The sequence below is a fragment of the Phytophthora cinnamomi genome (assembly GCF_018691715.1).
Source record: "Phytophthora cinnamomi strain GKB4 chromosome Unknown Contig44, whole genome shotgun sequence".
Classification (NCBI taxonomy): domain Eukaryota; phylum Oomycota; class Peronosporomycetes; order Peronosporales; family Peronosporaceae; genus Phytophthora; species Phytophthora cinnamomi.
In genome coordinates, this window is record NW_027150977.1 from 242,565 (window position 1) to 313,495 (window position 70,931).

Sequence of the window (70,931 nt, forward strand, 5' to 3'; positions counted from 1 at the left end):
ACGGCACCACCGCACTGCCGATCATGGTCATCCCCATCGCGTGGCTCGCGATGCCACCGCCTCCATGCACGTGATGGGGGTTGTGCTGCCCATGAGGCTGGTCGCGATGCCCACCGTGAGCGTCGACACCGATCCGTTCTGATTGTCGCTGGAGAGAACGTGAACGTAACCACCCCACCACCGCACTGCCGATCATGGTCATCCCCATCACGCGGCTCTCGATGCCACCGCCTCCATGCACGTGATTGGGGTTGTGCTGCCCATGATGCTGCTCGCGATGCCCACCGTGAGCATCGACACCGATCCGTTCTGATTGTCGCTGGAGCGAACGTGAACGTAACCACCGCACCACCGCACTGCCGATCATGGTCATCCCCATCGCGCGGCTCGCGATGCCACCACCTCCATGCACGTGATGGGGGTTGTGCTGCCCATGACGCGGGTCGTGATGCCCACCGTGAGCGTCGACACCGATCCGTGCTGATTGTCGCTGGAGCGAACGTGAACGCAACCACCGCACCACCGCACTGCCGATCGTGGTCATCCCCACCACGCGGCTCGCGATGCCACCACCTCCATGCACGTGATGGGGGTTGTGCTGCCCATGACGCGGGTCGTGATGCCCACCGTGAGCGTCGACACCGATCCGTGCTGATTGTCGCTGGAGCGAACGTGAACGCAACCACCCCACCACCGCACTGCCGATCATGGTCATCCCCATCGCGCGGCTCGCGATGCCACCACCTCCATGCACGTGATGGGGGTTGTGCTGCCCATGACGCGGGTCGTGATGCCCACCGTGAGCGTCGACACCGATCCGTTCGGATTGTCGCTGGAGCGACCGTAACCACCGCACCACCGCACTGCCGATCGTGGTCATCCCCACCACGCGGCTCGCGATGCCATCACGTCCATGCACGTGATGGGGGTTGTGCTGCCCATGACGCGGGTCGTCATGCCGACCGTGAGCATCGACACCGATCCGTGTTGATTGTCGCTGGAGCGAACGTGAACGTAACCACCGCACCACCGAACTACCGATCGTGGTCATCCCCATCACGCGGCTCTCGATGCCACCGCCTCCATGCACGTGATTGGGTTGTGCTGCCCATGATGCTGGTTGTGATGCCTACCGTGAGCATCGACACCGATCCGTGTTGATTGTCGCTGGAGCGAACGTGAACGTAACCACCGCACCACCGCACTGCCGATCATGGTCATCCCCATCGCGCGGCTCGCGATGCCACCACCTCCATGCACGTGATGGGGGTTGTGCTGCCCATGACGCGGGTCGTGATGCCCACCGTGAGCGTCGACACCGATCCGTGCTGATTGTCGCTGGAGCGAAGGTGAACGCAACCACCCCACCACCGCACTGCCGATCATGGTCATCCCCATCGCGCGGCTCGCGATGCCACCACCTCCATGCACGTGATGGGGGTTGTGCTGCCCATGACGCGGGTCGTCATGCCCACCGTGAGCGTCGACACCGATCCGTGCTGATTGTCGCTGGAGCGAACGTGAACGTAACCACCCCACCACCGCACTGCCGATCATGGTCATCCCCATCGCGCGGCTCGCGATGCCACCACCTCCATGCACGTGATGGGGGTTGTGCTGCCCATGACGCGGGTCGTGATGCCGACCGTGAGCGTCGACACCGATCCGTTCTGATTGTCGCTGGAGAGAACGTGAACGTAACCACGGCACCACCGCACTGCCGATCATGGTCATCCCCATCGCGCGGCTCGCGATGCCACCACCTCCATGACACGTGATGGGGGTTGTGCTGCCCATGACGCGGGTCGTGATGCCCACCGTGAGCGTCGACACCGATACGTTCGGATTGTCGCTGGAGCGACCGTAACCACCGCACCACCGCACTGCCGATCGTGGTCATCCCCACCACGCGGCTCGCGATGCCATCACGTCCATGCACGTGATGGGGGTTGTGCTGCCCATGACGCGGGTCGTCATGCCGACCGTGAGCATCGACACCGATCCGTGTTGATTGTCGCTGGAGCGAACGTGAACGTAACCACCGCACCACCGCACTGCCGATCATGGTCATCCCCATCGCGTGGCTCGCGATGCCACCGCCTCCATGCACGTAATGGGGGTTGTGCTGCCCATGACGCGGGTCGTCACGCCCACCGTGAGCATCGACACCGATCCGTGTTGATTGTCGCTGGAGCGAACGTGAACGTAACCACCGCACCACCGCACTGCCGATCATGGACTTCCCCATCGCGTGGCTCGCGATGCCACCGCCTCCATGCACGTGATGGGGGTTGTGCTGCCCATGAGGCTGGTCGCGATGCCCACCGTGAGCGTCGACACCGATCCGTTCTGATTGTCGCTGGAGCGAACGTGAACGTAACCACCGCACCACCGCACTGCCGATCATGGTCATCCCCATCGCGCGGCTCGCGATGCCACCACCTCCATGCACGTGATGGGGGTTGTGCTGCCCATGACGCGGGTCGTGATGCCCACCGTGAGCGTCGACACCGATCCGTGCTGATTGTCGCTGGAGCGAACGTGAACGCAACCACCCCACCACCGCACTGCCGATCATGGTCATCCCCATCGCGCGGCTCGCGATGCCACCACCTCCATGCACGTGATGGGGGTTGTGCTGCCCATGACGCGGGTCGTGATGCCCACCGTGAGCGTCGACACCGATCCGTGCTGATTGTCGCTGGAGCGAACGTGAACGTGAACGTAACCACCCCACCACCGCACTGCCGATCATGGTCATCCCCATCGCGCGGCTCGCGATGCCACCACCTCCATGCACGTGATGGGGGTTGTGCTGCCCATGACGCGGGTCGTGATGCCCACCGTGAGCGTCGACACCGATCCGTTCTGATTGTCGCTGGAGAGAACGTGAACGTAACCACCGCACCACCGCACTGCCGATCATGGTCATCCCCATCGCGCGGCTCGCGATGCCACCACCTCCATGCACGTGATGGGGGTTGTGCTGCCCATGGCGCGGGTCGTGATGCCCACCGTGAGCGTCGACACCGATCCGTTCGGATTGTCGCTGGAGCGACCGTAACCACCGCACCACCGCACTGCCGATCGTGGTCATCCCCATCGCGCGGCTCGCGATGCCACCACCTCCATGCACGTGATGGGGGTTGTGCTGCCCATGACGCGGGTCGTGATGCCCACCGTGAGCGTCGACACCGATCCGTTCTGATTGTCGCTGGAGCGAACGTGAACGCAACCACCCCACCACCGCACTGCCGATCATGGTCATCCCCATCACGCGGCTCTCGATGCCACCGCTTCCATGCACGTGATGGGGGTTGTGCTGCCCATGAGGCTGGTCGCGATGCCCACCGTGAGCGTCGACACCGATCCGTTCTGATTGTCGCTGGAGCGAACGTGAACGTAACCACCGCACCACTGCACTGCCGATCATGGTCATCCCCACCACGCGGCTCGCGATGCCACCACCTCCATGCACGTGATGGGGGTTGTGCTGCCCATGACGCGGGTCGTCATGCCCACCTTGAGCGTCGACACTGACCCGTTCTGATTGTCGCTGGAGCGAACGTGAACGTAACCACCGCAACACCGCACTGCCGATCGTGCTCATCCCCATCGCGCGGCTCGCGATGCCATTACGTCCATGCACGTGATGGGGTTGTGCTGCCCATGAGGCTGGTCGCGATGCCCACCGTGAGCGTCGACACTGACCCGTTCTGATTGTCACTGGAGCGAACGTGAACGTAACCACCGCACCACTGCACTGCCGATCGTGGTCATCTCCACCACGCAGCCGCGATGCCGTCACGTCCATGCACGTGATGGGGTTGTGCTGCCGATGATGCTGGTCGCGATGCCCACCGTGAGCGTCGACACCGATCCGTTCTGATTGTCGCTGGAGCGAACGTGAACGTAACCACCGCACCACCGCACTGCCGATCGGGGTCATCCCCATCGCGCGGCTCGCGATGCCGTCACGTCCATGCACGTGATGGGGTTGTGCTGCCCATGAGGCTGGTCGCGATGCCCACCGTGAGCGTCGACACTGACCCGTTCTGATTGTCGCTGGAGCGAACGTGAACGTAACCACCGCACCACCGCACTACCGTTCATGGACATCACCACCGCGCAGCCCGCGATGCCACCGCCTCCATGCACGTGATGGGGGTTGTGCTGCCCATGAGGCTGGTCGCGATGCCCACCGTGAGCATCGACACCGATCCGTTCTGATTGTCACTGGAGCGAACGTGAACGTAACCACCGCACCACTGCACTGCCGATCGTGGTCATCCCCACCACGCAGCCGCGATGCTGTCACGTCCATGCACGTGATGGGGTTGTGCTGCCCATGAGGCTGGTCGCGATGCCCACCGTGAGCGTCGACACCGATCCGTGCTGATTGTCGCTGGAGCGAACGTGAACGTAACCACCGCACCACCGCACTGGCGATCATGGTCATCCCAATCGCGTGGCTCGCGATGCCACCGCCTCCATGCACGTAATGGGGGTTGTGCTGCCCATGATGCTGGTCGCGATGCCGACCGTGAGCATCGACTCCGATCCGTGCTGATTGTCGCTGGAGCGAACGTGAACGTAACCACCGCACCACCGCACTGCCGATCATGGTCATCCCCATCGCGTGGCTCGCGATGCCACCGCTTCCATGCACGTGATGGCGTTGTGCTGCCCATGATGCTGGTCGCGATGCCCACCGTAAGCATCGACACCGATCCGTTCTGATTGTCGCTGGAGCGAACGTGAACGTAACCACCGCACCACCGCACTGCCGATCGTGGTCATCCCCACCATGCAGCCGCGATGCCGTCACGTCCATGCACGTGATGGGGTTGTGCTGCCCATGACGCGGGTCGCGATGCGCACCGTGAGCGTCGACACCGATCCGTTCTGATTGTCACTGGAGCGAACGTGAACGTAACCACCGCACCACTGCACTGCCGATCGTGGTCATCCCCACCATGCAGCCGCGATGCCGTCACGTCCATGCACGTGATGGGGTTGTGCTGCCCATGAGGCTGGTCGCGATGCCCACCGTGAGCGTCGACACCGATCCGTGTTGATTGTCGCTGGAGCGAACGTGAACGTAACCACCGCACCACCGCACTGGCGATCATGGTCATCCCAATCGCGTGGCTCGCGATGCCACCGCCTCCATGCACGTAATGGGGGTTGTGCTGCCCATGATGCTGGTCGCGATGCCGACCGTGAGCATCGACTCCGATCCGTGCTGATTGTCGCTGGAGCGAACGTGAACGTAACCACCGCACCACCGCACTGCCGATCATGGTCATCCCCATCGCGTGGCTCGCGATGCCACCGCTTCCATGCACGTGATGGCGTTGTGCTGCCCATGATGCTGGTCGCGATGCCCACCGTAAGCATCGACACCGATCCGTTCTGATTGTCGCTGGAGCGAACGTGAACGTAACCACCGCACCACCGCACTGCCGATCGTGGTCATCCCCACCATGCAGCCGCGATGCCGTCACGTCCATGCACGTGATGGGGTTGTGCTGCCCATGACGCGGGTCGCGATGCGCACCGTGAGCGTCGACACCGATCCGTTCTGATTGTCACTGGAGCGAACGTGAACGTAACCACCGCACCACTGCACTGCCGATCGTGGTCATCCCCACCATGCAGCCGCGATGCCGTCACGTCCATGCACGTGATGGGGTTGTGCTGCCCATGAGGCTGGTCGCGATGCCCACCGTGAGCGTCGACACCGATCCGTGTTGATTGTCGCTGGAGCGAACGTGAACGTAACCACCGCACCACCGCACTGGCGATCATGGTCATCCCAATCGCGTGGCTCGCGATGCCACCGCCTCCATGCACGTAATGGGGGTTGTGCTGCCCATGATGCTGGTCGCGATGCCGACCGTGAGCATCGACTCCGATCCGTGCTGATTGTCGCTGGAGCGAACGTGAACGTAACCACCGCACCACCGCACTGCCGATCATGGTCATCCCCATCGCGTGGCTCGCGATGCCACCGCTTCCATGCACGTGATGGCGTTGTGCTGCCCATGATGCTGGTCGCGATGCCCACCGTAAGCATCGACACCGATCCGTTCTGATTGTCGCTGGAGCGAACGTGAACGTAACCACCGCACCACCGCACTGCCGATCGTGGTCATCCCCACCATGCAGCCGCGATGCCGTCACGTCCATGCACGTGATGGGGTTGTGCTGCCCATGACGCGGGTCGCGATGCGCACCGTGAGCGTCGACACCGATCCGTTCTGATTGTCACTGGAGCGAACGTGAACGTAACCACCGCACCACTGCACTGCCGATCGTGGTCATCCCCACCATGCAGCCGCGATGCCGTCACGTCCATGCACGTGATGGGGTTGTGCTGCCCATGAGGCTGGTCGCGATGCCCACCGTGAGCGTCGACACCGATCCGTGTTGATTGTCGCTGGAGCGAACGTGAACGTAACCACCGCACCACCGCACTGCCGATCATGGTCATCCCCATCGCGTGGCTCGCGATGCCACCGCCTCCATGCACGTGATGGGGTTGTGCTGCCCATGACTCTTGGCGTCATGCCCACCGTGAGCATCGACACCGATCCGTTCTGATTGTCGCTGGAGCGAACGTGAACGTAACCACCGCACCACCGCACTGCCGATCATGGTCATCCCCATCGCGTGGCTCGCGATGCCACCGCCTCCATGCACGTGATGGAGTTGTGTTGCCCATGATGCTGGTCGTGATGCCCACCGTGAGCGTCGACACCGATCCGTGCTGATTGTCGCTGGAGCGAACGTGAACGTAACCACCGCACCACCGCACTACCGTTCATGGACTTCGCCATCCCGTGGCTCGCGATGCCACCGCCTCCATGCACGTGATGGGGTTGTGCTGCCCATGACGCGGGTCGTGATGCCCACCGTGAGCATCGACACCGATCCGTTCTGATTGTCGCTGGAGCGACCGTAACCACCGCACCACCGCACTGCCGATCATGGTCATCCCCATCGCGCGGCTCGCGATGCCACCGCCTCCATGCACGTGATGGGGGTTGTGCTGCCCATGAGGCTGGTCGTCATGCCGACCGTGAGCGTAGACACCGATCCGTGCTGATTGTCGCTGGAGCGAACGTGAACGTAACCACAGCACCACCGCACTACCGTTCATGGACTTCCCCATCGCGTGGCTCGCGATGCCACCGCCTCCATGCACGTGATGGGGTTGTGCTGCCCATGACGCGGGTCGTCATGCCCACCGTAAGCATCGACACCGATCCGTTCTGATTGTCGCTGGAGTGAACGTGAACGTAACCACAGCACCACCGCACTACCGTTCATGGACTTCCCCATCGCGTGGCTCGCGATGCCACCGCCTCCATGCACGTGATGGGGGTTGTGCTGCCCATGAGGCTGGTCGTCATGCCGACCGTGAGCGTCGACACCGATCCGTGCTGATTGTCGCTGGAGCGAACGTGAACGTAACCACAGCACCACCGCACTACCGTTCATGGACTTCCCCATCGCGTGGCTCGCGATGCCACCGCCTCCATGCACGTGATGGGGTTGTGCTGCCCATGACGCGGGTCGTCATGCCCACCGTAAGCATCGACACCGATCCGTTCTGATTGTCGCTGGAGTGAACGTGAACGTAACCACCGCACCACCGCACTGCCGATCATGGTCATTACCATCACGCAGCTCGCGATGCCACCGCTTCCATGCACGTGATGGCGTTGTGCTGCCCATGACGCTTGTCGTGATGCCCACCGTGAGCGTCGACACCGATCCGTTCTGATTGTCGCTGGAGCGAACGTGAACGTAACCACCGCACCACCGCACTGCCGATCATGGTCATCCCCATCGCGCGGCTCGCGATGCCACCGCCTCCATGCACGTGATGGGGGTTGTGCTGCCCATGAGGCTGGTCGTCATGCCGACCGTGAGCGTCGACACCGATCCGTGCTGATTGTCGCTGGAGCGAACGTGAACGTAACCACAGCACCACCGCACTACCGTTCATGGACTTCCCCATCGCGTGGCTCGCGATGCCACCGCCTCCATGCACGTGATGGGGTTGTGCTGCCCATGACGCGGGTCGTCATGCCCACCGTAAGCATCGACACCGATCCGTTCTGATTGTCGCTGGAGTGAACGTGAACGTAACCACCGCACCACCGCACTGCCGATCATGGTCATTACCATCACGCAGCTCGCGATGCCACCGCTTCCATGCACGTGATGGCGTTGTGCTGCCCATGACGCTTGTCGTGATGCCCACCGTGAGCGTCGACACCGATCCGTTCTGATTGTCGCTGGAGCGAACGTGAACGTAACCACCGCACCACTGCACTGCCGATCATGGTCATCCCCATCGCGTGGCTCGCGATGCCACCGCTTCCATGCACGTGATGGGGTTGTGCTGCCCATGAGGCTGGTCGTCATGCCCACCGTGAGCATCGACACCGATCCGTTCTGATTGTCGCTGGAGCGAACGTGAACGTAACCACCGCACCACCGCACTGCCGATCATGGTCATCCCCATCGCGCGGCTCGCGATGCCACCGCCTCCATGCACGTGATGGGGGTTGGGCTGCCCATGAGGCTGGTCGTGATGCCGACCGTGAGCGTCGACACCGATCCGTTCTGATTGTCGCTGGAGCGAACGTGAACGTAACCACCGCACCACCGCACTACCGTTCATGGACTTCCCCATCGCGTGGCTCGCGATGCCACCGCCTCCATGCACGTGATGGGGTTGTGCTGCCCATGACGCGGGTCGTCATGCCCACCATAAGCATCGACACCGATCCGTTCTGATTGTCGCTGGAGTGAACGTGAACGTAACCACCGCACCACCGCACTGCCGATCATGGTCATTACCATCACGCAGCTCGCGATGCCACCGCTTCCATGCACGTGATGGCGTTGTGCTGCCCATGACGCTTGTCGTGATGCCGACCGTGAGCATCGACTCCGATCCGTGCTGATTGTCGCTGGAGCGAACGTGAACGTAACCACCGCACCACTGCACTGCCGATCATGGTCATCCCCATCGCGTGGCTCGCGATGCCACCGCTTCCATGCACGTGATGGGGTTGTGCTGCCCATGATGCTGGTCGTCATGCCGACCGTGAGCATCGACACCGATCCGTTCTGATTGTCGCTGGAGCGACCGTAACCACCGCACCACCGCACTGCCGATCATGGTCATCCCCATCGCGCGGCTCGCGATGCCACCGCCTCCATGCACGTGATGGGGTTGTGCTGCCCATGACGCTTGGCGTCATGCCGACCGTGAGCATCGACACCGATCCGTGCTGATTGTCGCTGGAGCGAACGTGAACGTAACCACCGCACTGCCGATCGGTGTCATCCCCATCGCGCGGCTCGCGATGCCACCGCTTCCATGCACGTGATGGGGTTGTGCTGCCCATGAGGCTGGTCGTCATGCCCACCGTGAGCGTCGACACCGATCCGTTCTGATTGTCGCTGGAGCGAACGTGAACGTAACCACCCCACCACCGCACTGCCGATCATGGTCATACCCATCGCGTGGCTCGCGATGCCACCGCTTCCATGCACGTGATGGGGGTTGTGCTGCCCATGACGCGGGTCGCGATGCCGACCGTGAGCGTCGACACCGATCCGTTCTGATTGTCGCTGGAGCGAACGTGAACGTAACCACCGCACCACCGCACTGCCGATCATGGTCATCCCCATCGCGTGGCTCGCGATGCCACCGCCTCCATGCACGTGATGGGGGTTGTGCTGCCCATGACGCGGGTCGCGATGCCGACCGTGAGCGTCGACACCGATCCGTTCTGATTGTCGCTGGAGCGAACGTGAACGTAACCACCGCACCACCGCACTGCCGATCATGGTCATCCCCATCGCGCGGCTCGCGATGCCACCGCCTCCATGCACGTGATGGGGGTTGTGCTGCCCATGATGCTGGTCGTGATGCCCACCGTGAGCGTCGACACCGATCCGTTCTGATTGTCGCTGGAGCGAACGTGAACGTAACCACCGCACCACCGCACTGCCGATCGGGGTCATCCCCATCGCGCGGCTCGCGATGCCACCGCCTCCATGCACGTGATGGGGTTGTGCTGCCCATGATGCTGGTCGTGATGCCGACCGTGAGCGTCGACACCGATCCGTGCCGATTGTCGCTGGAGCGAACGTGAACGTAACCACCGCACCACCGCACTGCCGATCATGGTCATCCCCATCGCGTGGCTCGCGATGCCACCGCCTCCATGCACGTGATGGGGGTTGTGCTGCCCATGATGCTGGTCGCGATGCCGACCGTGAGCGTCGACACCGATCCGTTCTGATTGTCGCTGGAGCGAACGTGAACGTAACCACCGCACCACCGCACTGCCGATCATGGTCATCCCCATCGCGCGGCTCGCGATGCCACCGCCTCCATGCACGTGATGGAGTTGTGCTGCCCATGATGCTGGTCGTGATGCCGACCGTGAGCGTCGACACCGATCCGTTCTGATTGTCGCTGGAGCGAACGTGAACGTAACCACCGCACCACCGCACTGCCGATCATGGTCATCCCCATCGCGCGGCTCGAGATGCCACCGCCTCCATGCGCGTGATGGGGTTGTGCTGCCCATGATGCTGGTCGTGATGCCCACCGTGAGCGTCGACACCGATCCGTTCTGATTGTCGCTGGAGCGAACGTGAACGTAACCACCGCACCACCGCACTGCCGATCGGGGTCATCCCCATCGCGCGGCTCGCGATGCCACCGCCTCCATGCACGTGATGGGGTTGTGCTGCCCATGATGCTGGTCGTGATGCCCACCGTGAGCGTCGACACCGATCCGTTCTGATTGTCGCTGGAGCGAACGTGAACGTAACCACAGCACCACCGCACTGCCGATCGGGGTCATCCCCATCGCGCGGCTCGCGATGCCACCGCCTCCATGCACGTGATGGAGTTGTGCTGCCCATGATGCTGGTCGTGATGCCGACCGTGAGCGTCGACACCGATCCGTTCTGATTGTCGCTGGAGCGAACGTGAACGTAACCACCGCACCACCGCACTGCCGATCATGGTCATCCCCATCGCGCGGCTCGAGATGCCACCGCCTCCATGCGCGTGATGGGGGTTGTGCTGCCCATGATGCTGGTCGTGATGCCCACCGTGAGCGTCGACACCGATCCGTTCTGATTGTCGCTGGAGCGAACGTGAACGTAACCACCGCACCACCGCACTGCCGATCGGGGTCATCCCCATCGCGCGGCTCGCGATGCCACCGCCTCCATGCACGTGATGGGGTTGTGCTGCCCATGATGCTGGTCGTGATGCCCACCGTGAGCGTCGACACCGATCCGTTCTGATTGTCGCTGGAGCGAACGTGAACGTAACCACCGCACCACCGCACTGCCGATCGGGGTCATCCCCATCGCGCGGCTCGCGATGCCACCGCCTCCATGCACGTGATGGGGTTGTGCTGCCCATGACGCGGGTCGTGATGCCCACCGTGAGCGTCGACACCGATCCGTTCTGATTGTCGCTGGAGCGAACGTGAACGAAACCACCGCACCACCGCACTACAGATCGGGGTCATTCCCATCGCGCAGCTCGCGATGCCGTAACGTCCATGCACGTGATGGGGTTGTGCTGCCCATGACGCGGGTCGTCATGCCCACTGTGAGCGTCGACACCGATCCGTTCTGATTGTCGCTGGAGCGAACGTGAACGTAACCACCGCACCACCGCACTGCCGATCATGGTCATCCCAATCGCGTGGCTCGCGATGCCACCGCCTCCATGCACGTGATGGGGTTGTGCTGCCCATGACGCGGGTCGTGATGCCCACCGTGAGCGTCGACACCGATCCGTTCTGATTGTCGCTGGAGCGAACGTGAACGAAACCACCGCACCACCGCACTACAGATCGGGGTCATTCCCATCGCGCAGCTCGCGATGCCGTAACGTCCATGCACGTGATGGGGTTGTGCTGCCCATGACGCGGGTCGTCATGCCCACTGTGAGCGTCGACACCGATCCGTTCTGATTGTCGCTGGAGCGAACGTGAACGTAACCACCGCACCACCGCACTGCCGATCATGGTCATCCCAATCGCGTGGCTCGCGATGCCACCGCCTCCATGCACGTGATGGGGTTGTGCCGCCCATGATGCTGGTCGTGATGCCTACCGTGAGCGTCGACACCGATCCGTTCTGATTGTCGCTGGAGCGAACGTGAACGTAACCACTGCCGTTCATGGACATCACCATCACTCAGCTCGTGATATCATCACCTTCATGCACGCGACGGGGTTTCGCGGTGTTGACCAGCTTGAGCAAGGTTCGGATTGCTGTTGGCGTCGACCAATTTGTGTCCACTCTGGATTTTTCCCGGAGTGGTCAAACTTGTGTTCTCTTACTGGGGCTGTGGTCGATGTCGAACCGCGCAGCAGGCATATAACGGAGAGCATAATAAGCTAATTTTACGTTACCATAGGTGCTACACACAATCTGTAGTCATCGTTGACATATCCTAACCACCACAAGATTATTTTGTTTCCTAAAGTATCGAAATGTTCTTATTCATCATTAAATGCGCTATCTAGCGACCTCGCTGCTGTTACAGGTTCCACCGTTTCTGGTGGGTCTACCTGCGTATGAGCCACTTTAGCTTTTTACAGCTCTGCTGACTTCCGAATGTTGCCTTCCGCTGAAAACAGATTGTTGGACAGATAATATCTGTGAAACTTATCCCAGCAAGTAAACTCCAAGTCAGGACACATGTAGTCTTTGATTGGATTCTTGTAAATCCCTCTGCAAAGGCAAACATTGTGTTTACCACAATAGTCTGTTTTCTCCGTGGGCCATCGATCTTCCCACCTACAGACAACACAGCCTCTCCGCTTTCGCCCACAGTCTTTCAATATCTGTAGCGACGCCACAGCTGTACATTGCTTTTGTGGGCTCCCGTCAGCATTGACAGACACAAACACCTTCTCATGACTGGTGTCACTTACACTAGGCGACGTTGTTGTTTCCATCCCAGCTCCATCGAAAGCCATTCTTCCGTTGCTAGGAGCATCAGGCCACTTGCCTGATATAAGCTCAGACGCCAACTCTACGATAAAAGTGCGGTGAGGATCCCGTTGGCCAGACATATCGACTACCGTACGGCGCGTGAGGTAAGCATTTGATCTCGCGATATCGATGAGCGCAAATGCTAATTTTTGTGCCACTTCTTATAAGAATGACCATCCGCCGTCGAGAATCGAGAGCGAATCTGATCGAGACGATCGACACCCTGCATGAACTGGTTGTACTGTTTTACGCATGCTGGAGCCGGATAGCTCTGTGCACTACCTACAACTCGCCGCTCCACAGAAGTTACCGAGGATGCATCGGCATTAGACGCAATCTGCACAATGCTACCTTCACACCACGAGGCTGCGATGATAGCATGTTCAGCAGATACATCCTGGCGGAAATCGCCACGTGAAGCGCTTCGCTTATCAAGAACAGTGTGTTTCGGAAAATGCTTACTCGTTCCGCACACAGTACCACGTGCATATAATCCTCGAAGTCGTAGCGCTTGCAGTAGTACCGACGTGTTGTAGTTGTCCATGTTTATGATGCGATTCGAGCCATATATAGGTCGCGTCACCTCAAGAACTAGTCTTCGAATTGACGAAACCTTTGCATCAACCCAGTCTTGCTGAAGGTTCAGAGCTTCATCAGCGGGAACGATACCGTCCAATCGGTCCCAATGTCACTGCTGCAGTGGAAACGATAAGCTATCCAGGTTGTCGCACAGCACAAAACGTACAGTCGGAAGTGATATTTACCGGTGGGTTTCATTGGATTATAAACAATAACATGGCGCCCAAATCGCGAGCGACAAGCGACACTGCATTCATCTAGTGCCATATCACGACCTAGATTGATATGCATTCCACCCGTGTATTTGAGGAGATTGAGAAGCGGGCGTATTCTTGCTGCAGGATCACGTTGGGTTGAGGCCGGAGATGCACGGAAGCAAAAACACTTCCTTATTAGCTTAAAACGACGTAGCGGCATGATATTCTCAAGACCAGAAGAATTTTGGTTGCCCAGAATCGCGTCTTCCGGCTGGGACCCCCAGTAGTTAGCGTATCATTAATGCTCATAAAGAATAGAATACCGATGAACTTCATCAACTCTGAAAGCGTGAGGGCCGGCTGGAATTTCACTCCCTTTACAACTGCGTACGCATTGACTTCATTCACAATGCCTCCAAAAGTATATCGGAATGTAGGCAAGGAAGCTTGAGGACGCAGAATGTGTGAAAAGATGAATGCTTTCAGGTCGCACATGTGTAGTACTTGTTCCGTCACTATGGCTGTATAGGTCACTTGGAACCTCCATCTCAATTCTGGGATCGAACTTCATACTTTCCACGGTTTCAACTTCTACAAGACTCGTGGGAACGGCCTGCTCTGGATCATATTCGGTGATGTTTTCTACCTCCACAAGATCCTCGAGAACAGCTTCGCAAGGTAGATCTTCATCTGGAGGAGCAGAGGTTAGACAATTCCATGAGGGCTTTCTCGCAGTCCTTGTTAGAAGACGATAGTTCTCAATTCCACGCTGAAGGACACCGATTGCTACAGAGTGGACGTGACTATGAAATAAACTGTCCAACCATCTAACTTCGTAGAGAACTACTTTCTTTTCCATGAATCGTTTGCAAACGCGACCTACAACATAAGCCGTGCCGACTTGCCGAAACAATGGCGCCAGTTTCTTAGTCATCAGGCACTTGTCCTTGGCTGGGGCGTACGCAACCAGACTGTTTACATACAACTCAGCACTTGACGGCGAAGTTGATCCAGCTAGCACGATATCACTTTCGGTTGCCGTCACACCCGATATGTTGCCATCATCGATTTGCCTCATCCCATAGCCGTCACTGTCATCTTCAACTTGAATTCGCAAACCTGTTTGTTCTCCGTGGACACGATGCTGCCGGGTACCATCCGCTAAGCCACGCGCTTCACCATGACGAGCACCGTCCTTTTCATCATCGCGAGAAACTTCGTCCTGACTGAGGTCTACATGTTGAACGTGCTCTCCGCCTCGGCAACGCGCTTGGACGCCACCTTTCCCGTCTTTCCCACCTCAACCACGACCACGACGCTGTTCAGTGCCACATGCACGGGTTCCAATACTTCGGTTTTGACCACGCGCACCCTCTCGAGCTCCAATACTCTGTCCACCACCACCACGGCCATGACCTCGTTCTCGACCTCGACCTCGACCTCGACCTCGACCTCGACCTCGGCCACGACCTTGACCACGACCTTGACCACGGCCACGGCCACCCGCTTGACCTCGGGCATGTCCGGCACTTGGGTTTTGCCCTCGCATTTCGCCACGCTCTTCACCTTGGTCGCGCTCTTGAATGAGTTTGCAGCTATCGCTTTGCTGCTGAATATGGTCCCCATCAAAGTAAGTATTTTTACTCCCTCTTCTGTCGACACGATGGTCGAGCAAGTTCACACAAGCTGGATGCCCTGCTACTTCTACACCATCTCCATCAACTACACCACATTCTCCAGTTTCCACTGCTCTGAGGTCTGGATCCGTTCCTTGTCCACGGTTTAGATCTTGCAGTTGAATTTGAGCTTGATGGGGACAGCTATGCACTACGTCTCCGTCACTCTGTTCAATTTCGCCATCGACGCGCGCTTCACTTTCTGCACCTCCATCAGGTCCTCTACGATGATCACGTACTTCAATTTGGCCGCATCGCTCGTTTTGTTGTAGCCCCGTGCTTCTATTGCCGTTGCGAGTGTTGCATTCAACGTAGGAATCGCTGGTGTTACTGATATCGCACGCCTGAGAAATAGATGTCGAATGAGTTGTTGCAGAGTCGTTACGCTCGTCATGGCTTGTGGGTAATACCCTCACGATATTTCCCTCGCGTTGGAAGAGCTGGTGGCTCAGCTTTAGATAATACGCCATAAGTGCATCCTCTCCTAGAAGATAGTCCACACCCTCGATTCCGTCGGGATTGCTGCCTGGCCTTATGTACCGATACTTGCTGACGAGACTTCTCTGAGAAGGTGGCTTCGCTGTCCATCCTTCGCGGCGTAGAGCTCGCCATATTTCGCTGAATAACACAGCATCATCTGCACAATCATTAAGTATTAGCGTCATTGAATAAGTAGAGGTGCGTGAACTCACCCTGCGATGTCGCATCTCTATTAGCATCCCGCGATCGAGTCGGCCTTCGACTGCGTTTGGCCAAGCGCTCGTCGGCTGGCGGAGGACGCTTCTTCGGCATCCTTGGGACCTGGATTTTTTGAAAGTGAGCATCCGCTTGCGCACTTCGGTAAGATACGGGGAAGATATTCCGGGCCTCAACCAGGATGAGCGGCGGTTGAGCAGGTGGTTCGGCCAATGGCATTCGGGCTGTGCCCTTTCAGAAACGGACTGCATTGTAATTCAATCTTTTCGGCCCATCAAAATGTAGTATTTAGACCCCTGGATGGCGGCATTTTGCCTCCTCCTGTACTTCAACAGTCGCGTCGCAATGTGCTCGATGGCGGCAAAATGCCTCCTTTTATTTGCTAACATCTTGGATTTGTATACTATACAAACGCACTGTGTTTGCGAAAGGGTTAACCCGCACCAAAACCAATCAGCCACCTATGCTTCGCTTGCCTGGGGGGCCCTGACAAAGATTCTCTCACCTGGAGAGAGCAGTGCTCGGCTCGCTGGAATGCTCGTTGCTGAGCCCGTCTCCACAAATCCCGCGCGGCACTACAGCGCGGTATCCCATGCTTCCCAGTTTTTGAAGGTAGCACTTACCGTGAGGACGTCAACTACTTCATTCGACTGGTAGCGTATTGGTGCCCGACTCGAACAATTTCCTAGCTACCTTCGAATCCAAAATCTTTCAGTGGTGACATGTGCGCCACTATGTTGCGCACGAAGGCGCTTGTTTAAAAACATTGCCAAACATGCATCGTTGCGTCGTGCGACTCGAGGAGCCGCGATTCCGTTCGATGCAGCCTCTGTGGGTTTTTTCCATTGTCGCTGACAACGCATAGCAGGAAACCGGTCCATAACGTTCCTCTGTGTCGAGTTTAACCTCTTCTCTTCCGGCCGCAGCACGCGTGATGGATGAGATGAACGACTTTGGATTCGTAAAGCAAATAGACTGTCCGCTTGTTAATTCACGTTGCTTGGCAGCTCGTACTAGGACGATTCAGCTGTGTAGTAGGTACTACAGGGCCCTGCTACTGCCAAAGTTCATTGCGTCCCCCCCCCCCCCCCGACCTGTTACTGTCACGTGGCTGTTAAGTGTCTTGAGCTCTTGAGTGAAAATCCACAACTGAGTTTGAATTAGATACTCGAAATTTTATCTACGCTCCACGTAGTCCTAGGATCTCTCGTAGTTCTCCTTACAAACTAATTCTACTTCAACATCAACATCAAGCATGTGTCAGAGCTTCGCAACTGAAGCCTGGTAAACAGCAACTAACATGCAGCTGTGCTGGTCATCGAGACCAGCACGAGCGTTCTGAGCAGCACGTCACTGCGGCGGCTCACAGTCTCCTCCACGCTTGCCCTTGCAAGGCCGAATGCGACGAATGTGCACCTTCTCGAGGTAGTGGCCCTTGTCGAGGGTGAGCGTTCCGTGTTCTTGCACCGCGATGACTTCGAAGGGGCCATCAAAGAGCGGCTGCATCTTACCTTGAACGCCGGCGTCACGACGCAGGAGAACGTGGTCATCTGGGCGATACGTCCATTTAGCTCGTCCTTGGGTCTCCCGTTCATTGTGTGCGCGCACCTGCTCAACTTTACGCCGATGTTCTGCAACCCAGTCAGTCTTGTGGGTAATGTCCATTAGCATGTCGCGGCCGAATGCGAGCTGCGCTGGCGACGCCTTTAGCATTGAGTGGTTGGAAGCCCTCATGGCGAACATCGTGTTGTTCAGGAAATTGGCCCAGTCTTCTTGTGTCTGAATGTCCTTCGTCCTCATCTTTTCACCGATCACGCGATGCACACGTTCAATCACCGCGTTAGCTTGCGGGTTTCGCGTTGTCGTGGGTACGCTCTCTACACCATAGCTATCGAGCAACTCAGCGAACTCCCGTTTGAACTCGCTGCCGCCGTCGTGAATACAACGCGCTGGGCGCGGGTAGCGTGCGAACCAGTATCGATCCATTATGTACGCGGCCTCCATACTCGTTGCGTCCAGAGTAGGTAGAATTTCAATGAGGCGGGTTGCCGTGTCGATGATCGTCAACGCGCTGAAGCGCTTCTTGCCGTACGGTCCGATCGAGTCGACCGCAATCTCAAACCACGGTCGGACTTCGACCGTCTTCGGAGGCAGTTTGCCGAACCGAACCGTGGGGTGCTTGGCCTTTAAGCACACGACGCAGTTATCCACAAGCTTGTGCACGTCGGCTTCCATGCCACCCCAGTAGAACACCTGGGCGATGGTGTGTAGCATCGTGGCTGCCCCCGGGTGCAGCAGCAGGTCGTGGTAGCTCTGCACGAGACGCTGCTGAAGTTGGTTGGGCACCAACACTTTCTTTGACACAGGGTGCACTAGTAGCATGGTACCAGCAATCTCCCGTTCTTCGCTTCCGGCGAGGTCCTTGTCACGCTGTTGTTCAGCTGCTATTACCCGCATGTTCACTGCAAATTCTCCGTCCATTGCCGTTTCTGCAACCGCTGCCAGCTGAGGTGTAGTCTCCTCCATTCCTGAACTTGCTGCTATTAGCAGCACCGCTTTCTCCTCCAGTTCGGCGCTAGCTTCGTCAGAGATGGGCAGGCGAGACAGCGTGTCAGCAACCACGTTGCTGCTGCCCGGGATGTAGTGGAAGGTCGGGCCGAACTCCTCAATCTCCAAGCGCCACCGCATCATGTGGACGTCATGAAACGTAGAGTAGGTCAAATTAAGATGGTCGGTATGCAAGTGGAGCTCCTGACCGAGCAGCATGCTGCGGAACTCGCGTAGCAACAGTAGAATGCTCAACAGTTCCAGTCGGTTGGCTGGGTACGCCGTCTGCGCCTCGTTGCACTTCTTCGACCAAAAGATGAGAGGCTTGTCGTCCTGCGTGATCACCGCTCCAAGTTGCAGCTTGGACGCGTCGGTGTAGACGTGAAATGGGCGACCGTTTGCCGGAAATGCAAGTAGTACGCGCTGTGCTAGCGCGTCCTTCACGGCATCAAACGCTGCTTGCTCGTCGGCAGACCAGCGGAATGGCTGGGATGGAGAGGCAAACCGTGTCAGCGGGGCGAGTAGCTCAGCTCTCCGGGGTAGCATATCGCTGTAGAAGTTGACCATTCCCACGAATCGGCGTACCTGGCGGCGATTCCGTGGCGCAGCGATCGCTATAATCGCCGTTATCTTGTTTGGAAGTGCGGAGATGCCGTCGTCGCTGAGCTGATAACCCAGTTATTCAACTACTGAAGCGCAGATTTTGGACTTCTTGCGGTGTAGCGTCAAGCCAAAGTCGCGTAGGCGACGAAATACCTCCGCCAGATGCTGCAGGTGCTCCTCTAAGCTGTTTGAGGTCACCAATATATCGTCTAGATAGACACGAACATAGCCCAGGTCGCCAAGCTCTTCGTCCATGCAAGTTTGGAATTCATCGGGTGCTGTAGACACACCCATCGGCAGCCGCGGGAAGACAAACTTCCCGAGCGGCGTAGTGATCGCAGTGATAGGTCGGCTCTCCGGAGCCAACACGCGAGTGTAGTAGCTTGATGGCACGTCGAACACCGACTTGTACCTCGGCTTCTCCACGGAGCGCACCATCTCCTTGGCGTCCCGGGTCGGGTAGTAGTTGCGCTGCAACCACTGGTTCAGTTTCCTGAAGTCACACACCAAACGCACGCTGCCATCCTTCTTAGCTACCACGAACGCGGGCGACGCCCACATAGACGTCGAGTCTCGCTTTAGCACACCGATGTCTACCAGGTGCTGTATCTCGCGGCGCGTTGCGTTTGGGACGGCCGTTTCGGAGAATTGCCTCGTCGTGCTCGTTCCTTTCGATAAGTTCAAATTGCGTCTCGATGGACGCCAGGTCCCAGATGCGGGAGATGCGATTAACCTCGACCTGCCAGTCAATTGGCATACCAAGTCGGTACATGCGAACGGCATCTGCTTCCGCCACGGCTTCGTTTTCGCCGTGCTCCAGAAACGGGATCACACGCAGGAGCATGCGAAACTTACTGCTATATTGCCGCACGGTATCTCCGCGCTTTTTCTTTCCCTGCGTGAGCTCGTCCATGAGCACACCACGCGTACCGGCTGGGCAGTGCCTCGCTGTGAGGTGCCGAAGACCCGCGATTGCAACGTCCGGCCTCAGCTGGGCCTCTTCGCGGACGAAATCGTTGAAAACATGGAGGTCCTCGTCGAACAGGAGGAGCTGGATGTCCTCCACGAATGCGAGTTGGTCTTCCGAGTCGTACCCGTACTGCATGAACGCCGAGTACTCTTGTAGGCGCAGGATCCACTGCAGCCAGTCTTTGCAAGTCCCTTGTCTGAACACTGGCACTTTTTTCTTCACCGTGGTGCCATTTTGCTTCACCTTTGTGAACGTTATCTCTTCAGTCATCGTGAGTTGTAGTGTCGTAGTGTTACGCTACGATTTGCTCGAGCAAATTGTCACGTGGCTGTTAAGTGTCTTGAGCTCTTGAGTGAAAATCCACAACTGAGTTTGAATTAGATGCTCGAAGTTTTATCTACGCTCCACGTAGTCCTAGGATCTCTCGTAGTTCTCCTTACAAACTAATTCTACTTCAACATCAACATCAAGCATGTGTCAGAGCTTCGCAACTGAAGCCTGGTAAACAGCAACTAACATGCAGCTGTGCTGGTCATCGAGACCAGCACGAGCGTTCTGAGCAGCACGTCACTGCGGCGGCTCACAGTTACAAGGTGTTAGGCAAGAGGTTGAAAATTAGACGGGTCGTTTATGAAATAAACAAATTTTGTGATGCCTACCTACTTCCAACCAGCTATTGCAGCCTACGCGAAGCTCTAGTCCGCTTGATGAACCGCATTTTGCAGCGCGCGTGATGAGATGAACATAGCGTCGTAACTTCAAGCTCGTCACCCAGTATTTGGTACCAAAGCGGTACCTCAAGGACCATAATCAGGTCCGCAACCACACCGACAGACAGAATCGGGGGCTTCATCTATCATCCCAGCGACAAGTACCGGGTCCGAGGAAGTCGCGGTCGCCACACAAACTTCCTCGTGCAGCCTCCTCATCCGTCACTCGCGTTCCTCCGTTCCGCAGTGCGGCCTTGCGTCTCCGCAGTCCGATCCTCGCGCAGCATGGCGGACTCGGCCGAGGCGGGCGGCGACCCCGCGCAGCAGCAGCAGCGGCGGCGGCGGCAGCTGCAGCTCACGCGCGCGCTGCAGGCGCTGCAGCGCTACAACCCGGACTTCGCGCTGACGCCCGAGGTGCTGGAGATCATGCGCGCCTTCTTCGCGGACCTGCGGCCGGACGCGCGCGGCACCGTGTCGCGCGGCGCGCTGGCGGCGGAGATCGCGCGCCTGGACCCGAGCGCCGAGACGCGGCGGCGCGTGCGGCGCGAGCTGCTGCCGCGGCGCGAGGAGCGCCTGGACTTCGGCGCCTTCTGCGAGTGGGTCATGCGCTGGAAGGCGCAGCACCCGCAGCAGGTGCAGCAGGTCTACACGTCGTGGGCCGCGCAGCTGGCGGCGCTGGACCTGTCGCTCAGCGAGGGCGACGGCCTGTTCCCGGACCTGCAGCCGCAGGACTCGGAGGCCGACGAGGTCGTGGCGCTGCTGCAGGCGCGCCAGCGGCTCCGCAGAGACCCGCAGTACGAGGACTACGAGGCCAGCGTGGCCGGCTACGGCCTGCGCCCGGACGAGTCGCTCGAGGTGGAGCAGACGGCCAGACAGGACCACGCGCGCGCGGCCGACGCGGCCGAGCGCAAAGGCTCCATGCTCACGGTGTCCAAGTCCTTCATCGCCGGCGGCATGGCCGGCATCGTGGCCAAGTCGGCGCTGGCCCCGCTGGACCGCGTCAAGATCCTGTTCCAGGTCAACGACCAGCGCCAGTTCAGCTTCCGCAACGCCGCCAGGATGGCCAGGGACATCTACGTGCACGACGGCTTCCACGCCCTGTTCCGCGGCAACATGCTCAACATCCTGCGGGTCATCCCCTACGCGGGCCTGCAGCACTCGGGCTTCGACTTCTTCAGGCATAAGTTCCACGCCTACAACTTCCGCAAGGCGGAGAAAGAGGGCAGCGCGGAGGTGCCGAAGCTCAGCAACTTGCAGCTGGTCACGGCCGGCTCGCTCGCTGGAGGACTCTCGCTCACGGTGGCGTACCCGCTGGATATCATCAGGGCCAGGTACATGGTACAGATGGGCAAGCATCGATACACGAGCATCTACGAGGCGGTGGCGACCATGTACAAGGTGGAAGGCGTGCGCTCCTTCTCGCGCGGACTTGTGCCGTCCCTGTTGGGGACGCTGCCGTACACTGGCATTGGCTTTTCGCTGAACGAACGGTTCAAGATATGGGTGCGTATGTGGATGCGGTCAAGGTTGTTGCCGACGTTTTCCTAATTCAACTAACCGAGGTGTTGTATTTTGTAGACCTTGGAGCTCCAGCGTCGGCGGTTGGAGCACAAGTACGGAGACAGCGCGCCCAATCCCAGTCTGAACCCGTTGACCAAGTTCGTGTGCTCATATTTTGCGGCTTGCATTGCTCAAACAAGTAAGGCCAGTGTTTCGACGTGCGTATTCTTTTGGAGAAAAGGTCTTATCAGGTTTACTGTGTGTTGTCAGGCACGTACCCTATGGATACCATCAGAAGACGAATTCAGACGGACGGCTACGTTTCAGGATCCCAAACGAAAATGCAGTATACTGGCGTGATCGCCACTGCCCGGATTATCTTAGCGCGGGAGGGCTGGCGAGGGCTTTTCAAGGGGGTGTCGGTAAACTGGATGCGAGTGAGTACTGTGTGTTTTGTGGTTGGATGAACAATTTGTCCGATCCTGACTGTCTTGTTGCGCTGCGCAGAGCCCTGTATCTACTGGCATCAGCTTAACGACATACGATATTCTCAAGGAGGTCTTGGGAGTTGAGAAGATAGAATAATGAAACCTGCGATTTCCAAGGGCAGCACAAGCTGCAACAAATCTAAGCAAATGTGGCCAAACTCGTATCTTGATGTCAGGGCAAAATCACATGGCGTTCGTCCTCAAGTTCTGAGCAGCCAAAGGTGTGCAGACCATCTTTGGCATCTCACTTTCGCGCATTCCTCTTTGTGTCAATTCAAGTCGACTGCAAGCACTTGCGAAGTAAACCATTTTGTCATGAAGCACTTGTGGACCATGCTCACGTCCGCCATCGTTGCTAGCTTAGCAGCAGCAGAATCGGTTGTTGCATCAACTGACCCGAGAACAACTTCGACCGCACCCAACGACACAGCAAATGGCACGTCAGCACGCGGGGCTGATAGCAGCAGAACGACATGGGACAGCACTGTAAGGCCTGACGGTTCTACTACGAATTGGGAGCTAACTGTCCTGGCTTCTGGCGGGTCTATCCTATGTGAGACAACCAACGCCGCCGATGGAACTACGATCATATTGGAGCGTGTTGTCAAAGCTGGCCCATTGTGATGGGAATAACTACAGTGGGGAGTGCAGGCCCGGTACCTGAATCACCGGTAAGCCGAACGAAGGTTCCAACAGCGGTGTTTATGTCGATCATTCCGCTACCCCCACGGTGACTTCAGCCACAGCCTCCAGCGCTGGTATTACCTCCTCGACGATGGAGACTATCGTCCGATCGAATGGCACCATGTCGTCGTGGGGATACACCACGATGTATGTACGACGGGACTTGTGCGATGGGAGAACTCAAACGTTGGAGTGGCGGTGAAACGACGGGACCGAATCCTCATGCGGTGAGACTTCTCACTGAGAAGGGCGTCCTGGTGAGCAGGCACCGGCTTCTTCTTCTAGCTCGGGGTCCACCATGCGAACTTGACAAACGTTAACAACCGTCGATTTATCGGCTGCCACGAATGTTGCAACTTCTAATGCAAAATCAATTCTGGTTGCAGTCGCAATGCAGCAATTGATGAATAACCAAAGGCTTCGCTTGCTGAAAGTACATCGTCTATTATATGTTCGTGAGTCATGGAAATATCATATCACCTGGTACTTTGAAAAACAAAGTCAATTTTATAAGCGTAGCAGTTGTAGCGACAGAGCTCTAACTACATGTAGAGCGACTCGCACGGTGCAGCTTGTCCATCACCATCAGTGGCTTCCCCACTTGACAGGATAAACGCTACTGAGAGTTTGTCGACGCGAGCGGTAGAACAGCGGGAACTGGGTTCCAAATCGTCATGAGTGCAGCAAGAGCTAACAATGAGTCGATCCCTCGTGATCGTCGCGTACTCCTCGCAAAATTGACCAGAAGCGTTGACAGTAGTCGCTTGCAGAGCGTTCGCCACGGCCCTGAAGTCGCCCAGCACTGCATAAAGCCCACGTACAAAATCGATAGTGGGGTTGTAGCGGCGCACTTTGCCTTCTTGATCAAACTCGAACAAAGTAGTCATAGGAAATTCCACTACACCACTTCGCAGCAGCTTGTCTCGCAGGTGTTGGCTGGAATTGGCAAGAGGAAAGATATTATCCAAGCTCACGACCGTTAAACGAAGAGCGAGCATTGCGCGCACGAGCCCCAGCGTCGAGGCTTGTTCTGAGAAGCACACAGTAAACGAGCAATGCTGGACGATGGGTGCGATATCAAAACTGCGTGCAAATTGCGTCCACTGGTCAAGGATACTCTTGCGCCCAACAAGATCGCCGTACTGCACGTCGGCGTGCATAGCAGACCCAAGAAACCTCGCTTGTTGTGCTCGAATTCCAGACTGGAAGGACTGCATGCACTGGCACATGATATTCACAAAAGGTCTCGTTATTGTGGGTCTTGTAGAAATGGTGTAGACACGAGAAGGAACTCCGTTAGCTGCCCTCTGCGCTTCTCGGAGTTTATGGCGTACTGCTAGCAGTTGGTCGACATCCGTGCGAAGGCGTTTCACGGTGGTCTCGAGGCAGACGCCATAGTGTCGCTGCTTCTCCCGGTAACGCTGCTGTCGCTCGTAGCTGGACGCTCTGACTACAGCTCGATGCTTTCCTTTCTTGGTGGAGTCTTGGCCTTCGTCATTTTTGTCGGGGTGGGATTCAAGCTGCGAGGTGCCTCTGGCCATTGCTGTCTCTGACGATGAATTTGTGAATGCCTTGGATCGTGTCTCCTGCTGGGTGAGATCGTTATCGCCCTTGTGTGTCGCTGGTTTCCATACGTAGTCCACCGCCGTCATCGCACAGATTGCACCACAGCTTGATTACAGGACCTGCGATGAGGCGTTTGCATACAAGCGTTTGACTCCTGCAGCATCTAGTTCACCGGTGATACGTGTCATCGTCCAACAGGATTCCGCAGTTGAAACAGTTGATGTTGCAGCTCTTACGCAGTCTCGTCAACCATTCGTCCCACAACATTCTGGTGCATATTGCCGATGACGAAACAAGATTGAGAAGTGGCTACAACCTTTTAGTCGCATTCGGAGCGCTTCATCGCCCCCGTCTCGATCCCTGATTGTGCACACTCTAGCCATATTCAAATAATATTTCCTCACCCTTGCCTTGTCCCGGGTACTAGAGTGAACGCACGTCAACATGACTGGACGCGTACACCCGAAGCTCAAAGTGCAATTCTTGTGGTTCAAATGAGGATGGAAGTATGACATACCAGCCGGGTGGAAATCGTCGTGAGGCTTTGGCGAGTACACCGCTAGGAGCACCGCTCACGTACACACCGCGAGCTGATGTCGCCCCAGCAAATGCTAGTTTTGGATTTGTAGAAAGTAACAGATCTCCTTCCGACGTACTCTCGAACACTGACACATTGATGGATGGAGCAACACCAGCTCCTTCAGCTGGAGATTCCCCTGGTGATGCGTCTTCCTCGGGTTCGAGAACTAGCAGTCTTGCTAGTATATCGCACTCCTGGGTCACATGCACCAAGTACTTGGGGTTGAAAGTATAGCAGCCGTAATTGGAACAGCCTGCAGCTGAGCCAGTCTGCATATCCCACTTGCTGCGCAATCGAGTAAGCTCCATGCCATGACCCTCCGGAGGAAGCTGACGGTAAGCAATACTGGCACCAGCAGGAGGATTACTTACAACGCGCAGTGTAAACTTCCCTGAAATACCTTGCTCGAAAGTGGACGGGATTAACACGATATCCTGCACACCAGAAGCCAGAATGGCTGCATCTACCTCAATGAAGCAGAAACCTGGGCGATACTCCCCCGAACTCAGTACCATCAATGGCTCCTCGTCCTCTGTCCCATTAATATGCAGACCACATACACGCTCGCGCGTGTGCAACACAGCACGCAGGTTGATCGGGAAACTAGCATTCTTGGAATCCTTGGAGGAGAAGGCTTCCGTCTCGAGAAACAGGAAAAGTGACCTGCATGGCTTCTGCAGCTGCAAATGAAACTGCGGGTTGTTCATGAATGTCGAGTAAAACGGGCGACCACCAGCACAGGCAGTGTCCCAAGCACCTGAGATCACGATGGATGTTGGTTCAGTCGTCACCAACTGCGGAATAGGCTCACAGGTAAACGGCCGTGTGGAGAAGATGGACAACGTGTAATCGAGTGCCGCGAATTTCTCGTACTGGGATGCAACGAGGGTGAAAGACGGTTCAGCGTCGTCTGCGAGGTCCAAATCCAGGCTCACGAGCGTGTGTGGATTATTGCTATACGTTCCTCGTGACACTGCGCAGTGATTATAGAAGACGCGTTTTCCAGGCGCTCCGCGATACACGTGCAGCGTCAGGAACTGTTGATTTGAGTAGTCTGTGTCGCGTTCAATAGTACTCACGTGTCGCGAAAGGAGCACCCACACGGTGCATGATCCAGCTGAGGTTGTCGATCCTTCGGTCACCAAGCACTTGCTGAATGTGAGCGTATACTGCGGGTTAAAGCCAAGCGTGAGTGAGTCGTTCACTGGTCCCAACTCTACCGGCCAGTGTTCATGGCACACGCCTTTATAGGGAAAGAGCTCAGGATTCCAGTTCATGTATAGGCTCTCGAAATACTTCTTCACTGATTCAAAATCGATCCAAAACAACCCGTCGTCTTGCTGGCCACTTGCGTCTTCACATTCCGTTTCCTCGGCTGCGTAGAATTGACGTTGATAAGACCGCAGTTCATCACCAATTGTGCTATCCCATCGTTCCTTGTCGTGGCGCGAGTATGGTCCCTTCCAGCTCATCTTGCGCCATGGATTTTTCACCTGAAGCAGCCGTGTTTTTTTACGATCACCGGATGCACTTGGGCCCTGGTCAGAGTTGGTGAGCTCATACACATTGAGGACGGCATACACATGCATCGGAACGAGACCAATTGCTTTCGCCTCCTGCTTGGAGATGTCCCCTGTAGACATCGTGATAATACAGTCTCCATAATGAAATGCGCTTTTCAGTTGCTCCCATAGCCGTTCTTCCTTTGCCGGCGCATCAATTAGTTCAGAAACAGGAACACGTTCGGGGATCCATCCTGTGAGAGCGAACAGGTCGATGCCTGAATTTCCACCGGGAAAGTCGTAGCCTCCGTTGAGCTTCAGGTACGCCTTTTCGATCAGACTCACCCACAGTTCGTTCTTGCGAGTGGTGCAGCTTGATAGCAGCTGCCCAGACGCCGAGCTAACCGGCAGCAAGTCGTCGATAACCACCTTCCGCGGTACACCATTCGCCCACAGCTTCACGACGTACTTCCCGAAGGGGTTATACACTGGCTGTTTGGTCCTCGGGTCTGCCGGGAAAATAATGTTCGTGATCAGCCGCTTCTGAAACCTCTGCTCGTACGCCGCAGCAATGCACAGCGACGCCACAAACGAGCAGTCCGTGACGATGTCCTGCTTCACCACCAGCGGGTTCACGCCTCCTCTCGCGATCATCACCGGTGCATGTCCGCACTTGGCGGCGTAGTCACTGGGCCTCATCCACGCCGCCTCCTTCTTCTTCTGCTTGGCCGAGAGCGGCACATGTCCGTCCGGGTCCTCAAATGGCTCCGGCAGACTGAACTTCTCCTGTGCGTCCAAGTCGTCCAGCCACGGCACGAACAGGTGGCCGTTGATCTGCGAGGACCGGCGCAGCACGTCCAGCTCCTGCGGCGTGTAGGCGTCTCCCTTCTCCTCCTGCTGCTGCTTCTTCCCTGCAGCAGCTACAGCGCCGACATCCGGCGGCACAGCAGCAGCAAAAGCAGCGGCAGCGGAGGCGTAGGCGGGCGTCACCTGCGCCGTCTTGGGCTGCAGCTGCACGGGGGGCTCCGGCCACTGCAGCGCCGCGACGTCCGCGTCCACGTCCACCTGCTGGATCTGATTCTGAGTCTGAGTCTGCGCCTTGAGCTTGGACACGTAGTCGATGACGTACTCGAGCTGCTCCCTGACGGCGGCCCTGGCGCTCGCGTCGCCTGCGGGCAGCGCGTTGAGCGCCTGCATGTAGGTCTCCGCGGCGGCGATGTAGCTGTCTATGGCGACGTCCAACGCGTCCGCCTGCTCCGACTCCCTGGCCTCCGCGTGCAGCTCCATGGCGCGCGCCAGCAGGAAGTCGCTCGACTGCTGCAGCGCCCGCACGCGCGTCGCCAGCTCGGCGATCGTGGGCTGCAGGCGCGCGCGCTGCGCCGCCGACTCGACCACCGCCAGGCGCTTCAGGATGCGCAGCGCCTGCTGGAACAGCGGCACGGCCTGCACCGCCTGGCCCGCGCGCTCGAAGCCCTGCGCGCGCTCGGCGGCCTCGAGCGCCTCGGCGTACTGCCGCTCGGCCATAATGCGGAATGCGGGCGTCGGTTTGATTGCGCCAAGGTGGTGTGCAGCACATGAACTAGCGTGTGATTGGGGGAAAATGCGGGGGAAGCCCGGCGATTGGCGGAAAGTCATCGTGCGGCTAAGCGGCGCCTTCGAGCCATTTCCGAGGGTGCAGGCCGCCGTAGCAGAAGCAGGGGGGGAGTCGACCAGGCAAGCGAGGAAGCATGAGCGGCAAGGAGGCGTGGAAGCCCTTCGTCAAGTTCGAGTACCAGAAGCTGCTCCCCGCCGAGCTGCGCAACAAGGTGCGTCGGTTGTCCGCAAGAGAGAGAGGGGCCGAATGACCTGGTGCTGATCTGCTCTTGCTTTGCTTTGCATTGCTGCTGCTGTTGCTGCTGCTGCCGGCAGCTGCGCAAGATGCTGGTGTTCACGGAGGCCACGGACTGCAAGCAGGTGCACCAGTCGCCGGCCCTGTCGCAGGGCTACCGCTACCCGTCGCCCGACAAGCAGGCGGAGGGCGTGTTCGTGCCGTCCAGCGACTCGAAGGACAGCGTCTACAACATCAACTACTACACGCGCGACATCCGCCGCTTCCCGTACCCGACCGAGGTGGGCGTGCACCCGTCCATCCCCGTGCAGCAGCGCGCCGAGATCCCGGCGGACGCCAAGCGCGGCTCGCCAGGCAACAAGAACCCGGCCGTGCTGCGCTACGACCCCACGGGCACGCGCTCGGCCATGTCCACGACCCACGAGGCGCGCGACAAGCTCATCCTGCAGCACGCGTCCACGCACAACGTGCGCTTCGAGTGGGAGGGCGACGCCGAGAAGGACATCCTCGAGGACGCCGAGGCCAAGAACCTGCCGCCCGTGCCCGGCCGCCCCTTCGTCTGGGACTTCCCCGCGCAGAGCCGCGTCATGCGCTGGTAGGTCTGCGGGTAAACTAGCGGCCGCAGCGGCCAGGAGGGAGCTCGGGCTCGAGCAGGGCGAGCATGATGATAAGAGATGCCACAACATGAAATTTGACGAAGGTGAACGTTCCCCCGCTGCGATTGGCTGGCCACTACAATAATGTCACTTGTCCACCGCATAATCGCAGTAGGGTTTCTTCCGTCAGTCCGCGAAAGTCCAAGGATCACTACTGCCCATGCAGTTCACCGTCATGCCGGAGCTGCCGACGCTGGCCGCGCCCGAGGTCGTGTCCAAGACGGACCAGTCCCTCACGCTGCGCGTGCAGCAGCCGCCGCGCGCGGACGGCGACGCCGCCTACAAGCTGCAGGCGGTCGGTTTCTCGCCTTCTCTTCTCCGCGCCGTATTTTATTTATTTATTTATTTTCTCGCTCCTCACGCTTGGTTGTTGTCCCGCCGCAGAGCCACAGCGAGCACGGCTACGTGTACTACTCGTGGAACGACTCGGTGCTCTTCTCGGGCAAGATGTTCCCCGTCAAGGGGCTCAAGCCCAACACGGTGCGGCATGCAATTCTCTTCAACCCACTTTTTTTATTGTTATTATCTGATAATTGTATTTATTTTATTGTTTTATTTGGTGGTGTGCCCGCCAGACGTACGTGTTCCGGGTGCGCGTGGTGCACGAGGCCGCGCGCCAGTGCGGCGAGTGGTCGCCGCTCACGCCGAACGTGCGCACGTTCACGGAGGAGGAGGACGCCAAGCGCTCGGGCACCGTGTTCGAGCACGCGCTCAAGCTCGAGCGCGAGCAGAAGTCCATCCTGCAGGGCCAGATCTCCAAGCTCACGGGCATGCTGGACGAGCGCAAGACGGCCCGCGAGGCGGACAACAAGGTGCAGCTGCACGAGGACATGCTGGCCAGCCGCCGCATCATCGACACGAGGCTCATGAAGCTGCAGCAGGAGCTCAGCGCCCAGGCCGCGGCGCTGCAGACCGTCAAGAGTCAGCGCGCCGCCGACGAGCAGATGATCACCGAACTGCTCAACGAGCAGGAGACGCTGCGCGCAGAGCAGAGCAAGCAGCAGGGACAGGTGCAGTACGAGCTGGAGATGCAGACGCTGCGCACGCAGCTGGAGAAGAACGAGGAAGCTCTCCGCAAGCGGCAGGAACAGGTGAACACCAGCCAAGAGCAGATCTCGAGCTACGAGGCGTCGCTGGAGGCGAAGAAGAGCGAGATCGCTCAGAAGGAGGAGGAAGTCGAGAAGATCATGGCAGACTGCAACCGCATGATGCAGGAGCAAGCGGATATGGCCCACGTCAAGCAGCTGGAGGTGGAAGATGCTCTACTGGAGGCCAAGACGTCGCTTGAGCAGCAGCTGGACATCAACACATACTTGCGCGAGGAGGTTTCGCGTCTGCGCGAGGAGAACCACCACCTCAAGAACCAGATCGAGGAAGTGGACTCGGAAGTTGTGCCCAAGCTAGTGCGTCTGGAGGATGAGAACGAGCAGCTTCGCGCACAGCTTAATCGACGGTAGAGCGCTGGAATCTGGCTGCTCGTAGAGCCGTGGGAAGTCGTGCCCGCCGATCCTGTGCTCAGCAACAGGAGGTGGGGTTTGAATACTGTGGCCTCGGGCTTGAGCCTGCCTTCTACTAGGACCTCGTAGTGCTGATCCACTTGGTCTACCTCACTCTTACTTATGTATACGCGCCGCCCCCGTGGCTAAATAGCTTATAGCAAACCTTCCTTCTATCCTTGTGCACTTCTCTGTATTTTTTCTGTAGATCCTAGAATCCTTCGTCATCGTCATCATCGAAGCCACCAAGTGTGAAAGCATCAGCGGATCCCAGTGGAGGGAGTCTCGACGGGGGTGAGCTGGCCGAGAGAGCAGGGGACGGATCGAACATTGTGCGTGAAGGCAGAGCGCGCTTGACAGTAGCACGATCCTCATCGACGAAACCTTCACCGTCGTAGGAAGAGGTGACCGACATATTGCACGACCGGCTCAGGCTACCCATATAGCTATCAGCGCGATAGGAAGCGTTCGACAAACTCATCGGGTTCGGTGCGCTTCCAGCCATGCTCACATCTTCGTCATTCAGATCCTCTTCCTCTTCGCTGTCGTCGTCCTCTTCTTCAGCATCTTCCTGCATCTGGTGGATGGTGGCCTTGACAGACTCCAACAGCTCGCAGTTTTCACTTGATGTCGGGTCTGCGTGTTTCCAGTACAGATATGACGGGCCGATGTAACGGAACGAGCGCCGTAGAAGGTATGGGTCGAACGGAAAGAAAGTCTCCAGAGGCTGGCGTTGGCCAAGCAGAGTGGAAGCAGGGGCTGACCCTGCCGTAGGCTTCTTTGAACGCTCCATAGACTTCGTGGACTTGCTTGCTAACGAAGAGACTGTGCCGATGGCATGGTCCACACGCTCGAGGCACTCCTCCGAAACCAAGTCAAATGCCTCCACCAAATTCAGGAACTCGGTAGCAACAGTTTGCTGGCAATATGCCAGCGGGCAGTAGCCGGTGCTTGTAACTAGCAGTCGCTCCCAGCCGAGACTACGCAAGAACTCATAGCCAGCGCCATCCTCGTGGGTAGCGATCTCCAATCCGCGAAAGCACACCATGTAGCACACAGTCTGTAGCGACGAAATATAGATGCTCTCCTGGAAAGCCTGATCGCCTGTGGGAGGGGCTTCCCTCTCTTCCAGTAGGCGTTCCTCTCTTTCGGCAGCACTTTCACCCTCCTGTGCTTCGTCTCGGTCTAGCTGCTCCTGGTGTGCCGCGTCGTAGATATCCATTTGATCATGCAGCCACTTCAACAGGTGATACAGGGCCTTCTGAAGATATGCCACGGAAATGTACTTGGCTCTGGCTAGGAAGCTGGCCAAGTAGGCACCACAGCTTTGGCGCGTGGTTGGCGGCGTGTGCGGGTCGAGCGACGTAGCCAGTAGTTGTGAAATAAATACGTCCTGGAATTGAGGGTCCATGCGGCACACGTAGAAGAGCAGGAACTGCGGGTACTTGGAGCGGTGCGTGTTCAGAATGGAGTGCTCGAAAACTTTGAGCAAGTACTTGAAAATCAATGCTGCCTGACGCACGTTCACGTCCGTTTCTCCATTGCTGGCGTCAGTCACTGTCTCGGAGATTGCAGCGCTCTGCTCGATGTGCTCGAACATGACGAGCATCATCTGGTCGAGTTTATCGGCCATCTCGTCCACCTGCCGCGAGGAGTCATCAGGCGGCAGCATGTCGTCGTCAAGGAAATCGTCCATCGTAAAGACATCCTCTTCGCTCTCATCCAGCTTAATCTCCACGTCGATCGCCACCAGCTGGTCGATGATAAGTCCCAGCACGCGCTCACGTAGTCCGCTCACATACCCCGTCACACGCAGCACATTGCGCAGGTAAGCCACCTGCGTGGGTGCATCCATTCGTTTGTGCGGGAAGTGCTCGCACAAGATCGGGAACAGCACATTCGCCGCGGTGGGGACCAGCGCCAGCACGCGCTCCAGCGTCTTGTGGGCCGCCTCGAACCGCGCCTGGATGCGCTCGTCCAAGCTCGTTCCCTTGGCTTCCTGCACGACTTCCACAACAGGCGTGGGCGCCGCGACGCTCGCTCCGAGAGACCCTCCGATAGTAATCCCGGAGGGTTTCTTGGGCTCGTCCTTCTGCTGCTCCGCCTCCTCGAGCGCGCGCAGGTCGGGCGGCAGCTCCTTTTCCTGCGGCCGGCGCATGTTGCGCACCAGCATGTGCAGCGACGGCAGCACGTAGACCGTGTTGGAGGACACCAGGTGCACGACGAAGCTCGTGTAGTCCTCCACCTCGAGCGGGTCGCCGCTGGCCAGCAGGTCGAACTTGAACAGCACGTCCAGCAGCGCGCGGTAGGCGCGCGGCTCGCGCGCCATCGTGGAGATGCAGCGCGGCAGGGCGCGGAAGATCTTGCGGCGAGTGGCCACGGGCGGCGGCACCAGCGTGAGCTGCTGGATCAAGAACTGGTAGCTCTTGGCATTGCCCTGCGGACGCAATAACGTTAGGGACGGACGCGGGTCTGTACCGGGGGAAAGCGGCGGAGCTCCACCTTGACGAGCAGGTCCAGCGCGTTCTCGATGAAGTGGTGCATGCTGGCGACCTCCTCCTCCGTGGGCGCGGCCGCCGCGGGCGGCGACGTCGCGCTTCCAGCCATTTCCGAGCTTTTAGTGCGGCGGTTGTGTCTGCGGCGGAATGGGCCAATGAGCGCGCGCTGTGCCTCTAATGTAACGTGCCAGTTGGGTGTACAATATGATCAATTACGGTACCTTTATGCTAATGCTGGTTAGGCTAACGTCTGCTGCTGCTGCTGCTGCTTGGGCTGCGCCGGCAGCGAGCCTGGTGCGCCGAACCACACGCCCAGAGGGTGCTCGGACGAGCCGCGTGGCGGCAGCACGTTGGGCGGACCCACGCTGCTGAGGATGCAGCGCATGGCCGCCGCCTCGAGGCCGTACTTGTCGGCCAGCACCTCGGGCGTCCAGCTCTCGGGCTTCTCGTAGTGGAGACGCAGCAGCGTGCGCAGGTCGCGCGCGGTCAGGCGGCCGCGCACCTGCTCCTCGTCGACGCCGCCCACGCCCGTGGAGGACGCGACGCTCGTCTTGTCGGTCGGCAGGCGCACGGGCTGCGTCGAGCGCGGCCGGTGGCTGCTGGCGGTGGCCTCGAAGGCGCGCGTGCTCTCCTCCAGGAACTTGACGCGGTCCAAGTCCTCCATGTGCTGCATGTCGTGCAGCAGGTGCTGCCGCATCTCCAGGAGCTCCACCTTGGAGCCGTGCGCGTCCACGGGCGTGGACGACGTTTCCACGGCCGTGGCTTGCGCCGGCGCCGGCAGCTCGGACGCCGCGCCGCGAGACAGCGCGACCAGCTGCTCCAGCGACACGTTGGTGCGGATCACGCGGCTGCGCGCGGCGGACGCCGCCGACGTCTTGCTGGCGGCGACTCCCATTGTTAAATGAGCGGGTGGCGGTGTTCGTACTTAGACGGAATTCCGGTGGTTCAATTTCTGTTTGTTTGTGTTTCGCTGCCTGCGTCTCGGTTTTCATTTTTTTTATGTCGTTTTCCTGCTTGACTGAGTGCACGGGATGACTGGGTACCTGCTCACTCGCTCGGGACAGTTCGTATGGGATACAACCTGCTCGGTGTCGGGGCTGCAAGTCTCTGCTGGCGACGCTTCGGTTCACTGCAGGTCGGTGTTCATCTTGGGTATGCACGCCAATCGTGCTCGTCTCGTTTGTCTTCGTGTGCTGGTTGCGGGAATCGTGAGGTGGTTTTGTCTTGTTCAGGTTCGTTCGGTGTGTCGCAACAGCGTGGGTGCAAGCATTGCCACCTGCTGCGCGGAGCTGAGAGGACAGAAGCGTTAACCCGCCCTCCATGACCCATCGAACACGCTCGCCTCGTGAATTCTGCCATCTTCGTAGCCGTCGCTCAGCGACGGTCACCAAGCACACCACGTCGCCTTCCGTGCGAACCGTCAGTAAGCCTTGGTCGGTGTTGCAACCGAGCTACGTCGGGTTCTACGGATTGAAGAACGAGGCTGGTGTCTGCATTTGCAGCTGTTGGCCTCCCATTGATGCGGCCGCAAAACCTGGTGGGGGGCGAGTAGCCATACGCGGAGGTGACGGATCCTGCGTCTCAGTCTGAGTTGATGGTGTCGAAGAGCCCAGGAACGCACTCAAGCTGGAAGTCCGCTGCTGGTACAGAGCCGACTCGCGCTCAACGGCAGCCAGATCAGCCATCGGTGCAAACGGTCGACTTTCGCCAACATGGTTCGCAAATCCAAGACTTGGCGCTCCGGCAACACCTACTGAAGTAGTGGTAGCAGGCATCATAAATCCAGTGTCAAGACCGTTTCTGCTGCTAAATCCCATACCCAAGCCCAAGCCCAGGCTGCCTCCAAGCATGCCGCTGCTAGTGTTGCCGTGGCTAGTGCTGTTACCCCACCCAGAAAGCAACGAATTGCCCGAGAAACTGCCCGCGTCGTTGAACGTGTTGAAACTGGGGTAGCCCAGAGACGACCCGAACAACCCGTTGTTAGCACCACCACCAAACGCACCACTCTGGCTGCTGATGCTCATGCGCCCCTGGTCCTCTGCTGGTGAAATCGGACTAGGCGCTCGAAGGCTAAAGGCTCCGCCATTGGACAATGTATCCAAAGGAGCAGGCCCTGCAGCCATAAACCCGCCGTGCTGCTTTACAGGCTGGTTTCCCGACATACCTGTTAGCGCTGGTGATGGCTGGAACACGATCACCTCGTCATCAAAATCATCGTCGTCCTCCACGCCGGTTCCAGAACGGTAGTCGTTAGCAACACTTTTTTGTGGCTGCTGCTTAGTGTTGCTGCTGCTGGTCGAGAGAAATCCGAGATTCAACGAAGCAAACGCCTCAGTCGTGCCCTTATCCTGCTGGGGGGCACCATTTCCTACCACAGGAGAAGTCGAGAAGTGCCCGGACGTGCCACAGAAGAGCAGCGGGTCTCCCTCGTAGCCGTCACACAAGTAGCGAGCAAAGTGGAACAGCTTCCACGCACGGATTTTTGCGGACTCGGCGTCCGCCAACGGAGTCACCGCTGACGCGATGTTCGCTCCCGTTGATGATGTCTGCAAAGCCCACTCATCTGGCCACGTAGGCATAGCGTTGTCCTGCTCAAGTGGTGCAAATCCTCGAAGCTCGAAGCTCTCTTTTAGCAAATGCTGCTGTTCACGGACGGTCGAAGGTGCCTCATCACTGTGCTGTTGACCAGTGGTAGCTACCAACGGCGCATACAACTCGCGAACGCGCGCGTGGTTGACAAGCTTAGCCAATGTTTCCAGGAAAATCGAGGCAAACTGATCTGAGCCAGCACCTTGGTCGTGCGTTGCCACATCACTGTAGAGTTTCTTTTGACGATGCACCAAAAGCTGCTCCAGTTGCTCGATCATATCCGGGTGAAGTTCCAGGTACTCACAGAAGACAGCCACGGGGCCTGCCAGCCGAAACGCTGATAGTGTCTGGTCTTTTGCTGGCTTCCCGTTTGCGCTTGCCTTCGGCTTGATGCCCAAGCTTTCCAAAAGAAACTCCATCACGCTGGTAATCGCGCGAATCGAGAGACGAAGTGCATCCTCAAGAGGCGCAGATTGCGATCGTGAGTCGGAGGCACGAATGATGCAGAAGATGTTCGTCACCACGACCTTCAGCAACAGAGCATCGCCGACCACACCTGCGTGCAGCAGCGTCCGCATGTCCTTGAACAGAACCGCCTCCATGTCCTGCGGGTACACAGGCGCCACTGCATCGCTGCTGCTGCTGCCTCGCCCCGATGAAGCCGTGGGCGATCCACGCGGCGACGACAGCGCGAACAAGATCCCATGCATCCGCGTGAGACGGTGCAAGTAGCTCTTCAAGAACGCCGACTTCTCCTTCGACGATGGGGACGTCGACGTGAACGAGATCGGTGCAGCCAGCGGGCGTTGGCGGCTGCGCTCGAAAAGCAGCGCCAGGTTCTCCTCCGCGGTCGCGAAAGGCTGCGACGTGAGCAAGCTGCGGCAATAGCGGTACACGGCCACCGTCTCGGCCTCCACGTACGTCGCGAGCACCGCCAGCTGGTTGTGCGGGTTGCCGTTCTCGGGCAAGACCGCCAGCGCGCGGTGGTACAGCGCCTCGGCCGCTGCAAAGTTCTTCTTGGCCTTCTGGCTGTGCAGCTCGCGGTAGCGCGCCAGGTCTCCCAGAAACACGTAGCAGCGGTGCAAGCTCTGGCGGCAGCGCGCGGCGTCCTCCGCGCCGCCGGCCGGCCGGTTGCGCTGCAGCCAGAGCGCGAACACGTCCCGCAGGTGCGCGTAGAAGCCCGCGGCCTCGGTCAGGAACTGCTGGAACTCGCCGGACACGCGCGCGAAGTGCTCGCGCACGTTGCGGTCCGCCTGCGCCGCCGCCGCGTACTTGCGGATGCGGCGGCGGAAGTCCTCGATGCGGCGGTAGAAGCAGGGCTTCCACAGCGCCTGCTCCACCTCCTTGGCGGCCGCGAAGGCCGGCTGTGCGTCCGCCAGGCGCGTGGCCGCGTCCGTGAGCCGGCGGCGCAGCGCGTTGGCGTCCTGGGCGTTGAGGGGGTTGGCGCGCAGCAGGTCCCGCAGCTGCTTGTCCAGCGCCACGAGCTCCCTGAAGGGCAGAGGAGGGAGAGGGGGAGGCGGTAGTTAGTGGCGGAGGAGGGGGAGGCAGGAGAGCAGCAGCTGGAGCAGGAGCAGGAGCTGGAGCAGCAGCACGCACATGTAGGCGCGGCGCGGGTCCATGGCGACGCACTCGCTCGCTCGCTGGCCAAGGCGATTCGATCGGGGCGTTACGAAAAAGGCAAGTGCCCTGTCGGTGGTGTAAGGGGGGCATTCGGTGGCTCAAAAACCTGAGCGAGTACTCCTACCACCGAGGTTGGAAACAATTAAATAAATGTTGTCAGGTGTCACTACGTAAAATAAATAATTGATTGATTTTTTAATTTCGAAAAATAAATATTATTGTGTTTGTCGAAAAACATTTTTTAAAAAAGATGTATCGGGTTTGATTAGGTAGAGACACGACTGAAGATTCCGATGGTGCCATTGAGTAGCAAATAAATCATTGTGGCATAATATTACTTTAAGCAGGGGGTTCGCTACTTGAGGTCGAAATACAAATGTTTCCACGTGTTTATTACCAACCCTGATGCGATTTCGTAGTGTAGTCAAGGTGAGGCTGTACTTTTTTTTAAGTATGAGCATGTGGGCTTCTACACATTTGCAGTTTTATGTAGACCGCATTTTGACTCACGGCACGCATCTGTCGTCATGTCTAGTGTACGTAGCCGAGGGGTGTATAGCAAGCAGGACGTGGCTACAAGTGTTTCGTCAGGTGCGCTACCACCCTATACAAAGTAGTGTATTAAGTGTGACAAGTTGGGTTCCGTGAAGTTTAAATGCCGAAAAGAACAACATATGGGACGGGCAATCGAAGACGCACACTCGACGGAGACGCGCGGGTGAAGCGTAACCCGGCCGAATAGGCGCCGAGCTGTCGGCTCTTGGGACGGCCCAATCGGGGTGTCTGGTAGGGCGCAGGGGTGCTGGGCGAGCCGACAAGCGCAGCCGAGAGCAGAACGACACGGCAGCGCGCGCAGGAGGCGCTGCAGCGTTAGTTTGCGGTTGGCAGCAAAAGGATATGTCAGCTGTGGGATTTGAACCCACGCGTTCGAAAACATTACGACCTGAACGTAACCCCTTAGACCACTCGGGCAAACTGACGGGTTAACCAGCAGCGAAACCAAACACAACAACAAACAAACGCCACGCCATCAACGCACAAACACACACCACACACATACCCACACGCCACACCACACATCGCCTCCACACAAGCTACACACACCGACGCGTTGCTACGGGACCACACCGACCCGACCACCCAGTTCGCCACACAAACGCACTGCTGTCCTCGCTTCTTGCAGCTTCTAAATCGCATCGTTCAGCCCTCACAGCTATCTGGACGGGCCTCGGCTACGCTGTTAACCCCCGGAACCCGCTTCGTCTGCCGCAAACACGACCAACAACAAACCATCAGCTGCCCAACATCCAGCCACATCGAGTCCCACCTACACCCGATCTTGACGCCATGCTACCTCGCCCACGCACACCAGACGCGACGACGGATTCGAGCCGTGAGTCCACACCTCAATGGACCAACGTATGGGACGGGCAATCGAAGACGCACACTCGACGGAGACGCGCGGGTGAAGCGTAACCCGGCCGTATAGGCGCCGAGCTGTCGGCTCTTGGGACGGCCCAATCGGGGTGTCTGGTAGGGCGCAGGGGTGCTGGGCGAGCCGACAAGCGCAGCCGAGAGCAGAACGACACGGCAGCGCGCGCAGGAGGCGCTGCAGCGTTAGTTTGCGGTTGGCAGCAAAAGGATATGTCAGCTGTGGGATTTGAACCCACGCGTTCGAAAACATTACGACCTGAACGTAACCCCTTAGACCACTCGGGCAAACTGACGGGTTAACCAGCAGCGAAACCAAACACAACAACAAACAAACGCCACGCCATCAACGCACAAACACACACCACACACATACCCACACGCCACACCACACATCGCCTCCACACAAGCTACACACACCGACGCGTTGCTACGGGACCACACCGACCCGACCACCCAGTTCGCCACACAAACGCACTGCTGTCCTCGCTTCTTGCAGCTTCTAAATCGCATCGTTCAGCTCTCACAGCTCTCTGGACGGGCCTCGGCTACGCTATTAACCCCCGGAACACGCTTCGCCTGCCGCAAACACGACTAACAACAAACCATCAGCTGCCCAACATCCGGCCACATCGAGTCCCACCTACACCCGATCTTGACGCCATGCTACCTCGCCCACGCACACCAGACGCGACGACGGATTCGAGCCGTGAGTCTACACTCAATGGACCAACGTATGGGACGGGCAATCGAAGACGCACACTCGACGGAGACGCGCGGGTGAAGCGTAACCCGGCCGTATAGGCGCCGAGCTGTCGGCTCTTGGGACGGCCCAATCGGGGTGTCTGGTAGGGCGCAGGGGTGCTGGGCGAGCCGACAAGCGCAGCCGAGAGCAGAACGACACGGCAGCGCGCGCAGGAGGTGCTGCAGCGTTAGTTTGCGGTTGGCAGCAAAAGGATATGTCAGCTGTGGGATTTGAACCCACGCGTTCGAAAACATTACGACCTGAACGTAACCCCTTAGACCACTCGGGCAAACTGACGGGTTAACCAGCAGCGAAACCAAACGCAACAACAAACAAACGCCACGCCATCAACGCACAAACACACACCACACACATACCCACACGCCACACCACACATCGCCTCCACACAAGCTACACACACCGACGCGTTGCTACGGGACCACACCGACCCGACCACCCAGTTCGCCACACAAACGCACTGCTGTCCTCGCTTCTTGCAGCTTCTAAATCGCATCGTTCAGCTCTCACAGCTCTCTGGACGGGCCTCGGCTACGCTATTAACCCCCGGAACACGCTTCGCCTGCCGCAAACACGACCAACAACAAACTGCAACGTGTTCGCCCCACACGCTTGGGGTTGGTCGTGACTGTGCTGATGCAGTCCGAAGTCCGTCAGGCCGACGATGTCACAACGTATGACACCGCGCCGGTGTGTGCCCGACTGGCAGCGACACCTATTTTATTTACAACACAAAGTCGAGGTAGCTAGGCTACCAACCGAGTTACCAACTAACCTCAATACACGCCCGCCCGACACAAACAACTTGAGTTCCGTCCTGGTCGCCTCTCTAGCCACTCGGGCGTACGCCCACGCGCGCCTGCCCTAATCGTTGCAGCCGTCGAAAGACTTGGAAGCCGAGTGCTTCCTGGACGTCCCTCCGGAGTCGTCCACGCCGTACAGTCGTCCACCGAGCCGTCGCTGGTTACACGCCCCGTTCTACTCGCCGTTTCGTCCCTAGCACTCGTTCCGGGAGCGCGTCGTTCCGTTGGTCGGCCTGCTCGTCAGCCGTCTCGTCCTCAACCACTCGCCCGGCTTGCTCGTTAGCCAGCGGATTCCAAACTGCTCGCGCGGCTGCCGTCTGGCACGGAAAAGATCTCACTTCGCCTCGTCGGACACGAAGTCCTACGCTCGCGATCCTGTCGTGCGGTAGCTCGTGCAGCAAATCCTGTCGCACACGAAGTCCATTGGGTTCACGTACTACACTGACGGCTACTTCAACACCGTCACCCGTCGCCTCATTTGCACCTAACGTCGCACTCGTTGCCATGACGCTGGCCTCCTTACACGACTTCCTCATCACCCGGGTCTTCCACGACCCGGTCGTCTCGGTAGAGTCGCTCATACTCGGCCACAGATGTCCATCGTGTTCGTGCGCGTCCTTCGTCAAGCCATAACTCCTTGTCATTTGTCGTCCATCGGTTCGGGTCGCCATAGGGGCACAACTCGTATTCCAGTACGTACTGCCCTGCTCCGTTGCGCCTTCGCCGTCTTCGTCGTTCCACCACGAGTCCACGCGTGACGTCGTGTTCAGCAGTGTCGTCCACTGCTGCTCGCGGTCGCTTCGTTCTTCCAGCACTCGCTGTTCGCTCAGCAGTCGCCGTCGCTGCCAAAACAGGCGCTGTTGTCGCCGATTCATCCCGTGCTGGCTGTTGATCTTCATATTCAAGCTGGTCGTCGATGTCGAGCGCCACTTGCGCTAGTAGAGGTTCAGGGTAGTGGTAGCTAATAAGAAATGAAACGTGAGCTATCAGCGTCTCCACTTTCCCCGTCGTGTCCTCTCTCGTCAGCACAAAGTTGTCGTAACCAGCGGGTTCCACAATGCGTAGTGGTCCCATCCACTGATGTACAAATTTAGTGGCGTTCTTGCCACGCGGCGGGTTGTGCATCCAAACCAAGTCGCCTGGCCGAAACTCCCGTCTGTTCCTAACCTTGCGATTGTAGTATCGCGCTTGGCGTTCTTGCTCACGTCTCCGAGCTTGTTCTGCGCATTCATGACTTCGCTCCATCGCCTTCAGCATGTTGGCGTGATAAGCAGGCAGCTCACCCGCCTCGGTCACTTCCGTGCGTCGTAGTAGTTCGTTTGGCGCTCGTAGGCGTCTACCCATCATGAGTTCGTTTGGGCTCAAAGACACCGTAGAGTGCTTAGCAGAATTGTAAGAATAAACAGCGAATTTCACCCACAAGTTCCAATCTGTCTGGCGTTCGTCTTGCATGAAAGTCGCGACACAGTCCTTCCAAGAGCGGTGAAATCGTTCAACTAGTCCGACAAGTTGAGGTCGGTAGGGCACCGGGTTCACTTGGTGCGCCTGTAGTAGATCTACGAGCTCTTCAATAACTTTGCCAGTCATTTCAGGTGCTCCGTCGGTCAGTAGCTCGCGAAATACCCCAAATCGTAATACAACTTCTTGCATCAGGAACGTTGCAACACTTTCTGCCGTATGTTGCGGCACGCAACACGCTACAGCATATCTAGTCACGTACTCAACAGCTGCAATTACATATCTGTCTCCACCTTCTGCCACTGGAAAGGGGCCGGCAACGTCAAGTGCCCACCTGTCTCCAACTGCGCCACCTCGTAAACTACGTAAAGGCGGAATCACTTCGCGTGGCTTCGATTTCCTGGAACCACATTCTTGACATCCGCGCACCCAGCGCCTTACTTCGCGGTATAGCCCTGGCCACCAGTACAGCTGGGCTACCCGTCCGTATGTGTGAGGGCCACGCAGGTGTCCGCTCCACACGCTGCCGTGCATCTCCTTAAATACCGTCGACCACAATGTTGGTGGCAGCACCACACGCCATCCGTTCGTCGTCTCGATGGTCACAAGGCCGTACTTGCTCTCAGCCTTCATGCTTCCGTACTTGCCAGCCGCCAGTAGTCGCTTCACAAACTTGCTGCGTTGCTGCGCCGTCGCGATTTCGTCGTCGCTCAGCTGGAGCGTGTAATCGTCCACAGGGGCGGTGTCATCGTTACCGTCCATGCCGTCCACATCGTTCGTCACCGCCACGGCGTCGTTCACCACACTCGCTGTCGTCGGGACCTTTTTCGTCTTCACGGTCGTCGCGTTCGTCGTGCTCTTCTTGGCCGTGCCCTTGGTCGTGGGCTTCGCCTTCGTTGCAGGCGTCGTCGTTGCCTCTACAAGCGTCGTCGCAGTCGCCGGAGCTCTCGCACCCGATTTCGCTCGCGCTGTCGTCTTCGGTGCTCGTTGTTCGTCGGCTTGCGCTTCTCCCACGGGTCGAGCAGAGACTTTACCACGTCGTGGTGCTGGCGTCGTCATCTTCACGTGCGTTTGCGTTGCTGGCGCGCGTCGTCTGCCTCCGCGTACCGCATCACTTCGTCGAGCTGAAGTTGTCACTGCTCGTCGTTCGTCGTCTCGTGCCACATCGGCTCGTTTTGCAGGGGCTCCGTCGTCACACGGAGTTGGTGCTCTCATTAATGGCACGGTACCCAGCATCGTTCGGGTCTCCGTCCCCACCATCGTCGTGATCATCGTTCTGGGATCCACCGTTGTTATCGCTTCTCGTACGCCTTCCAGTGCATCCGTGCTCACTGTCCGTGTCGTAGTCGTCGTAGCTGTTGGTGGATCAGCGATCGGCGCCGTGTCATTGACGTCGTTCGTCTCATTCACGTCGTTCGTGTCGTTCACGTCGTCCGTGCTCGGCACCGTCGTCGCCCAGTGCACGTGCCTCTGTGCTTGCTCGCGAATGCGGGCACTGCGTCTCGTTGCAGGCGCATTCGTCTTTCTAGTGCGTCTCCGGCTACTCGTCGCGGTCGTCACTGTCGTTTCGGGTAGCATCGTCACTGTCACGGCACTGCCTCCGCTGGTCGCCGGCGCGTCCGTCGCTGCGGGGCTCTCGTTCGTGCCGCGTGCTACTGCATCGTTCATAGTTGGTGTGTCTGGCCCGTCGTTGACAACACTCGCCGTCTCGTCATTTAGCGTTGCCAAGCTCACGTCATCGTGGTACTTCGTTAGGTGGCTCGTCGGCACTGCGTCGTTCGTCTTACGCGCCGCGGCGTCCATCATGTCCACGTCGTCGTCCTCGCGCACCGCGTCGTTCACGGTGTCTGCAATGTTCATCGTGGCGGGCACCGTGTTCGTTGTACCGCCCTGCTCCCTGCTCACGCTGGTCGTCACGTCCAAGCGTTGCGCTGCCGTTGCGCTGCTCGTGGCGTCATCAAGGGCTGTGTCGTCGTTCCTTGTTGTGCGCACGTCGATCACTGCGCGGGTCGCTTCACTCAACATCGGGTCTGTCATGGCACCGGTCACCGCCGTGGCACCTTCAATGGCCGTCGCCGTGGCGCTGAGCGCAGTCGTCGCGCCATCCGTCGTGACCGTCTTCGTCGTGCTGTCCGTTGTTACTGTCACCGCTGTAGTCTCGCCCGTCGGGACCTGCACTGATGTCGGCGCCTTGGACGTCGGCGTCACTGCATCTGGCACTTCGTTGTCGTTCGCTGCGTGTACCACTTCGCCACATACTGAATCAGCACGTATCGCTTCGTCTTCTGTTGTCTTGCCTGTCGTCCTGGCTGTCGCATCATTCGTCTGGCCGTACACAGCTGCATGGTGAGTTGCGTCGTCCGGTACCACCGTTACTGCCGTTGGTGATGCGGCACTTCGCCCAGAACTCGTACCACCTGTCATTGTTGCTGCTACTGATGTCGGTGCTGGCGAGCCGGCCGTCACTGCCGTACTCGTACCGTCAGTCGCTGCGGCGCTCTCGGCTGCTGTCGCCTCCTTCGACGAATCACGTGCTCGCGAACCAGTTATCGCTGCTGCGTTCGTACTTGCCTCACAACGTCCTTTTGGCGCACTCGGTTTCATCTGTCGTCGTCGTTGTCGTCCCACCGCTGCTCGGACAGCTGCAGGCGCCCTGGATAAGGCGTCTGCGACTACATTGGTTGCGCCAGGTCGGTACGCGACCTGAAACTCGTACTCTTGTAGCACTAATGACCAGCGATGCAATCTCCCGGCCAAGTTCGGTCGAGTCATCAACCACTTGAGTGCCGCATGATCCGTAATGATCGTGAACGCTCTGCCGTACAGGTACGGGCGGAACATCTTTACGGACCAGACCACCGCGAGGCACTCCAGCTCGGTGGTCGAGTAATTCGACTCAGCTTTGCTATTCACCTTACTGCCGTATGCAATCGGCTGCCAACCGTGTCCTTGGTCTTGCATGAGGCAGGCGCCTAAGCCAACCTTGCTAGCGTCTGTCACCAAGTGGAACGGTAGTTCAAAATCAGGGTAGAGTAGCAAAGGTCGTGTAGTGAGCAGCATCTTAACTCGTTCAAATGCAAACTCTTGCGCCTCACTCCACTGCCACTCCATGTCTTTCTTCAGTAGTCGCGTAAGAGGTTCTACTATCGATCCAAAACCACTTATGAACTTACGATAATAGCCCGCGAGGTGAACAAATCTCTTCACTTCCGTCGCATCCGTAGGCCGCGGGAACTCCCGTACCGATTTAACAAGTCGCTCGGCGGGTTGTACTCCCCGATCACTCAGGTGATGCCCAAGGTACTCCATTGAAGTAGTAGCGAACGTGCATTTCTTGAGCTTGAGACTTAGGCCAGCCGATCTTAATCTCTCTAGTACACCTGCTAACTCCAATACATGTCGTTCAATACTTCCTTTCGTGAAGATAATAATGTCATCTAGGTACACAAGACACGTTATCCACGTCAATCCACGCAACACTCCATTCATAAGTCGCTGAAAGGTTGCCGGGGCGTTGGTAAGGCCAAACGGCATCCGCTTGAATCGATATAGGCCACGCTTGGTCATGAAGGCCGTCTTATCTCGATCTTCCTCAGCTACGCGAATCTGCCAGTACCCAGATCGTAGGTCTAGCGTAGTAAACAGACGTGCTCCACCCAGAGATTCTAACGTTTCGTCTATCCGTGGCAGCGGATAGACGTCCTTGCGTGTGATGCTATTAAGGGCTCTATAGTCAACACAAAATCGCACGGATCCATCCTTCTTGCGAACAAGCACCACGGGGAAGCCCCAAGCGCCTTCTCCATGTTCAATTACACCCGCCGAAAGCATAGATTCCACATTAGAGTCCACTACGGCGTCCTCTGTCTGTGCTTGTCGTCGCCGTCGCATCATGATTGGTGCAGCGCTCCCCGTATCAATATGGTGCTCTACATTGAGCGTAGTGGCGGGAGGGCACTCTTTCTGCGCGTTAGATAGGTCTCGATAGGCTCGTAATAACTTCAATACAAGTGCTCGTGAATCAGGTTCCTTCGTACCAATGTCAACATCGTGTTCGTCCTCCAGGGGCGTGAGGGTGTCACCTAGTTCGTCTAACCAAGTCTGTACACGCTCCATTTCCAATTCTCCGTGCGTCTGTAAAATCTCAACGTCTCGATTTACGGGTATCCATACACCTAGTTCACGCCTGCTTGGCAATTTGACACGACCGCCATATGTGTTGATTGCGGGAATCAGAGCCTTCCCGTCCTTGACCTTTGTCACTGCTGACGCGAGCAGCACTGCTTCACGATTCACGGTGGGTAGGAAAATACCTTCCTCTCCATCTGGTGCAGCAATTGTTACTTCCACTGGTTGCACAGTTCGTCGGTGCAAGTTCGTCGCGCGGACCAGTCTCACAGCCGTCGCTGCCGTGTTGTCGTCGTTGTCCGCCATCCTGAACGGAATAATGATCTCACGGCCACGCTCGTCGTAGCGCACCTCGCCGCGATCGAAATCCATAGTCGCCCTATGCTTCTCCAGAAAATCAACGCCTACCAAAAATTCATTCGTGCAGCCGTCGATGATGCACGCGTCGACCACCACCTTCTGGCCGTACACGTTCACCATGTTGAACGTCCATACGCCCAGCACGTCCAACAAAAATCCGCCGATACCTTCCACGTAGGCCACCGGGGCGTTAACCCGTCGTCGTTCTCCGCGAGCCATCCACTCGGTGCCTGCTATCGAATAGCGCGCCCCGCTGTCAATCTTCACGCACTGTTGCACACCGTCCACTAGCATGGCGGCGGTGGGCAGTCCGTCGCTGGCTTCCACACCGTCGTTGCTGTCCGTGGTCTCGTCCGTCATGGTGCTACCACGCTGCACCAAGTTCACGCGGACCCGTTCGTTCTTACGTACGTCGTCCTTGGCAGCACGTTGCCGCCGTCGTTCTTCCAGTTCGCCCCGCGCGTCGTCGGCTTGCTGTCGTCGTCGCCGTACTTGTTCAACTTCGAGTCTGGCGACCACACGTGCGACATCGTCGTCGACATGCGGGTCTCCATCTACTGTCTTGCGCGCACGCTGACGCTTCGTCTCACGCTTGGAGCGCTTGATGGCCATGCGCACCATCGCCACGCTGCCCAGTTTCGTCACCACCTCGTCGGTAAGCTCCATGCCGAGCTCCAACGTCGAGGACTCCATGGTCGTCACGTCGTCCTTCGTCGCCATCGCACCGACCGCCGTGTCGCCTTCCTCAGACAGCGCCACGCCGTCCGTGTTTTCGTCGCCTTCCTCAGACAGCGCCACACCGTTCACCTGCACAGGGGCTATCTTCGTTGTCGTCGCGGCGCTCGTCGTGACCGCCGTAGTCTCCGTCGTTTTGCACCCCGGCGTGTCGTCACTGCCTTGGTCGTCGTCATCCTCGTCCACCTTGTGCACGTAGCGCAGCGCTGCCATGGCCGGCCGCACCGTGCTAATGTACCGTTCCGCTCGTTCGCCGTCGCGAACTGCGAGCTCCTCGTTCAAATGAGCGGCGACAGCTCGTCGTATTGCTGCCACGCTCCCGTCATTCGACTTCACTTGCATGTCGTCCATCTTCTCGCCTTCGTCATCGACCACCGTTGCCGGCACCGTCGACGCATCCTTCTCGCACGCCGTATCACCGTTCGTTGCCACCGTCGCCGGTCGCCAGGGAGTCCGTCGTATCACCGAGCGTCGTAATCCCCCTACGCCGCTCGATCGTCGTTTTCCCGCAGCTTCTGCTCCTTGCTACGCTTGGCGAGGTACTCGTCATTGCGTGCGCGTGCTTCGTCGTCGGGGCACTCACGCGCGATGTGACCTGGTTGGTTGCACGCGTAACACCTACTTTCATTGAATCGTCTGATCATTGGCTTCGCCTCGGCCGCTGGGCGTGGAGCCGCGATGCCCTTGGCTTGGCGTGTCGCTGCCATCGGTCGTCGTGCTGTAGTTCTTGGCTTCTTGGCGGGAGGTGGGGTCGGCGCAACTCCCGTGTCGTCGTCCTCAGTCTCCTGCTCGTCGTAGTCCTCGACGGCCATTGCCATGTTCACCTTCGCCTTCTTGTCGGTCTTGGCAACCATCGTTCGCTTGGTCGCCGTCGGTTCAGCTGCTGGCGCCTTCCGCTTCCGTGCGAGCGGTGCCCACATGTGCCCGTTCCACGCTCTGCCCTTCGGCGCTTCCCACAGGCCGGTGTACTTGTTGTACACGCCGCGCGAATTCGTGAAGAACGCGAGCTTGGCTTCCTCTGCCACCTCTGCGCTGCCTACGCCCGGAATGATGGCCATGTGCCCGGTCGTTCCGCTAGCGGGTACAACGTAGGAGTCGGGTGCAGTCACGAAAGCCTGTCCAATGTTTTCCATGCCCTGCGCCACGTTGTCGATGGGGTCATTGATCTCGGTAGCTTTGTCGACAGCTTCTTCTAAGGTTCTCGGCTTCGGCCGCTGCTTCACCAGGAGTCTGGTCGTCCTATCCAGGCTGCGGTAAAATTGCGCTAACATCATACGTTCTTTGATCCGGTTGTTGCCACACAGGTCACGCAATGCGGCAGCGAAGTCAGCATACGTTTCTCCAGGCATCATTCGTCGCTGCGTAACACGCCACTCGGCCATGGACTTGTCTGGTCGCTCTCCGTACCGCCGGAGCAGCGAGGACTTCAACCGTGTCCACGTCCTCTCGTTGTCACGTAGCTTGCGATCCAGCTGGACCCACCAGCGAGCCGCACTGTCTTGTAGCTTGTTTCCTAAGATGTAATACAGCTCTTCATTCGCCCAGTCACCTCGTCCTGACAGTCTTGCTCCTTCCAGGGCAAGATCCACTCGGGCGATCCACGTCGTCACGGAGGTCTGTGGCGTGGGCAGGAACGTCGGCAGATCCAAGTCGCGGATGGTTCGTCGTCGGTTGCGCTGGAAGTCGCGGTCGCCAGGCATCGTCACGGGTTGCCGTCGTCCACGTCGCCCACCATCATCGTTGCCAGCGTTGGAGTCGTCATCGCTGTCGGAGCTGCTCGAGGAATCATCGTCGTTGCTGCTTGCATCTCCGTCGTCGCCGTCATCTCGTGGCTGATACGCCACTCGCCGTTCCGTGGCTGCTGGCGGCGTTCGCCGCGACGTCCCCGTCGTTGGTGTACTTCGTGAAGCTGGAGGGCTCGTCGTACTCGTGGGCTGCTGTGGCGGCTCCGGTGTCGCCGTCGCCCTTGTCGTCGTGGTCATCGTCGTTGGTGTGCGACCGTCCGTGCCGGTAGAGGGTCGTGTCGTGGCTGTTGTCGCCGTACTCAGCTGGTCCAGCCTCGCGTCGATCCTCGCCATCGTCGCCACCATCTGCTGCAGGGCCACCGTCAAGGCCGCTACTGGAGCCATCGCGACTCCTCTGTCGTTGTCGTTGCCGTCGGTTGCTTGCTCCCGTGGTTCACTCGAAGCGTCACCAGCGTCGTGATATCCGCGTGCGTTTCCCGGGTTATTCTCGTCAGTGGGGTCGTTGTCCTTCATCTCATCGTCCTCGGCCGCGTCTCCACGTACGTCAGCTGTCTCGATTTCGTCATCTCTTCCGGCTGGTACGGGTACCGTCGTCGTCCTCGTCGGAGTCCCAGTCGCGCTTCTTGCCGTCTGCGCGACCACCGCAACTCTCGTTCGAGCCATTGCAGCGTCCGCGGGCGTCTTCGTGAGTCGTGGGCTTCGTCTAACTCGCTCGTTAGGACGCCCCTGTGTGTCCACCATGCAACGTGTTCGCCCCACACGCTTGGGGTTGGTCGTGACTGTGCTGATGCAGTCCGAAGTCCGTCAGGCCGACGATGTCACAACGTATGACACCGCGCCGGTGTGTGCCCGACTGGCAGCGACACCTATTTTATTTACAACACAAAGTCGAGGTAGCTAGGCTACCAACCGAGTTACCAACTAACCTCAATACACGCCCGCCCGACACAAACAACTTGAGTTCCGTCCTGGTCGCCTCTCTAGCCACTCGGGCGTACGCCCACGCGCGCCTGCCCTAATCGTTGCAGCCGTCGAAAGACTTGGAAGCCGAGTGCTTCCTGGACGTCCCTCCGGAGTCGTCCACGCCGTACAGTCGTCCACCGAGCCGTCGCTGGTTACACGCCCCGTTCTACTCGCCGTTTCGTCCCTAGCACTCGTTCCGGGAGCGCGTCGTTCCGTTGGTCGGCCTGCTCGTCAGCCGTCTCGTCCTCAACCACTCGCCCGGCTTGCTCGTTAGCCAGCGGATTCCAAACTGCTCGCGCGGCTGCCGTCTGGCACGGAAAAGATCTCACTTCGCCTCGTCGGACACGAAGTCCTACGCTCGCGATCCTGTCGTGCGGTAGCTCGTGCAGCAAATCCTGTCGCACACGAAGTCCATTGGGTTCACGTACTACACTGACGGCTACTTCAACACCGTCACCCGTCGCCTCATTCGCACCTAACGTCGCACTCGTTGCCATGACGCTGGCCTCCTTACAAAACCATCAGCTGCCCAACATCCGGCCACATCGAGTCCCACCTACACCCGAGCTTGACGCCATGCTACCTCGCCCACGCACACTAGACGCGACGACGGATGCGAGCCGTGAGTCTACACTCAATGGACCAACATATGGGACGGGCAATCGAAGACGCACACTCGACGGAGACGCGCGGGTGAAGCGTAACCCGGCCGTATAGGCGCCGAGCTGTCGGCTCTTGGGACGGCCCAATCGGGGTGTCTGGTAGGGCGCAGGGGTGCTGGGCGAGCCGACAAGCGCAGCTGAGAGCAGGACGACACGGCAGCGCGCGCAGGAGGTGCTGCAGCGTTAGTTTGCGGTTGGCAGCAAAGGATATGTCAGCTGTGGGATTTGAACCCACGCGTTCGAAAACATTACGACCTGAACGTAACCCCTTAGACCACTCGGGCAAACTGACGGGTTAACCATCAGCGAAACCAAACGCAACAACAAACAAACGCCACGCCATCAACGCACAAACACACGCCACCACACACATACCCACACGCCACACCACACATCGCCTCCACACAAGCTACACACACCGACGCGTTGCTACGGGACCACACCGACCCGACCACCCAGTTCGCCACACAAACGCACTGCTGTCCTCGCTTCTTGCAGCTTCTAAATCGCATCGTTCAGCTCTCACAGCTCTCTGGACGGGCCTCGGCTACGCTATTAACCCCGGAACATGCTTCGCCTGCCGCAAACACGACCAACAACAAACCATCAGCTGCCCAACATCCGGCCACATCGAGTCCCACCTACACCCGAGCTTGACGCCATGCTACCTCGCCCACGCACACTAGACGCGACGACGGATGCGAGCCGTGAGTCTACACTCAATGGACCAACATATGGGACGGGCAATCGAAGACGCACACTCGACGGAGACGCGCGGGTGAAGCGTAACCCGGCCGTATAGGCGCCGAGCTGTCGGCTCTTGGGACGGCCCAATCGGGGTGTCTGGTAGGGCGCAGGGGTGCTGGGCGAGCCGACAAGCGCAGCTGAGAGCAGGACGACACGGCAGCGCGCGCAGGAGGTGCTGCAGCGTTAGTTTGCGGTTGGCAGCAAAGGATATGTCAGCTGTGGGATTTGAACCCACGCGTTCGAAAACATTACGACCTGAACGTAACCCCTTAGATCACTCGGGCAAACTGACGGGTTAACCATCAGCGAAACCAAACGCAACAACAAACAAACGCCACGCCATCAACGCACAAACACACGCCACCACACACATACCCACACGCCACACCACACATCGCCTCCACACAAGCTACACACACCGACGCGTTGCTACGGGACCACACCGACCCGACCACCCAGTTCGCCACACAAACGCACTGCTGTCCTCGCTTCTTGCAGCTTCTAAATCGCATCGTTCAGCTCTCACAGCTCTCTGGACGGGCCTTGGCTACGCTATTAACCCCCGGAACATGCTTCGCCTGCCGCAAACACGACCAACAACAAACCATCAGCTGCCCAACATCCGGCCACATCGAGTCCCACCTACACCCGAGCTTGACGCCATGCTACCTCGCCCACGCACACTAGACGCGACGACGGATGCGAGCCGTGAGTCTACACTCAATGGACCAACATATGGGACGGGCAATCGAAGACGCACACTCGACGGAGACGCGCGGGTGAAGCGTAACCCGGCCGTATAGGCGCCGAGCTGTCGGCTCTTGGGACGGCCCAATCGGGGTGTCTGGTAGGGCTCAGGGGTGCTGGGCGAGCCGACAAGCGCAGCTGAGAGCAGGACGACACGGCAGCGCGCGCAGGAGGTGCTGCAGCGTTAGTTTGCGGTTGGCAGCAAAAGGATATGTCAGCTGTGGGATTTGAACCCACGCGTTCGAAAACATTACGACCTGAACGTAACCCCTTAGACCACTCGGGCAAACTGACGGGTTAACCATCAGCGAAACCAAACGCAACAACAAACAAACGCCACGCCATCAACGCACAAACACACGCCACCACACACATACCCACACGCCACACCACACATCGCCTCCACACAAGCTACACACACCGACGCGTTGCTACGGGACCACACCGACCCGACCACCCAGTTCGCCACACAAACGCACTGCTGTCCTCGCTTCTTGCAGCTTCTAAATCGCATCGTTCAGCTCTCACAGCTCTCTGGACGGGCCTCGGCTACGCTATTAACCCCCGGAACATGCTTCGCCTGCCGCAAACACGACCAACAACAAACTGCAACGTGTTCGCCCCACACGCTTGGGGTTGGTCGTGACTGTGCTGATGCAGTCCGAAGTCCGTCAGGCCGACGATGTCACAACGTATGACACCGCGCCGGTGTGTGCCCGACTGGCAGCGACACCTATTTTATTTACAACACAAAGTCGAGGTAGCTAGGCTACCAACCGAGTTACCAACTAACCTCAATACACGCCCGCCCGACACAAACAACTTGAGTTCCGTCCTGGTCGCCTCTCTAGCCACTCGGGCGTACGCCCACGCGCGCCTGCCCTAATCGTTGCAGCCGTCGAAAGACTTGGAAGCCGAGTGCTTCCTGGACGTCCCTCCGGAGTCGTCCACGCCGTACAGTCGTCCACCGAGCCGTCGCTGGTTACACGCCCCGTTCTACTCGCCGTTTCGTCCCTAGCACTCGTTCCGGGAGCGCGTCGTTCCGTTGGTCGGCCTGCTCGTCAGCCGTCTCGTCCTCAACCACTCGCCCGGCTTGCTCGTTAGCCAGCGGATTCCAAACTGCTCGCGCGGCTGCCGTCTGGCACGGAAAAGATCTCACTTCGCCTCGTCGGACACGAAGTCCTACGCTCGCGATCCTGTCGTGCGGTAGCTCGTGCAGCAAATCCTGTCGCACACGAAGTCCATTGGGTTCACGTACTACACTGACGGCTACTTCAACACCGTCACCCGTCGCCTCATTTGCACCTAACGTCGCACTCGTTGCCATGACGCTGGCCTCCTTACACGACTTCCTCATCACCCGGGTCTTCCACGACCCGGTCGTCTCGGTAGAGTCGCTCATACTCGGCCACAGATGTCCATCGTGTTCGTGCGCGTCCTTCGTCAAGCCATAACTCCTTGTCATTTGTCGTCCATCGGTTCGGGTCGCCATAGGGGCACAACTCGTATTCCAGTACGTACTGCCCTGCTCCGTTGCGCCTTCGCCGTCTTCGTCGTTCCACCACGAGTCCACGCGTGACGTCGTGTTCAGCAGTGTCGTCCACTGCTGCTCGCGGTCGCTTCGTTCTTCCAGCACTCGCTGTTCGCTCAGCAGTCGCCGTCGCTGCCAAAACAGGCGCTGTTGTCGCCGATTCATCCCGTGCTGGCTGTTGATCTTCATATTCAAGCTGGTCGTCGATGTCGAGCGCCACTTGCGCTAGTAGAGGTTCAGGGTAGTGGTAGCTAATAAGAAATGAAACGTGAGCTATCAGCGTCTCCACTTTCCCCGTCGTGTCCTCTCTCGTCAGCACAAAGTTGTCGTAACCAGCGGGTTCCACAATGCGTAGTGGTCCCATCCACTGATGTACAAATTTAGTGGCGTTCTTGCCACGCGGCGGGTTGTGCATCCAAACCAAGTCGCCTGGCCGAAACTCCCGTCTGTTCCTAACCTTGCGATTGTAGTATCGCGCTTGGCGTTCTTGCTCACGTCTCCGAGCTTGTTCTGCGCATTCATGACTTCGCTCCATCGCCTTCAGCATGTTGGCGTGATAAGCAGGCAGCTCACCCGCCTCGGTCACTTCCGTGCGTCGTAGTAGTTCGTTTGGCGCTCGTAGGCGTCTACCCATCATGAGTTCGTTTGGGCTCAAAGACACCGTAGAGTGCTTAGCAGAATTGTAAGAATAAACAGCGAATTTCACCCACAAGTTCCAATCTGTCTGGCGTTCGTCTTGCATGAAAGTCGCGACACAGTCCTTCCAAGAGCGGTGAAATCGTTCAACTAGTCCGACAAGTTGAGGTCGGTAGGGCACCGGGTTCACTTGGTGCGCCTGTAGTAGATCTACGAGCTCTTCAATAACTTTGCCAGTCATTTCAGGTGCTCCGTCGGTCAGTAGCTCGCGAAATACCCCAAATCGTAATACAACTTCTTGCATCAGGAACGTTGCAACACTTTCTGCCGTATGTTGCGGCACGCAACACGCTACAGCATATCTAGTCACGTACTCAACAGCTGCAATTACATATCTGTCTCCACCTTCTGCCACTGGAAAGGGGCCGGCAACGTCAAGTGCCCACCTGTCTCCAACTGCGCCACCTCGTAAACTACGTAAAGGCGGAATCACTTCGCGTGGCTTCGATTTCCTGGAACCACATTCTTGACATCCGCGCACCCAGCGCCTTACTTCGCGGTATAGCCCTGGCCACCAGTACAGCTGGGCTACCCGTCCGTATGTGTGAGGGCCACGCAGGTGTCCGCTCCACACGCTGCCGTGCATCTCCTTAAATACCGTCGACCACAATGTTGGTGGCAGCACCACACGCCATCCGTTCGTCGTCTCGATGGTCACAAGGCCGTACTTGCTCTCAGCCTTCATGCTTCCGTACTTGCCAGCCGCCAGTAGTCGCTTCACAAACTTGCTGCGTTGCTGCGCCGTCGCGATTTCGTCGTCGCTCAGCTGGAGCGTGTAATCGTCCACAGGGGCGGTGTCATCGTTACCGTCCATGCCGTCCACATCGTTCGTCACCGCCACGGCGTCGTTCACCACACTCGCTGTCGTCGGGACCTTTTTCGTCTTCACGGTCGTCGCGTTCGTCGTGCTCTTCTTGGCCGTGCCCTTGGTCGTGGGCTTCGCCTTCGTTGCAGGCGTCGTCGTTGCCTCTACAAGCGTCGTCGCAGTCGCCGGAGCTCTCGCACCCGATTTCGCTCGCGCTGTCGTCTTCGGTGCTCGTTGTTCGTCGGCTTGCGCTTCTCCCACGGGTCGAGCAGAGACTTTACCACGTCGTGGTGCTGGCGTCGTCATCTTCACGTGCGTTTGCGTTGCTGGCGCGCGTCGTCTGCCTCCGCGTACCGCATCACTTCGTCGAGCTGAAGTTGTCACTGCTCGTCGTTCGTCGTCTCGTGCCACATCGGCTCGTTTTGCAGGGGCTCCGTCGTCACACGGAGTTGGTGCTCTCATTAATGGCACGGTACCCAGCATCGTTCGGGTCTCCGTCCCCACCATCGTCGTGATCATCGTTCTGGGATCCACCGTTGTTATCGCTTCTCGTACGCCTTCCAGTGCATCCGTGCTCACTGTCCGTGTCGTAGTCGTCGTAGCTGTTGGTGGATCAGCGATCGGCGCCGTGTCATTGACGTCGTTCGTCTCATTCACGTCGTTCGTGTCGTTCACGTCGTCCGTGCTCGGCACCGTCGTCGCCCAGTGCACGTGCCTCTGTGCTTGCTCGCGAATGCGGGCACTGCGTCTCGTTGCAGGCGCATTCGTCTTTCTAGTGCGTCTCCGGCTACTCGTCGCGGTCGTCACTGTCGTTTCGGGTAGCATCGTCACTGTCACGGCACTGCCTCCGCTGGTCGCCGGCGCGTCCGTCGCTGCGGGGCTCTCGTTCGTGCCGCGTGCTACTGCATCGTTCATAGTTGGTGTGTCTGGCCCGTCGTTGACAACACTCGCCGTCTCGTCATTTAGCGTAGCCAAGCTCACGTCATCGTGGTACTTCGTTAGGTGGCTCGTCGGCACTGCGTCGTTCGTCTTACGCGCCGCGGCGTCCATCATGTCCACGTCGTCGTCCTCGCGCACCGCGTCGTTCACGGTGTCTGCAATGTTCATCGTGGCGGGCACCGTGTTCGTTGTACCGCCCTGCTCCCTGCTCACGCTGGTCGTCACGTCCAAGCGTTGCGCTGCCGTTGCGCTGCTCGTGGCGTCATCAAGGGCTGTGTCGTCGTTCCTTGTTGTGCGCACGTCGATCACTGCGCGGGTCGCTTCACTCAACATCGGGTCTGTCATGGCACCGGTCACCGCCGTGGCACCTTCAATGGCCGTCGCCGTGGCGCTGAGCGCAGTCGTCGCGCCATCCGTCGTGACCGTCTTCGTCGTGCTGTCCGTTGTTACTGTCACCGCTGTAGTCTCGCCCGTCGGGACCTGCACTGATGTCGGCGCCTTGGACGTCGGCGTCACTGCATCTGGCACTTCGTTGTCGTTCGCTGCGTGTACCACTTCGCCACATACTGAATCAGCACGTATCGCTTCGTCTTCTGTTGTCTTGCCTGTCGTCCTGGCTGTCGCATCATTCGTCTGGCCGTACACAGCTGCATGGTGAGTTGCGTCGTCCGGTACCACCGTTACTGCCGTTGGTGATGCGGCACTTCGCCCAGAACTCGTACCACCTGTCATTGTTGCTGCTACTGATGTCGGTGCTGGCGAGCCGGCCGTCACTGCCGTACTCGTACCGTCAGTCGCTGCGGCGCTCTCGGCTGCTGTCGCCTCCTTCGACGAATCACGTGCTCGCGAACCAGTTATCGCTGCTGCGTTCGTACTTGCCTCACAACGTCCTTTTGGCGCACTCGGTTTCATCTGTCGTCGTCGTTGTCGTCCCACCGCTGCTCGGACAGCTGCAGGCGCCCTGGATAAGGCGTCTGCGACTACATTGGTTGCGCCAGGTCGGTACGCGACCTGAAACTCGTACTCTTGTAGCACTAATGACCAGCGATGCAATCTCCCGGCCAAGTTCGGTCGAGTCATCAACCACTTGAGTGCCGCATGATCCGTAATGATCGTGAACGCTCTGCCGTACAGGTACGGGCGGAACATCTTTACGGACCAGACCACCGCGAGGCACTCCAGCTCGGTGATCGAGTAATTCGACTCAGCTTTGCTATTCACCTTACTGCCGTATGCAATCGGCTGCCAACCGTGTCCTTGGTCTTGCATGAGGCAGGCGCCTAAGCCAACCTTGCTAGCGTCTGTCACCAAGTGGAACGGTAGTTCAAAATCAGGGTAGAGTAGCAAAGGTCGTGTAGTGAGCAGCATCTTAACTCGTTCAAATGCAAACTCTTGCGCCTCACTCCACTGCCACTCCATGTCTTTCTTCAGTAGTCGCGTAAGAGGTTCTACTATCGATCCAAAACCACTTATGAACTTACGATAATAGCCCGCGAGGTGAACAAATCTCTTCACTTCCGTCGCATCCGTAGGCCGCGGGAACTCCCGTACCGATTTAACAAGTCGCTCGGCGGGTTGTACTCCCCGATCACTCAGGTGATGCCCAAGGTACTCCATTGAAGTAGTAGCGAACGTGCATTTCTTGAGCTTGAGACTTAGGCCAGCCGATCTTAATCTCTCTAGTACACCTGCTAACTCCAATACATGTCGTTCAATACTTCCTTTCGTGAAGATAATAATGTCATCTAGGTACACAAGACACGTTATCCACGTCAATCCACGCAACACTCCATTCATAAGTCGCTGAAAGGTTGCCGGGGCGTTGGTAAGGCCAAACGGCATCCGCTTGAATCGATATAGGCCACGCTTGGTCATGAAGGCCGTCTTATCTCGATCTTCCTCAGCTACGCGAATCTGCCAGTACCCAGATCGTAGGTCTAGCGTAGTAAACAGACGTGCTCCACCCAGAGATTCTAACGTTTCGTCTATCCGTGGCAGCGGATAGACGTCCTGCGTGTGATGCTATTAAGGGCTCTATAGTCAACACAAAATCGCACGGATCCATCCTTCTTGCGAACAAGCACCACGGGGAAGCCCCAAGCGCCTTCTCCATGTTCAATTACACCCGCCGAAAGCATAGATTCCACATTAGAGTCCACTACGGCGTCCTCTGTCTGTGCTTGTCGTCGCCGTCGCATCATGATTGGTGCAGCGCTCCCCGTATCAATATGGTGCTCTACATTGAGCGTAGTGGCGGGAGGGCACTCTTTCTGCGCGTTAGATAGGTCTCGATAGGCTCGTAATAACTTCAATACAAGTGCTCGTGAATCAGGTTCCTTCGTACCAATGTCAACATCGTGTTCGTCCTCCAGGGGCGTGAGGGTGTCACCTAGTTCGTCTAACCAAGTCTGTACACGCTCCATTTCCAATTCTCCGTGCGTCTGTAAAATCTCAACGTCTCGATTTACGGGTATCCATACACCTAGTTCACGCCTGCTTGGCAATTTGACACGACCGCCATATGTGTTGATTGCGGGAATCAGAGCCTTCCGTCCTTGACCTTTGTCACTGCTGACGCGAGCAGCACTGCTTCACGATTCACGGTGGGTAGGAAAATACCTTCCTCTCCATCTGGTGCAGCAATTGTTACTTCCACTGGTTGCACAGTTCGTCGGTGCAAGTTCGTCGCGCGGACCAGTCTCACAGCCGTCGCTGCCGTGTTGTCGTCGTTGTCCGCCATCCTGAACGGAATAATGATCTCACGGCCACGCTCGTCGTAGCGCACCTCGCCGCGATCGAAATCCATAGTCGCCCTATGCTTCTCCAGAAAATCAACGCCTACCAAAAATTCATTCGTGCAGCCGTCGATGATGCACGCGTCGACCACCACCTTCTGGCCGTACACGTTCACCATGTTGAACGTCCATACGCCAGCACGTCCAACAAAAATCCGCCGATACCTTCCACGTAGGCCACCGGGGCGTTAACCCGTCGTCGTTCTCCGCGAGCCATCCACTCGGTGCCTGCTATCGAATAGCGCGCCCCGCTGTCAATCTTCACGCACTGTTGCACACCGTCCACTAGCATGGCGGCGGTGGGCAGTCCGTCGCTGGCTTCCACACCGTCGTTGCTGTCCGTGGTCTCGTCCGTCATGGTGCTACCACGCTGCACCAAGTTCACGCGGACCCGTTCGTTCTTACGTACGTCGTCCTTGGCAGCACGTTGCCGCCGTCGTTCTTCCAGTTCGCCCCGCGCGTCGTCGGCTTGCTGTCGTCGTCGCCGTACTTGTTCAACTTCGAGTCTGGCGACCACACGTGCGACATCGTCGTCGACATGCGGGTCTCCATCTACTGTCTTGCGCGCACGCTGACGCTTCGTCTCACGCTTGGAGCGCTTGATGGCCATGCGCACCATCGCCACGCTGCCCAGTTTCGTCACCACCTCGTCGGTAAGCTCCATGCCGAGCTCCAACGTCGAGGACTCCATGGTCGTCACGTCGTCCTTCGTCGCCATCGCACCGACCGCCGTGTCGCCTTCCTCAGACAGCGCCACGCCGTCCGTGTTTTCGTCGCCTTCCTCAGACAGCGCCACACCGTTCACCTGCACAGGGGCTATCTTCGTTGTCGTCGCGGCGCTCGTCGTGACCGCCGTAGTCTCCGTCGTTTTGCACCCCGGCGTGTCGTCACTGCCTTGGTCGTCGTCATCCTCGTCCACCTTGTGCACGTAGCGCAGCGCTGCCATGGCCGGCCGCACCGTGCTAATGTACCGTTCCGCTCGTTCGCCGTCGCGAACTGCGAGCTCCTCGTTCAAATGAGCGGCGACAGCTCGTCGTATTGCTGCCACGCTCCCGTCATTCGACTTCACTTGCATGTCGTCCATCTTCTCGCCTTCGTCATCGACCACCGTTGCCGGCACCGTCGACGCATCCTTCTCGCACGCCGTATCACCGTTCGTTGCCACCGTCGCCGGTCGCCAGGGAGTCCGTCGTATCACCGAGCGTCGTAATCCCCTACGCCGCTCGATCGTCGTTTTCCGCAGCTTCTGCTCCTTGCTACGCTTGGCGAGGTACTCGTCATTGCGTGCGCGTGCTTCGTCGTCGGGGCACTCACGCGCGATGTGACCTGGTTGGTTGCACGCGTAACACCTACTTTCATTGAATCGTCTGATCATTGGCTTCGCCTCGGCCGCTGGGCGTGGAGCCGCGATGCCCTTGGCTTGGCGTGTCGCTGCCATCGGTCGTCGTGCTGTAGTTCTTGGCTTCTTGGCGGGAGGTGGGGTCGGCGCAACTCCCGTGTCGTCGTCCTCAGTCTCCTGCTCGTCGTAGTCCTCGACGGCCATTGCCATGTTCACCTTCGCCTTCTTGTCGGTCTTGGCAACCATCGTTCGCTTGGTCGCCGTCGGTTCAGCTGCTGGCGCCTTCCGCTTCCGTGCGAGCGGTGCCCACATGTGCCCGTTCCACGCTCTGCCCTTCGGCGCTTCCCACAGGCCGGTGTACTTGTTGTACACGCCGCGCGAATTCGTGAAGAACGCGAGCTTGGCTTCCTCTGCCACCTCTGCGCTGCCTACGCCCGGAATGATGGCCATGTGCCCGGTCGTTCCGCTAGCGGGTACAACGTAGGAGTCGGGTGCAGTCACGAAAGCCTGTCCAATGTTTTCCATGCCCTGCGCCACGTTGTCGATGGGGTCATTGATCTCGGTAGCTTTGTCGACAGCTTCTTCTAAGGTTCTCGGCTTCGGCCGCTGCTTCACCAGGAGTCTGGTCGTCCTATCCAGGCTGCGGTAAAATTGCGCTAACATCATACGTTCTTTGATCCGGTTGTTGCCACACAGGTCACGCAATGCGGCAGCGAAGTCAGCATACGTTTCTCCAGGCATCATTCGTCGCTGCGTAACACGCCACTCGGCCATGGACTTGTCTGGTCGCTCTCCGTACCGCCGGAGCAGCGAGGACTTCAACCGTGTCCACGTCCTCTCGTTGTCACGTAGCTTGCGATCCAGCTGGACCCACCAGCGAGCCGCACTGTCTTGTAGCTTGTTTCCTAAGATGTAATACAGCTCTTCATTCGCCCAGTCACCTCGTCCTGACAGTCTTGCTCCTTCCAGGGCAAGATCCACTCGGGCGATCCACGTCGTCACGGAGGTCTGTGGCGTGGGCAGGAACGTCGGCAGATCCAAGTCGCGGATGGTTCGTCGTCGGTTGCGCTGGAAGTCGCGGTCGCCAGGCATCGTCACGGGTTGCCGTCGTCCACGTCGCCCACCATCATCGTTGCCAGCGTTGGAGTCGTCATCGCTGTCGGAGCTGCTCGAGGAATCATCGTCGTTGCTGCTTGCATCTCCGTCGTCGCCGTCATCTCGTGGCTGATACGCCACTCGCCGTTCCGTGGCTGCTGGCGGCGTTCGCCGCGACGTCCCCGTCGTTGGTGTACTTCGTGAAGCTGGAGGGCTCGTCGTACTCGTGGGCTGCTGTGGCGGCTCCGGTGTCGCCGTCGCCCTTGTCGTCGTGGTCATCGTCGTTGGTGTGCGACCGTCCGTGCCGGTAGAGGGTCGTGTCGTGGCTGTTGTCGCCGTACTCAGCTGGTCCAGCCTCGCGTCGATCCTCGCCATCGTCGCCACCATCTGCTGCAGGGCCACCGTCAAGGCCGCTACTGGAGCCATCGCGACTCCTCTGTCGTTGTCGTTGCCGTCGGTTGCTTGCTCCCGTGGTTCACTCGAAGCGTCACCAGCGTCGTGATATCCGCGTGCGTTTCCCGGGTTATTCTCGTCAGTGGGGTCGTTGTCCTTCATCTCATCGTCCTCGGCCGCGTCTCCACGTACGTCAGCTGTCTCGATTTCGTCATCTCTTCCGGCTGGTACGGGTACCGTCGTCGTCCTCGTCGGAGTCCCAGTCGCGCTTCTTGCCGTCTGCGCGACCACCGCAACTCTCGTTCGAGCCATTGCAGCGTCCGCGGGCGTCTTCGTGAGTCGTGGGCTTCGTCTAACTCGCTCGTTAGGACGCCCCTGTGTGTCCACCATGCAACGTGTTCGCCCCACACGCTTGGGGTTGGTCGTGACTGTGCTGATGCAGTCCGAAGTCCGTCAGGCCGACGATGTCACAACGTATGACACCGCGCCGGTGTGTGCCCGACTGGCAGCGACACCTATTTTATTTACAACACAAAGTCGAGGTAGCTAGGCTACCAACCGAGTTACCAACTAACCTCAATACACGCCCGCCCGACACAAACAACTTGAGTTCCGTCCTGGTCGCCTCTCTAGCCACTCGGGCGTACGCCCACGCGCGCCTGCCCTAATCGTTGCAGCCGTCGAAAGACTTGGAAGCCGAGTGCTTCCTGGACGTCCCTCCGGAGTCGTCCACGCCGTACAGTCGTCCACCGAGCCGTCGCTGGTTACACGCCCCGTTCTACTCGCCGTTTCGTCCCTAGCACTCGTTCCGGGAGCGCGTCGTTCCGTTGGTCGGCCTGCTCGTCAGCCGTCTCGTCCTCAACCACTCGCCCGGCTTGCTCGTTAGCCAGCGGATTCCAAACTGCTCGCCCGGCTTGCTCGTTAGCCGGCAGATTCCAAAGTGCTCGCGCGGCTGCCGTCTGGCACGGAAAAGATCTCACTTCGCCTCGTCGGACACGAAGTCCTACGCTCGCGATCCTGTCGTGCGGTAGCTCGTGCAGCAAATCCTGTCGCACACGAAGTCCATTGGGTTCACGTACTACACTGACGGCTACTTCAACACCGTCACCCGTCGCCTCATTCGCACCTAACGTCGCACTCGTTGCCATGACGCTGGCCTCCTTACAAAACCATCAGCTGCCCAACATCCGGCCACATCGAGTCCCACCTACACCCGAGCTTGACGCCATGCTACCTCGCCCACGCACACTAGACGCGACGACGGATGCGAGCCGTGAGTCTACACTCAATGGACCAACATATGGGACGGGCAATCGAAGACGCACACTCGACGGAGACGCGCGGGTGAAGCGTAACCCGGCCGTATAGGCGCCGAGCTGTCGGCTCTTGGGACGGCCCAATCGGGGTGTCTGGTAGGGCGCAGGGGTGCTGGGCGAGCCGACAAGCGCAGCTGAGAGCAGGACGACACGGCAGCGCGCGCAGGAGGTGCTGCAGCGTTAGTTTGCGGTTGGCAGCAAAAGGATATGTCAGCTGTGGGATTTGAACCCACGCGTTCGAAAACATTACGACCTGAACGTAACCCCTTAGACCACTCGGGCAAACTGACGGGTTAACCATCAGCGAAACCAAACGCAACAACAAACAAACGCCACGCCATCAACGCACAAACACACGCCACCACACACATACCCACACGCCACACCACACATCGCCTCCACACAAGCTACACACACCGACGCGTTGCTACGGGACCACACCGACCCGACCACCCAGTTCGCCACACAAACGCACTGCTGTCCTCGCTTCTTGCAGCTTCTAAATCGCATCGTTCAGCTCTCACAGCTCTCTGGACGGGCCTTGGCTACGCTATTAACCCCGGAACATGCTTCGCCTGCCGCAAACACGACCAACAACAAACCATCAGCTGCCCAACATCCGGCCACATCGAGTCCCACCTACACCCGAGCTTGACGCCATGCTACCTCGCCCACGCACACTAGACGCGACGACGGATGCGAGCCGTGAGTCTACACTCAATGGACCAACATATGGGACGGGCAATCGAAGACGCACACTCGACGGAGACGCGCGGGTGAAGCGTAACCCGGCCGTATAGGCGCCGAGCTGTCGGCTCTTGGGACGGCCCAATCGGGGTGTCTGGTAGGGCGCAGGGGTGCTGGGCGAGCCGACAAGCGCAGCTGAGAGCAGGACGACACGGCAGCGCGCGCAGGAGGCGCTGCAGCGTTAGTTTGCGGTTGGCAGCAAAGGATATGTCAGCTGTGGGATTTGAACCCACGCGTTCGAAAACATTACGACCTGAACGTAACCCCTTAGACCACTCGGGCAAACTGACGGGTTAACCATCAGCGAAACCAAACGCAACAACAAACAAACGCCACGCCATCAACGCACAAACACACGCCACCACACACATACCCACACGCCACACCACACATCGCCTCCACACAAGCTACACACACCGACGCGTTGCTACGGGACCACACCGACCCGACCACCCAGTTCGCCACACAAACGCACTGCTGTCCTCGCTTCTTGCAGCTTCTAAATCGCATCGTTCAGCTCTCACAGCTCTCTGGACGGGCCTCGGCTACGCTATTAACCCCCGGAACATGCTTCGCCTGCCGCAAACACGACCAACAACAAACCATCAGCTGCCCAACATCCGGCCACATCGAGTCCCACCTACACCCGAGCTTGACGCCATGCTACCTCGCCCACGCACACTAGACGCGACGACGGATGCGAGCCGTGAGTCTACACTCAATGGACCAACATATGGGACGGGCAATCGAAGACGCACACTCGACGGAGACGCGCGGGTGAAGCGTAACCCGGCCGTATAGGCGCCGAGCTGTCGGCTCTTGGGACGGCCCAATCGGGGTGTCTGGTAGGGCGCAGGGGTGCTGGGCGAGCCGACAAGCGCAGCTGAGAGCAGGACGACACGGCAGCGCGCGCGGGAGGTGCTGCAGCGTTAGTTTGCGGTTGGCAGCAAAAGGATATGTCAGCTGTGGGATTTGAACCCACGCGTTCGAAAACATTACGACCTGAACGTAACCCCTTAGACCACTCGGGCAAACTGACGGGTTAACCATCAGCGAAACCAAACGCAACAACAAACAAACGCCACGCCATCAACGCACAAACACACGCCACCACACACATACCCACACGCCACACCACACATCGCCTCCACACAAGCTACACACACCGACGCGTTGCTACGGGACCACACCGACCCGACCACCCAGTTCGCCACACAAACGCACTGCTGTCCTCGCTTCTTGCAGCTTCTAAATCGCATCGTTCAGCTCTCACAGCTCTCTGGACGGGCCTCGGCTACGCTATTAACCCCCGGAACATGCTTCGCCTGCCGCAAACACGACCAACAACAAACCATCAGCTGCCCAACATCCGGCCACATCGAGTCCCACCTACACCCGAGCTTGACGCCATGCTACCTCGCCCACGCACACTAGACGCGACGACGGATGCGAGCCGTGAGTCTACACTCAATGGACCAACATATGGGACGGGCAATCGAAGACGCACACTCGACGGAGACGCGCGGGTGAAGCGTAACCCGGCCGTATAGGCGCCGAGCTGTCGGCTCTTGGGACGGCCCAATCGGGGTGTCTGGTAGGGCGCAGGGGTGCTGGGCGAGCCGACAAGCGCAGCTGAGAGCAGGACGACACGGCAGCGCGCGCAGGAGGTGCTGCAGCGTTAGTTTGCGGTTGGCAGCAAAGGATATGTCAGCTGTGGGATTTGAACCCACGCGTTCGAAAACATTACGACCTGAACGTAACCCCTTAGACCACTCGGGCAAACTGACGGGTTAACCATCAGCGAAACCAAACGCAACAACAAACAAACGCCACGCCATCAACGCACAAACACACGCCACCACACACATACCCACACGCCACACCACACATCGCCTCCACACAAGCTACACACACCGACGCGTTGCTACGGGACCACACCGACCCGACCACCCAGTTCGCCACACAAACGCACTGCTGTCCTCGCTTCTTGCAGCTTCTAAATCGCATCGTTCAGCTCTCACAGCTCTCTGGACGGGCCTTGGCTACGCTATTAACCCCGGAACATGCTTCGCCTGCCGCAAACACGACCAACAACAAACCATCAGCTGCCCAACATCCGGCCACATCGAGTCCCACCTACACCCGAGCTTGACGCCATGCTACCTCGCCCACGCACACTAGACGCGACGACGGATGCGAGCCGTGAGTCTACACTCAATGGACCAACATATGGGACGGGCAATCGAAGACGCACACTCGACGGAGACGCGCGGGTGAAGCGTAACCCGGCCGTATAGGCGCCGAGCTGTCGGCTCTTGGGACGGCCCAATCGGGGTGTCTGGTAGGGCGCAGGGGTGCTGGGCGAGCCGACAAGCGCAGCTGAGAGCAGGACGACACGGCAGCGCGCGCAGGAGGCGCTGCAGCGTTAGTTTGCGGTTGGCAGCAAAAGGATATGTCAGCTGTGGGATTTGAACCCACGCGTTCGAAAACATTACGACCTGAACGTAACCCCTTAGACCACTCGGGCAAACTGACGGGTTAACCATCAGCGAAACCAAACGCAACAACAAACAAACGCCACGCCATCAACGCACAAACACACGCCACCACACACATACCCACACGCCACACCACACATCGCCTCCACACAAGCTACACACACCGACGCGTTGCTACGGGACCACACCGACCCGACCACCCAGTTCGCCACACAAACGCACTGCTGTCCTCGCTTCTTGCAGCTTCTAAATCGCATCGTTCAGCTCTCACAGCTCTCTGGACGGGCCTCGGCTACGCTATTAACCCCCGGAACATGCTTCGCCTGCCGCAAACACGACCAACAACAAACCATCAGCTGCCCAACATCCGGCCACATCGAGTCCCACCTACACCCGAGCTTGACGCCATGCTACCTCGCCCACGCACACTAGACGCGACGACGGATGCGAGCCGTGAGTCTACACTCAATGGACCAACATATGGGACGGGCAATCGAAGACGCACACTCGACGGAGACGCGCGGGTGAAGCGTAACCCGGCCGTATAGGCGCCGAGCTGTCGGCTCTTGGGACGGCCCAATCGGGGTGTCTGGTAGGGCGCAGGGGTGCTGGGCGAGCCGACAAGCGCAGCTGAGAGCAGGACGACACGGCAGCGCGCGCGGGAGGTGCTGCAGCGTTAGTTTGCGGTTGGCAGCAAAAGGATATGTCAGCTGTGGGATTTGAACCCACGCGTTCGAAAACATTACGACCTGAACGTAACCCCTTAGACCACTCGGGCAAACTGACGGGTTAACCATCAGCGAAACCAAACGCAACAACAAACAAACGCCACGCCATCAACGCACAAACACACGCCACCACACACATACCCACACGCCACACCACACATCGCCTCCACACAAGCTACACACACCGACGCGTTGCTACGGGACCACACCGACCCGACCACCCAGTTCGCCACACAAACGCACTGCTGTCCTCGCTTCTTGCAGCTTCTAAATCGCATCGTTCAGCTCTCACAGCTCTCTGGACGGGCCTCGGCTACGCTATTAACCCCGGAACATGCTTCGCCTGCCGCAAACACGACCAACAACAAACCATCAGCTGCCCAACATCCGGCCACATCGAGTCCCACCTACACCCGAGCTTGACGCCATGCTACCTCGCCCACGCACACTAGACGCGACGACGGATGCGAGCCGTGAGTCTACACTCAATGGGCCAACATATGGGACGGGCAATCGAAGACGCACACTCGACGGAGACGCGCGGGTGAAGCGTAACCCGGCCGTATAGGCGCCGAGCTGTCGGCTCTTGGGACGGCCCAATCGGGGTGTCTGGTAGGGCGCAGGGGTGCTGGGCGAGCCGACAAGCGCAGCTGAGAGCAGGACGATACGGCAGCGCGCGCAGGAGGTGCTGCAGCGTTAGTTTGCGGTTGGCAGCAAAAGGATATGTCAGCTGTGGGATTTGAACCCACGCGTTCGAAAACATTACGACCTGAACGTAACCCCTTAGACCACTCGGGCAAACTGACGGGTTAACCATCAGCGAAACCAAACGCAACAACAAACAAACGCCACGCCATCAACGCACAAACACACGCCACCACACACATACCCACACGCCACACCACACATCGCCTCCACACAAGCTACACACACCGACGCGTTGCTACGGGACCACACCGACCCGACCACCCAGTTCGCCACACAAACGCACTGCTGTCCTCGCTTCTTGCAGCTTCTAAATCGCATCGTTCAGCTCTCACAGCTCTCTGGACGGGCCTCGGCTACGCTATTAACCCCCGGAACATGCTTCGCCTGCCGCAAACACGACCAACAACAAACCATCAGCTGCCCAACATCCGGCCACATCGAGTCCCACCTACACCCGAGCTTGACGCCATGCTACCTCGCCCACGCACACTAGACGCGACGACGGATGCGAGCCGTGAGTCTACACTCAATGGACCAACATATGGGACGGGCAATCGAAGACGCACACTCGACGGAGACGCGCGGGTGAAGCGTAACCCGGCCGTATAGGCGCCGAGCTGTCGGCTCTTGGGACGGCCCAATCGGGGTGTCTGGTAGGGCGCAGGGGTGCTGGGCGAGCCGACAAGCGCAGCTGAGAGCAGGACGACACGGCGGCGCGCGCAGGAGGCGCTGCAGCGTTAGTTTGCGGTTGGCAGCAAAAGGATATGTCAGCTGTGGGATTTGAACCCACGCGTTCGAAAACATTACGACCTGAACGTAACCCCTTAGACCACTCGGGCAAACTGACGGGTTAACCATCAGCGAAACCAAACGCAACAACAAACAAACGCCACGCCATCAACGCACAAACACACGCCACCACACACATACCCACACGCCACACCACACATCGCCTCCACACAAGCTACACACACCGACGCGTTGCTACGGGACCACACCGACCCGACCACCCAGTTCGCCACACAAACGCACTGCTGTCCTCGCTTCTTGCAGCTTCTAAATCGCATCGTTCAGCTCTCACAGCTCTCTGGACGGGCCTCGGCTACGCTATTAACCCCGGAACATGCTTCGCCTGCCGCAAACACGACCAACAACAAACCATCAGCTGCCCAACATCCGGCCACATCGAGTCCCACCTACACCCGAGCTTGACGCCATGCTACCTCGCCCACGCACACTAGACGCGACGACGGATGCGAGCCGTGAGTCTACACTCAATGGACCAACATATGGGACGGGCAATCGAAGACGCACACTCGACGGAGACGCGCGGGTGAAGCGTAACCCGGCCGTATAGGCGCCGAGCTGTCGGCTCTTGGGACGGCCCAATCGGGGTGTCTGGTAGGGCGCAGGGGTGCTGGGCGAGCCGACAAGCGCAGCTGAGAGCAGGACGACACGGCAGCGCGCGCAGGAGGCGCTGCAGCGTTAGTTTGCGGTTGGCAGCAAAAGGATATGTCAGCTGTGGGATTTGAACCCACGCGTTCGAAAACATTACGACCTGAACGTAACCCCTTAGACCACTCGGGCAAACTGACGGGTTAACCATCAGCGAAACCAAACGCAACAACAAACAAACGCCACGCCATCAACGCACAAACACACGCCACCACACACATACCCACACGCCACACCACACATCGCCTCCACACAAGCTACACACACCGACGCGTTGCTACGGGACCACACCGACCCGACCACCCAGTTCGCCACACAAACGCACTGCTGTCCTCGCTTCTTGCAGCTTCTAAATCGCATCGTTCAGCTCTCACAGCTCTCTGGACGGGCCTCGGCTACGCTATTAACCCCCGGAACATGCTTCGCCTGCCGCAAACACGACCAACAACAAACCATCAGCTGCCCAACATCCGGCCACATCGAGTCCCACCTACACCCGAGCTTGACGCCATGCTACCTCGCCCACGCACACTAGACGCGACGACGGATGCGAGCCGTGAGTCTACACTCAATGGGCCAACATATGGGACGGGCAATCGAAGACGCACACTCGACGGAGACGCGCGGGTGAAGCGTAACCCGGCCGTATAGGCGCCGAGCTGTCGGCTCTTGGGACGGCCCAATCGGGGTGTCTGGTAGGGCGCAGGGGTGCTGGGCGAGCCGACAAGCGCAGCTGAGAGCAGGACGACACGGCAGCGCGCGCAGGAGGTGCTGCAGCGTTAGTTTGCGGTTGGCAGCAAAAGGATATGTCAGCTGTGGGATTTGAACCCACGCGTTCGAAAACATTACGACCTGAACGTAACCCCTTAGACCACTCGGGCAAACTGACGGGTTAACCATCAGCGAAACCAAACGCAACAACAAACAAACGCCACGCCATCAACGCACAAACACACGCCACCACACACATACCCACACGCCACACCACACATCGCCTCCACACAAGCTACACACACCGACGCGTTGCTACGGGACCACACCGACCCGACCACCCAGTTCGCCACACAAACGCACTGCTGTCCTCGCTTCTTGCAGCTTCTAAATCGCATCGTTCAGCTCTCACAGCTCTCTGGACGGGCCTCGGCTACGCTATTAACCCCCGGAACATGCTTCGCCTGCCGCAAACACGACCAACAACAAACCATCAGCTGCCCAACATCCGGCCACATCGAGTCCCACCTACACCCGAGCTTGACGCCATGCTACCTCGCCCACGCACACTAGACGCGACGAC

At 58.5% G+C, this 70,931-nt stretch overlaps 7 protein-coding genes across 7 annotated transcripts; 3 read left to right on the forward strand and 4 right to left on the reverse strand.

The window, feature by feature from the left end:
• Window positions 1-21,328: 21,328 nt before the first annotated feature.
• Window positions 21,329-23,128, forward strand: IUM83_13676 (Mitochondrial Carrier (MC) Family; the record flags this gene model as incomplete). Its single annotated transcript, XM_067938370.1, has 4 exons — window positions 21,329-22,546; window positions 22,622-22,742; window positions 22,814-22,980; window positions 23,051-23,128. 4 exons carry the CDS (start codon window positions 21,329-21,331, stop codon window positions 23,126-23,128), a joined length of 1,584 nt encoding a protein of 527 aa, XP_067790829.1.
• A 4,453-nt stretch (window positions 23,129-27,581) lies between these two features.
• Window positions 27,582-28,887, reverse strand: IUM83_13677 (calpain-like protease; the record flags this gene model as incomplete). Its single annotated transcript, XM_067938371.1, has 2 exons — window positions 27,582-27,641; window positions 27,709-28,887. The coding sequence occupies 2 exons, from the start codon at window positions 28,885-28,887 to the stop codon at window positions 27,582-27,584; spliced, it is 1,239 nt and encodes a 412-aa protein (XP_067790828.1).
• A 203-nt stretch (window positions 28,888-29,090) lies between these two features.
• Window positions 29,091-29,790, forward strand: IUM83_13678 (Mitochondrial Protein Translocase (MPT) Family; the record flags this gene model as incomplete). The annotated part of the gene is made up of 2 exons (XM_067938372.1): window positions 29,091-29,168; window positions 29,272-29,790. 2 exons carry the CDS (start codon window positions 29,091-29,093, stop codon window positions 29,788-29,790), a joined length of 597 nt encoding a protein of 198 aa, XP_067790825.1.
• Window positions 29,791-30,007: 217 nt separating this feature from the next.
• On the forward strand, window positions 30,008-31,304 carry IUM83_13679 (Immunoglobulin-like fold; the record flags this gene model as incomplete). Its single annotated transcript, XM_067938373.1, has 3 exons — window positions 30,008-30,142; window positions 30,232-30,327; window positions 30,423-31,304. The coding sequence occupies 3 exons, from the start codon at window positions 30,008-30,010 to the stop codon at window positions 31,302-31,304; spliced, it is 1,113 nt and encodes a 370-aa protein (XP_067790824.1).
• Window positions 31,305-31,554: 250 nt separating this feature from the next.
• IUM83_13680 (RNA polymerase I-specific transcription initiation factor RRN3) lies at window positions 31,555-33,950 on the reverse strand (the record flags this gene model as incomplete). The annotated part of the gene is made up of 2 exons (XM_067938374.1): window positions 31,555-33,780; window positions 33,846-33,950. The coding sequence occupies 2 exons, from the start codon at window positions 33,948-33,950 to the stop codon at window positions 31,555-31,557; spliced, it is 2,331 nt and encodes a 776-aa protein (XP_067790763.1).
• A 129-nt stretch (window positions 33,951-34,079) lies between these two features.
• On the reverse strand, window positions 34,080-34,736 carry IUM83_13681 (NADH dehydrogenase [ubiquinone] 1 alpha subcomplex assembly factor 4; the record flags this gene model as incomplete). The annotated part of the gene is made up of 1 exon (XM_067938375.1): window positions 34,080-34,736. The coding sequence occupies one exon, from the start codon at window positions 34,734-34,736 to the stop codon at window positions 34,080-34,082; it is 657 nt and encodes a 218-aa protein (XP_067790699.1).
• A 568-nt stretch (window positions 34,737-35,304) lies between these two features.
• IUM83_13682 (Nonsense-mediated mRNA decay protein) lies at window positions 35,305-38,049 on the reverse strand (the record flags this gene model as incomplete). Its single annotated transcript, XM_067938376.1, has 3 exons — window positions 35,305-35,594; window positions 36,006-37,918; window positions 38,027-38,049. The coding sequence occupies 3 exons, from the start codon at window positions 38,047-38,049 to the stop codon at window positions 35,305-35,307; spliced, it is 2,226 nt and encodes a 741-aa protein (XP_067790759.1).
• Window positions 38,050-70,931: the final 32,882 nt, after the last annotated feature.